The sequence below is a fragment of the Sinohyriopsis cumingii genome, unplaced genomic scaffold, assembly GCF_028554795.1.
Source record: "Sinohyriopsis cumingii isolate HCF-2022 unplaced genomic scaffold, ASM2855479v2 utg001101l, whole genome shotgun sequence".
In the NCBI taxonomy this organism is placed as follows: domain Eukaryota; kingdom Metazoa; phylum Mollusca; class Bivalvia; order Unionida; family Unionidae; genus Sinohyriopsis; species Sinohyriopsis cumingii.
This window is the reverse complement of record NW_028315960.1, coordinates 858,668-930,756: the sequence shown is the minus strand read 5'-3', so window position 1 is coordinate 930,756 and position 72,089 is coordinate 858,668. Positions and strand designations below refer to the sequence as shown.

The window sequence follows — 72,089 nt, the reverse complement described above, 5'->3', positions numbered from 1 at the left end:
ATTTGAAGAGCCCCCAAAAATCGGTTCTTAAGTTTGTAATGAAGACAAGAAAAAAATGTCATACAGAGATTTTTGAGAATTTGCTGTGAGAAAGTATTCAAGTTTATTTTGGTATAAAGTTGCTAACATGTTGCTAACAATCAAAGTAGAACAATGATGTGCTTTTTCTATTTTAATTTGATTATGATGTGTGGAAGGCCTTGGTGTGAATTCTTGCATGCATACATTGGTCTTATAAATGCAAATCTTTACTGTATTGGAGGACTGTAATGAATTTCAAGCAGGAAATGCACTAAGATCCAAAGTCAAGAACAAAAAACTTGATGTTACAGCAGTCTTTGGATCAGCATGCTGTCATGAGTTTTCATACCTTTTTTCAACCTTAAACATGGTGAAAGGTAATGTTTGTAAATTTAATGTTGGCTTGAAATGTATCTTTTTGAGATTTCCCCATATGGAATATAAAAAATATGCATTCTGGGATATCATGAGCTTTATTTTCATAGAGTAAAGTTGACAGTAACTTGATACAGTATTTGAATCACTCAGAAAATAAGGAAGGTGATAATTCAGCACTGAAGTTACTGTAACAAATTTTAATTACCAAGTTTGGGGCCATCCATTTAGTACGTACGCAAAAATCTGGCAAAGCTTGACCCCTCCCCTGTACACATGCATACATTTTACACCCACCCACCCACCTGCGTACGTATGCAACACGCACCCCACCCGAATTCTATAGAACGACCTTTATTTCATCCATGCAGAAACCAGAAAGGATTAATAATATTAACATGTTTAATAAAACAGATAGTCCACCAACGTTGAATGTCTGGCTGCATCAAAGAAATAAGCTAGTAGCAGAAAACAAGAATGCTGATATACATTTCATGTATGATATAGCTTGCTTGTTGGAAAGCCACCTGAAGGTATTGCTATGCTGGTCTCACAATTTTATTTTATCTATATATTTAGTACAATTATTTAAAATGTTGCGTACATATACCTTGTTTCCTATGATTACGTTGCCTTGAGACGGTCCCTCGTTGAAAGCACATGTTGGCTTTGAATGAGATTGACCGACACTCATTTCATCCATTGTGATGATTATTTCAACTCGTCACTATGTTTCGAGTAACTGTTAGATAATTATATATTACTAGATGACGATATTTTATGTTGCCTTATTTGTTTCCAGTGTATTTTAATCAAATATTACCTAACGGAACGTGTTCTGCTAGGTTTGTAATGGCGCCACTGTTCTCAGCACTTTAGTTTCTGAGCGCGAGGTGGTAGCGTTCTCGTTTCTAACCCAAATCGGAGAACCTCGAGTGTCCCCGTTGTTTATGTTTGTGTAAACATCCGAGGTTCTCCAAGGGTATAGAGAATATAAATAAGGCCCCCATCCTTGCAGACGAGAGACTGACATCATCGAAGTTACTACTGTCTGTCTCCTTTCAGACCAAAATTCTAAATCCAAATTTTTATCAGTCATGACTACTTTTATTCAGCTAAAAACCATCTCTGAAAGTGTTATGTTATTACAATATCAAAATTCGGATTTGTCCAGATTTTGATTTATACAAAATTCAGACTTGTACTCATTTAAAGTTATCCGAATTTCGGATTTGTCCAAAATTCGGATTTGCCCAGATTTTGATTTATACAAATTTCGGATTTGTCTAAAAATTTGGAATTGCCCAGATTTCATTTAAAGGTTTTATTTTACAGAATTTCTACAAATAGGGTTAGTACAATTCACCACGAATATAATTATATTTTGATGTTATAAAAACATAATCTTCATTATATCAAATCTAGTTTATAAAAGTATTTATGCTAAAATTGTGGTTTCTTAAAGTATACATGAAAACTTGTGTATTAAAAATAAATAATCTTGTTTGGCTTATGTTGTATAGAAAATGTACTGTCATGAAGTAAAAATATTGTGTATGTCAATGTAATTGTGATCTTGTGAGTATTAGAAAAAGGAAATAAGAGAACACAATAAGAAGTAAAACATAATTTATTCTGTATTTATTTACAACATAAATAGCACACATTTCTTCGTTCTTCTCTATAATCTCCTCTGTCATTCTAGCCTTTTATTGTACAGAAATATCAATGCAAACACCACAATCAAAATGCAACATTCATTTCATCTCAAGCCAGTACCAGACGAACCCAGAATATGTTACGACTGAAAGAACCATAGCAAAGAATCATAACAAATGGTGTCAGAAGTTTGATCTGAAAAATAAATTAAAAACACAATTTTTGAAATATAAAAGATTAAATTAAATTAGAAAAGTTTTGTATATTTACTTGTAACCAGGTATTGGTGGTGAAAACAAAATGGATGAAAGAAGCAAAAGCAATTCCCTAGAAAGTGTTTGTGGAGGTGTATCTCCCTCCAGTGAAATTGATACTGAAAATGAAAACAGAAACATGAATGAAAATTGGGAAGTGAATACTTCCTTCGAGGAAATGTTGGATAGAAATTTGAGTCAGTTTACACATGAGGTGCAAAATACAATTCTGTCTATGAATGAGACAATGAGTACACAATTTGAAAATGTTTCTCACCAACTGCATGAAATGCAAGAAAGGATTGAAAAAGTAGAAAGTAACTCGTCTATTAAAGAAAACTCAAAAGCAAATCAAGTTGCAAAAGAAACAGAAAGCAAAGTGGTAACTCATAATGTGCATTCATTGCATAAATTGCCCCAGAATGGTGGAACAAACACAACCCTTAAAATCAAACCTCAGTTATTTGATGGAAATATCAACATTGATGAATATCTCACTCAATTTAACATTGTCACAGAAATCAATGGTTGGAATAATCACGAAAAAGCACTGTACCTAGCTAGCAGTTTGTCCGGGGTAGCTCGTTCACTGCTCATTGAATTGGAAAATGAACAGAGAACAAGCTATGATACTCTAGTTAGAGCTCTCATCAATAGATTTGGTTCTATACATAGAGCAGAGCTCTTTCGATCAAAGTTGAAATCTCGATACCAAAGAAAAGGGGAGACGCTTCCTGAACTAGCTCAGAATATCAGAAAACTTACAAGATTAGCCTATCCTTCTGCAAGCACTGATGTGGTTGAAATTTTAGCAATAGAATAGTTCACTAAAGCTATCAATGACTCCGATATAAGACTGAGACTTAGGGAACATGGCCCAAAGACCATGTCAGAAGTTGAAACATTGGCTGTAAAACTAGAAGTGCACAGAAGAGCTGATAGGCAATGAAACAGAACAGTTGGTTCTGTTCTGTGAGAATTTTGGTAAAGGGTGTGAAGATTGCAAACACAACTGTGGGAGTGATGAACTCAAACAAAACTTCGTAAAGCTTACTGCAACAATAGGTGAACTTGTTCAACAAGTAAAATTGAACCAGCAAAGCAATAAATCACAAAATTTACATGGTTCAAGATGTCAGATCAATGATAGAAATGATGCAAATCAGTCAAGGGAAAGATCTGGTGGTTTTAACCATCAGCACAATAATATCAAACCTAAATGGGGAGATAACTCCAGATATAATTCAAATTACAGATCAAATTATGACAATTCACAAAGATTTCAGGGTAACTGGAAAGAAAACAGAAATCAAGGTCCAAGGCAAAACAGGAAAACTGGAATGGGGCAAGCGTAGGGACCGAAACTCGTCCTCCTCTCATAAAGGGAACCCCAATAATTAAGCTTAATAGTCTGGGAAAGGATGAAGGGTACTTTGTATTGGGCACAGTAAACCATAATGAAATGAAATTGCTTTGTGACACAGGCGCTAGTGTGTCTTTTTTAAGAAAGAGTGTTGTAGAACAATGGTCAAATCCACCAAAAATCAATCCAGTAAATGCAAGATTACTGACAGTAACTGGAAACACTGTACCATTTATTGGTAAAGCAAATAGCAGCAGAGAGACTGGGCCCACCAACTTTTTCGTCCAACAGGACCATCTATCAAAAACTCTTCTGATAGAAGGTCTTATTTCGCAAAATAAACCCTTCTAGCCAGAAACTATGATGACTAAATCCTCTTTTCTGGCTAACGGGGTTATTTCGACAGCGATAACTCGCTATAAAAAAAGTTTCTTCACGGGGTGACGTCGACGACGACGTTGGTGGCGTAGTCTCTCTGCTGCTAATCATTTTAGGATTTTTAGTTAAAAAATGTATCTAACCCAACTCGGTATCGTGTCCGAGGATCATGTAAATTTATTGTCACAAACCCGTGTGGTTTTCGTTGAGCATGACTAAAGAAATTTCTGAATTTATTGATGTCCATGTCACCACTGCACCAAGTCTGATGAATATTTCTCAGCGTGTGTGCGTCAACTCCGTTAAACACTGCAAGAACGTTACAATTATCTCTGATCACTTTTGGAATTTGTGTATACCGTTGAGTCACATAAATGACATCAGTGTTTTTATGACGCCCACGGGAAAATATTCTCGCAGGGTTTGTTTGTTTATCCAGCATGACATCATCGTACACTACTAGATTATTAATTGATCCATCGATGTCATCAATGCCGGGTGCATCATTTATGTCAGTTATGAATTCAACTACGTTTTCGTCGGTCTCACTGATTGTTTTTGCACTCTCGTTAAAATCTTTTAGCACTTGATAACATCGCTGATCGTCCACAGACGGGGCAATCAAATATAATTTATCCCACTTCATCCACTTCATTATCAAATTCAACAACAGCTGTGTTTTACCCGACCCAGATGGGCCTATGATAATCATTCGGATTGAATTTGGTAACACTGAGTTATGCTTGATTGGCTCTCGTCGCTTTGTCGCGGAAAAGTCAGTGATTTCCATTAGATATATCATAAAATAATATTGATTTATATTGTGTGAAATGCCGAGCACGTACCCCAACTACGGATACGACAACAATTACAACAAAAAATAATCGACAAGCGCTCACGGGTAAGTGTGAACGATGTGGCACAAACAAATTTAGATTTATTTTAAAAAAAGCGGAGGTGATATCGCAGGCAAGTTAACAGCGCTGCCAGGAGCTCCGTGGGCTAAATATCCAGGAGAAAAACATCTTCCAGGATATAATTACTGTGGTCCAGGAACCCGACTTGATATCAGACTTGATGCTCAGGATCAACCAAAACCCGGTGAGTATCCGATAAACGCTATCGATGCAGCGTGCCATGCTCATGATGTAGCTTACCGAAGCTAGGATTTGCAACAGCGCCATCTCGCGGACGTGAAATTAATTCACGCGTTAAATGCCATCCCTGATAAATCTTTCAAAGAAAGGTTAGCATCCTGGTTGATAAAAACTGCAATGAAGGGTAAATTAGCGTTAGGTACTGGTATATAATGGAGTCGATTTATTATTCCCCAAGCGGATATTGGAGAGGTAACGCGGCAATTGATAAACTTGCCAGCGCGGCATCAGTAACACGCGCGGTTGCCAAAAATTGGTTATCCCGACAGGCAATATGGCAAATTTATCTACCGCGCCCTAAACAAATTCACTTTGCGCATTTCGATGTTAGTGTACCAAATGAGGTTCGTCAGGCTGATATATTATTTCTGCCACATGATACTATCCGAAGACGCACATACAAGTACGCGTTAACCATAGTTCATGTTGCCAGTAGATACAAAGATGCGGAACCGTTAACAACTAAAACGGCATCTGAGGTTGCTTCTGCGTTTGAAAGAATGTATCGGCGAGGACCTCTGCGATGGCCAAATTTATTACAAGTTGATCCTGGCAAAGAATTTCAAGGTGCGGTATCATCGTTGATGAAACAACATAACGTCACCATACGACGAGGACACACTGAAATTCACCGTGATCAGGCAATTGTTGAGCGATTCAATCGAACACTTGCTGAGCGGTTATTTGGATATCAATACGCGAGGGAATTCATTCAGGATACGAGATCGCGCGAATGGGTTGCAAGATTACCAAGCGTGATAGCTGCGCTAAATAATGAAATTACCCGAACCACCAACATGAAACCTTCCATCGCGATCACGAAAAAAAATATACCACTACAACGAAAGAAAGAAAAACAGCAAATACTGGGTAATGTTACTGTAAGATATTTATATGAACTAGGTGAACTTGAAGGTGGTAAACGAAGAGCGACTGATCCCATCTGGAGTGTTACCACACATAAGATATCCACCGTGACAAGATCCACTGGCAGACCAGCAATCTACAGGTTGGATTCAACTGCTCCTCAACGCGGATTCACCCGTGAGCAACTTCAGGTAATTCCCGAGGACACACAATTGCCGCCAAAATCACTGAAGTGACTTAACTAGCGCTGGCACCCCGACGTCGATTACACTCAAGACAGGTCAACATGACATTATCACGTGTATGACCGCGACTGTTATCTTTTCTATCTACGGCAAATTGTCTTGAATTTTTATTCGAATACTGCCATAGCATTATACAATTACAGCTCGCACAGTGATTATTCTGCTGTTGTTTCAGCGCAACAACGAAGTCAACATCAAGATCAAAATCGCAATTATTTTTTTTGTCACTCTGTTTGTAACCGGCGAGTTTTTTTCTTATTACATCACCATCGGTGATGCTGTTGTTTTCATTGTTTTTATCGGCGTTTGATTTAAAATCCGAAGGATTTTCCAAGACAATTCTTCGCAGTTGAGATATTCTTCTGACTCTGGACACCGCCAAGTAGACTAAGTTGGACCATTCGATTCGATCATCAATGATCCAGACAGTTGTATCTGAAATAGTTAGTCCTTGAGAACAATGAATGGTCATTGCGTATCCTAGTGTCCACGGGGATTTATTCATCGCTAGTGCATCCTCAACAGCATCGATGTCAACTAGCACAATATCATTCAATACTAAATTCTGTTTCTCTGTCTTTCCTGGAATATCAACATCTATATTTTGTAGCCGTGTATCAGTTGGTCTATAACATAACGGCGTTGGCAGCATTGGAAACTTTTTTTTGTAACTGAAATAGCTGTTGTTGAAGTGTGTCTCTGACTATCTTTCTACTCGCCACTATCAAATCGTTTGGTTTCCACACGCGTAAAAAGTCGCTCATCGAAGTTTCAGGAATCATCTCGCGCATGATTTCACATTGAATTTTATTCGGTTGTAGCCTGATTAGTGTTTTAAATTCTTTCAGCGTTGCATCAAGTGCTCGGTAATCATCAGTTACTTCTTCGTGATAATCAACAAAATTCCTCAGCCAATCATGCGGAGATGCGCCGACAAACGGAGGTGGTTGACCGTGATCTCCGCACATAACGACTGCGGTATTTTTCGTTAACAGCCAATCAAGAAATGTTTTTAACGTTTCCAGCGGCACCGTACATATCTCATCCCAAATTATTATATCATTGATATATTTTGTGCCCATTCGATCTGGCGTCCACGTACCGCCGCTGTATTTGAAAAAGCTGTGATAATTACAAGAATTGACTCCTCGTTGTTTCATCTCCCTGGCAAGTCTGTGTGTAGGTGTTAGAACAATCATATCTGAATTTCGAAATAATTCAATCGCTCGAGTTGTTTACCAGACCCGCCCGGCCCGTTCAAATAAACAGTTTTATGTCTGGTGATTGGATCATCCACAGACGGTGCGGAAGATATTTCTGGCATTGTTGATTTATAATAATTATCCTCTGTTGCAACATCAGCGGATTCACAATACTCGTGTAACATCTCGGCTTTTATTCTCCACGAACCCCATTCATCTCCGCCGCAGAATTTCATTATATCGGTCAGTGATTCTGAATATTTCTTGTCGATGTAAAATGAATCCGTGGCAACTCTGACTGCGGTGTCAGGAAATCGATTTACCATCGATAACAAATTTATAGAAACATAAGCCAGCATTGAAGATCTCAAATGTGTGTATTGAGGCGATTCTCCGTCGATATAACTTACAATTGTGCCCAACTTTTTCCCGTCGGACAAGAACACATCCTCCCTGTTACAAAACATGTCTCTGGCAACCGCGTCGGCGATTATAAAATCCAATTCAGCTTCATCGATAATCAACCGCGAGTGATGCATTTTATGATCAAATGCTGCACCCTGAGTAAATTTACCGATTATTCTTCGTCCAAGATCTTTCGCTGTGATTTCACTGTTTTTGAGTTTGATCTTGATAATTTTAGGAGCCTCACTGACAATGACATCCATTGGGGTATTTGGACACTCTCGTGCATACTCGCCGATAACTTCTTCAAGGGTAACACGCTCCGGTGTTGGTAACCAAACTGATGTCTGCGGTCGATAACATATGATTGCTTCACTGACAGTCAACGATACCAGTATGCCGCTGTCAAGCATGTATCGCAATAACACTATTGGTACCCAGCGCTTTTCAACGAAGTGTCTGCCAAACCAAACATAACAGCACGGATGAAGTCCCGCAGCAAATTCAAACGAAGTCACACGAGCAAATCCTGTCAGGTCAGCGTCGGGTAAACTGCCGTTTACGGCGACTCGTGTCATCGAGTTCGTGGGGTGTCCAAACCGCGCAAAGTATTCGCGGCACTCGCCGTTCCCGAGAAAGCTTCCTGGGTAGCAGGCAATCATATCCACGGAAATCATATCCCGATAGTCATATCGGGTATTCCACAACCCGCCATGACCATACTCGACACAACTTAACTGTATATCCGAAAGAAACTGACTTCGGGTTGGTCTCCACGAATTTCTTTCTCTGGCGGCGTGAGCGGCAACACTTGGAACTGTAAAACAATTAACCAATAACTGCTCATCGCTGGCATTTCTCATATACGTTTTTGCGAGTTTTTTCATTTGTTGGTGCAACGATTCTGTTCTGTATAATTCTCCGTTGGGTCTCACAAATTGATCATAGTCGCCATCTTCAGAGCTCCTAAATAACCACACCGACACAGGGTCGGTTTTACTCAGCGCGTAAATAACCTCGTATATGTTTCCACGATAAAACTTGACAACACGGTCTCGTGGAAATATTGTAACCGCATCAGTCCACGCGTGCGAATTATGATCAATAATTTCAATCGGTGTTCCTGACTTTTTATAATGCTTCGAACTGTATAATATTTCCCCGGTTAGTGTTTTTACTGTTATTGAGTATTTTAATTTACTTGATAGCGCAGCAACATCATTTATTGTTGCCCCGGTATTCTTAACCGATTCACCCCATGATGTTATTTTTTTACGTCGCAGGTCGGTTAAACCGTTTCCTCGTTTTGTGTTTTTAAAATGTTCCATTACTCGCTCGGCTACACAATTCAACGTCGACGCAGTCATTCGCATCGGAGCGAGTTTATCAATTTTTGTTTTTTTTACAGGATATATTCCATAAATGACTGCGGTTACAGGATACGCTCGAGCGTAATATGGTATATCAATCCCGGTCAGCATTCCTGGTTTACAATTGCTGCTTAACAGAGCGGTCTTTCCGTTAGCAAGAACAGGTCGAGTTTGTCACGGATAATCCACGTATCGTCTTCAACGTTGAAAAAATATTTCTTTTCACGTTGATGAAAATCAATATAATCAATAATTGTTTTTGCTCGGGCATCAGTCATTGTAGCATCGATGATGTCCTCGTCGCGGATAATTTTAAATGTCGACCATACATGAGATGCGCCGTCGTCGCGGAATTCTTTTTTACCCTCGTTGATAATATTAAACAGATCAGTTAGATGCCGTCGTCGTGGATCCGGGTTTAGCCTGTCAAGATCGAATCTCCCGGCGCCAACTGCGGATAACCTCGAAAACTCCTCCATGTTATATTTAAGACAAATATTTAAATAAGAAAATATTATATATATAATGAACAACTGCAGATGGTTAAAAGTTGGATCTGTAACAGTCTGTGGTAAGCCCTGTAGGAAGGAATTCTGCGGTGAACATATACAGAGCATCAAACGAGGAAGCACAGGACCTATTCGTTGCCTGTGATGTGGCATTGGTGTCAGGGGTAAAACACAATTATGTGCGGGGTGCGGGGGGAAACGATACCGGGAACTCAAGCGATATTACAATAAAAAAAATAACGGAGACGCGCTAAATTCCGAAAGTGATTATATAACTAAGTTTTCAGACAAATTATAAATTAGACAAATACATGAAGTATAAATGAATCAAGAATTTGTCCCACATCCCACAATCAAGAATTACGAAGCATCTCGCGAGGGAATAGTCAGACACTGTAGGCGGAGAAAACCAGTTGGTGCTGTTAATAATGCTGGTTATCTCCATTTCAGGGTTGCTGGCGGTAAAAACTATTATATTCACAGGTTTGTGTTTGAGGTATTTAACGGAGAGTTCAAAAAAGGTCTTGTAATTGATCACAAAGATAATAATAAACTTAAAAACTCTCTTCAGAATCTGCAAGCCATTACACCAAGTGAGAATTCTGCACGAGGTGACGCTGGTAAATTTGCAAAATTTCCCAGAGCTGTAAGATCTCTCAATAAAAATACTAATGAAAAAATATATTTCGCTCAATGTACTCAGCTGCGAAGTATTTTGGTATTAACTCTCATTCGGTTCATCGTGTTGCAGAGAATATTATCAAATCAACTTTTTCAAGTAAGTTTGATAGCTGGATTATATTTTATTATGTAGATAACTCTGCAGCGACTGCGTGAAAAGTCAATGATACAATTATTTCCCCGTTGTCACCTTACAGGTACGAGCAGACGATTTTCTGCACAAGGAAGTAAATAACTTCCCTTGTTTTTCCCCTTGACAAGTCAAGGTGACAGCACAAGAATGATTTTATCTTCCGGATTTTATCAGGCAAGCTCGTATTTATCTTTTTTTTTCACAGACAATATCGTTATTTTATTACACTTGTTCGGGTTTATGGCTCATCTGTGGTTTCCACATGATCATATTTAAGAAAATACGTTTTAAACAAATCACGCTGAGCTATTTCTGAACTTTCAAGTATCAGTCAGTTTATATACAATATCGTCCTAATACTATATTGGGGTTTCGAAACCCAACGAAGTTGCACACGTACTCCGTTATCGCCCCGTTTCGGGGTAACCTTTTACCCGGAAACAGGGTTGATTTCCGGGTACGTGTGCAACTTGTTGGATGTAGAATATAACCCCGCATTGTGTTTGTACCGTCCTAGGATAAGTTATGTGTTTGTGCCGTCTTAGGATAATTTAGAATTAAGTTATATGTTTGTACCGTCCTAAGATAAGTTATATATACAATTGTAAAATACAATCGCTGTAAATAGCTTCTACTGTATGTTTGTGCCGTCCCTAGGATAAGTTAGAATTAAGTTATGTGTTATGTGTTATCCCCATATGAGCCTTGCTAGCATAGCAAATGGTAAGCTAGGAGGTTCACAAATGGGGAATGTCTCGTCGTTTCGCAAACACACCCTCTGGGCTTTCTAGACTGTTATTTGGCAGTTTAGGAGCTCAATCGGGGGTAGTGTTTCCGCCCCCTCCTGAGTTTGGTAGGATGTCATAAGACACCCTAGAGACTCAAAGGAGATGTGATGTTTTTTTATTTCTTTAAATATTTAAAAATATTTAAAGATTTAAAAATATATATAAATATGAATCAAGAAAATATCAATAATGTGATTGATGCTATTAAAAAATTAGAAAAACAAGGATTTAATATATTACTAAATGTTGAAACTATTCTGTCAGATTTTGAATCATTATACGAAGCTAAATGCGCAGGGCGTTATATTCTTCCTGCTCAATATCGATTCATAAAGATGATCCAAAATAATTTGTATAAATCGCTGGCCAGCGTAGCGGAGACACAAATAAATGAATTTGTTCCACTGTCTCGTGCAGTCGAAAAGATCAGGCTGGCACCGGCAGCCGAGTATGAAACTAAAAAAATAATTAACAGTCGGGTCCGGAAATTAAAGCATTGTATGTCTGCTGAAAATCCAGAGAATTTAGAAAGCAATGATAGCTTTGTCACGGATGACGAAGTCATTCACGAAGTCAACGGGAAGTAAAAATACCTCACCTTGACTTCGTCAGATGCCTTGATAAAATCAAGGAAGTGAAATCGGGTACCTAGATATGAAATCGAAAGTAAAAAAAAGTAATATTTTTTTTTTACTGTGTAAATTATGCAACTGTCCGATTTCGTTGGTTTTCATAGCAAAACCTCTATCAAATCGAGGAAAATGGACAATTTCTTTGATTTTTACTAGCAAATACCGTTATGAATCTGTGACTTTGGACTGTTTCTCTGGTTTTTACTAGCAATTACCGTTATGAATCCGTGACTTTGGTCTGTTTTGTTAATTTTTACTAGCAAATACCCCATCAAATCCGTGACTTTGGTCTGTTGCAGAAAAATACTATAATAAAAAATAAAATCCCGCAGGAAAAATAATTATTATAGTATTTTTTTTGCAACTGTCTGATGTCACTGATTTTTACTAGCAAATACCCTATCAAATCGAGGAAAATGGACAATTTCGCTGGTTTTTACTAGCAATTACCCCTATCAAATCCGTGACTTTGGACGATTTCTCTGATTTTTACTAGCAAATACCCCGACAAATCCACGACGCTGGTCTGTTTTGTTAATCTTTACTAGCAAATATCCCTATGAAACCAGTGAAATGGACGATTTCGTTGATTTTTACTAGCAAATACCCCTATGAAATCGGGAAAATGGTCAGTGGTAAAAAAAAATATATAAAGTAAAATATTTTTAAAGAATTTTCACTGAAGTATCTTATCGAGATGATCCCGTGAAATGCACGAGTGAGCAACATTGAGGATTTGGTCTGCATCACAAGTAATCATCGTGATATTGTTTTCGCGGAGTTGCTTCAGCTGAAAATCTGTCAGTAAAAAGTCATCATTGCCGTACTTATCGATGATTATTTTAACAACGCCCGGGGAATGATTTCCGGTAAATATTTTTCGGATGAATTCTTCAAGCGCGCGCTTGTCAACGGTGGAACATTTCACGTGTTGATACATTTGCTATGTTATTCGCGTTCATTTAATATAATTTATTGTGACAGTGCTGTCATTGATGATGATGTCGCTGACAGTGCTATCATCGTCATCGTTGTCACTGTCAATAAAATCACTGTCAGAGACATCTTCATCTTCATCACTGACAACAAAATCACTGTCAGAGACATCCTCGTCATCATCATACTTCTGGTAATTCGAAGATTTTTTGGACATTATTATGATATGATATTATTAATTGAAAGTCTTAAGATGGAAATCGTTTCACGATGAAAGTCCTTAGGACGGAAATCGTTTCACGATGAAAATCTTAAGATTTTACCAGCAGATTAATACTAACAGTCTCCCCACGCAGGTCCAAAAGTCTACCCTGCTGGTCAGTGACTTTAAAATTTATCCTTGTCAGCGTAGGGTTATGACACCGCAACGATACCGGATTGATTGGCTCTTGCACAATCAAAAATCCAGGTGGCTCTCTAGGAGTAAATGAATACAGTATAAACCCTTGCTGGGCTTGATTCGATGTTGTCGTGTCTATGTTGTAACTGCCATCGATGACATCACATACAAGATTGACCGCGACGACATCAGTGATTGCTACGATGCCCGGAGAAATATGCCGGCCATCACTCGCTGTGGAATTATTGTGTGCTAAGATAACGGGTTCTGGTAGTATTCGTTTGTGTTGTGCAAGTATGTCATCGAAGTGCTCATCGACGATATCAGTGACGAATTTTCGCAAGATGACCGGGGAAACATATCCTGGTAATTTAAAATTCGGCAGTTCAGCTTCGGTCAGCGAGTACTTATCCAAAAATTGTTGTTTAATGATGGAGCTACTGTCGGTTACTACCTGAATCATTCGTTGGTTAATATATTCCATATCTGCAGCAATCTGATTTAATATTTCGATTTGCTTAATAATTTCTCCACGTGAACCTGTTACATCAGAAAGATGTTCTTGGAAGCGTTGCCGTAGATGCGCTAGTTGCGCGCTGTGCGCCACATTAATAGTTTTAAAAAATTCAGTAATTTCGCTCAGATAAACACGAAATCCTAATCCTCCCACTCCCGTTGAATATGTTGCACGAGTAAATGTCAACACAATATCGCCGCCGTCACTAAGAGGCGGGATCCACCTATCCACCGTTGCACCTTTTATATCATCCAGACGCGGCCTATAACCGGGTGTAATTCCGTGATATGACTTCGCGTCAGTGATATAATCGGATTTTTCGGGTGCAACGGGTGGTGTCGGTGGTGCCGGTGGTGGATTTCGAGGCCATCCTAATACTGTTCTGATTGAACTGTTATAGATATCAACGGCGTAACCCGGTGTTGAGATTTCGATGATCGTGGACAGCGTTGGCTCGTGTGCAGTGATTGATATTTTTGCTTCTTTTCCGGTGACACGTTTTATTTGACGCTGTATTTCTTTGTTGATTTCTTCTATCTGATAACTCCCAGTGGGTAACGTAATGACGTTCCAATCTGGGGTTCCATCAGCGTTATTCTGATATGAAAAAACAAATGAGTTATTCGGCAACTGTCCGTGAAATGATGTCGACCTGATATTGGGCCAACTGTGATATACTCATAATTGTGTCAGTGCTATTTCGGTGACTGGAATTGCAGTTGGAAAATTAATGCTGAATTCAGGTTGCGTCGAGGACACTGATATCATTGTGGTCCTTACCGGAGTTGTATTTGCTGCTATGTCGAGCAGCGCTCGATGCTGAAGTGTCTCCATCGCTATTGTTATTGTTGGTTTTCAAATGAAAACCGTTTGCGGTTTCAGTATTCACCGCGCGTTCGTAGTCGCGGTATATGCCAGACATCAACGTGAATTCGGAATCTGATATGTTGTTGTCGTCTACGCTGGATGATATCAACGAGGACAATTTTGAGTAGGCGCTGTTGGCCGCGTTAGCCATTAACATGTAATCGTGTAATTTTGTTATCGCGCACGAAGATATTTTTTTCGCGATGATGTTGGCAACTCCTGCAATCGTCGTTGAGGCAGAAATTGTGATTGTGATAGCGATTGCAGCAGTTACTGGTGTCAGCGCAGACAATAGCACACCCGTGGATGCAACTACCGCGGATACCGAATACACTGTTATGTCCAGCACAGTTACGCGGCGTTTGTATTTTTTTATTTTTGTTGCGCATCTGTCAATGGTGTTTTTCAACGTTGATTGCCATTCGCGTACCTGATCATATCGGTATTGCTGAGCGTCTGGAAATCCTTCGGATTTCAATGTCGTCGTTGATGCTGATTTCATTATTCAATTACGCGGTAACCAATTGAGGAGTTTCTGCGACGAATTCCAAACACCACAAGTAAGATGTTGCGGTTAATTTTTCGTCTGCGGCTTCAAGTATAAATATTTCTTCGGTTCCGCTGTTTAGTATTACAGTGCAAACTCCGGAATACTTATCGGTGGAATGTCTCCAGGGATATGTTGTGAAGATTTCAAATTTAGCGGCGGAAAACACAGACAACCTGTACACGCCAGTGGCTGTTGCTGTGTATTTGATAGTGCTATTTTGTCGGGACCATGTTGCGAATCCCGATGATACCGTGAATACGATGTTGGTGATATGCCCGGGGGTAACTGTAACGGGGACTTTAATCAGATTGGTTTTGTTTACGATCTCAGGAATTCCCGCTACGATGTTTTGCTGTGTTTGTTTGATCGTGTCAATGTCAGTCTTTACATCAGCGAGTTTCACATCGACGACTGGAGGAGTCCCAAAGAACTTATCCACGGTCTCACTAGTTTTTTGAGCGTTTCTTCGAAATCTTGTAAACGCAGTCACGTGAACATCATACTCTGCCCGCAACGTGGCTAGTTTACCGTCAACGGTGTCTACGTATTGTTTGTTTGCGGCATCTTCGGGACCTTCCGGATTTTTTAGAACGGTTATTTTGTTGCCGTTCATGCTGAGTTCGCCTGTCATTGTATCACCGGTCTTCGCTACACGTTCCCGGGCGACCTTTCGTGCATCATCTCGCAGCATCGCAATTGATATCGACGAATCTCTGATTCTGCCGCTGTCAGTGAATACAACGATGTTGTCCGTGACAGCTCCAATAACCCTGCGAATTATGTCATTCCACTTAATGTTACTGGTTCTTAGCTTACCGTGCCTGTCCTGAAAAATAACAACCTCATCTGGGTCTATCCCGGTCAGATTTAAAAGATCATCAATTTCATCTTTGGTCGCATACTTCGATAAATCGACGTCTTCGCGGCGCTCCTTGGATCTGCTTGATCTTCCGTAAATATCAACCATTATCTGTTATGGGGTTGTTTAAATTTGGAAATCATTGATGATTTTTCAACGTGTATTCGTGCACGACTTTGTGAGGAGGAATCGCTGATTTCGAGATCGCATCAAGAACATTCAATACCTGCTGACCACATATCGGAGGATCGGTTAGTGTTTGTGTTGGTAACGTTGACTGCCAAACTGGAATTGAAAATCTTTGGACGTATCTGAGAAATTCAACTGGCGGTGCTAGCCCGTACGAATCGAAATAGATAATTCCACGCGGATCGATCGCGTAAGCAACCCAGTGAGTTCCAGGGCCTTCCTTGTTGTTGAGATTAATAATTCCTGTTTCTGGATTATTCGGTGTTGCTGGTAATTCATCTCGCATAAATACACCTCTGAAGGATTTTATGCGTAATTGTTTAGCAGCATTAAGTAAATCAAAATTACTCGCTGAAAGCTTCAATGCTGGAAGTGTTTTCAAAACCTTTTTGGGTACCATGACGCCGGAGTTCCCGGTAGTCTTAGACCGGATCCCTTTTTTTTTGTATCCTTTCCCGGTGGCTTTCTTTAGTGCCATTCCAGCTGCGGTTCCAACAGCTCCTAACGCAGCTGCTTTTGCGACTGCGGGAGCAGCAGCAGCTATCAGTGCTTGTATCGCGGCGAGAAGAGGAAATATACCGCCGGTTTTAACGATATCTTTGACCGCGGCCGGAGAGAGATCAAGTCGAACTCCAGTCGTTGATTGCTTCGCGCTATTGAAATGTTTTAGCTGAGTTTTAGTCAGCAACAGCTTGTTTGGACCACCCGCTAGCTGATCGTGTTTTAGTGTTATTGATGTCCCACATGTGCTCGCGTTCTTCGATTGTAATTTCTTCGCCTGACCAGGAGTCAGTGTGACATTAACATGACAGTATGACATTTTATTTAATATGATGTTGATCTAATTGCGCTTTTGGAAAACCTACAGGTTTTCCACTGGTGCATCAATGACTCTCATTCGGCCACCAGCACCTTCAAGTAACATTGCTTTATCGGAAAGTATGACCGCGATTGCTCTAGCACCTCCAGGAACTACTGGTGGACCAGCTACCCCAGCTGCTACTCGAGCCAGGCGAGCCCGAATAACTATATCGACCACAGATTTTCTGAACAAATCCAAATGTTCCAACGAAAAGTAATAGATCGGATACAACGTTGTAAAATCACGCTGGGATATCTGCAGCCCAGTGTCGACGTTTTGATCACGCCTATCATAAGACATCAATTGATAATATGCCCGTGCAACATCATTTCTTTCAAAATTTAGACTGATATCCTCAGCGGGTTCTTGATGTCCGTTTATTCTCAATGAAACTTCAGAAACTCCAAATGTGTCAAATATCATTGGACTTGCTTCCTGGTTATTTATTCTAGAATTTGCCTGAAACGCGATAAATATATGTCGCGCTGCTGTTACTCCCTGCTGTGATCCCAACTGTCACGTAAACAGTCCAGGAGCGTTGATTGAAGTACTATCTGTTGTCATTGCTAACCATGATAACAACGATTTTCCACCTTGATCCATAAAAGAAAGTAATTTTTGTTCTTCAGCGATTGATGGAGTCATTGTTGGCATCCACAGAGATAGTTTTCTTAACTCTACTTGACCAGGATCAACTCCAGCAGCTCGCCATATTGCATCATTATCCGAGTTTTTTCTGACAAGCGTTACTGTGTGTTTGGCACCAAATATAACCTTTCGGACATTTCTGCAAAATCCAAAAATATGAGATAACGGAATTGCACAGGAAAACTCTTCGTCGCCGCTCAGCATTGCTCGACGTGCGGCAAAACCCAAGTTGAAATTTTCATTCATGGCTTCAACTGCATTCCCGGCCGCGTTCATCGTTACATTTCTATTTTCGGGATGATCAGATGTGTCCTTTACAAACATCATTGTTGGACCAGCTGATCTTGTGTAATCATCAGAATATCTTGCAAGACCAAGTATTGTCGTGGCAACATCAACATTATCCAAACACGACTCAATATCTTTTCCATCAATCGAGTATGTGGCTTTGCTAAATAACGCCATCACACCATTATTAACAAAATCAACACGATCGCCTATTCCGTATCCAGTACCATCCTCTCTTAAGATTCTACCTGTGACTTCAATAAAAGCCTCACAAGGCAGAAAATATCTACCTGTGTCATGAATTTGAAACTCAATTCTCCCCTTCATGTTAGGTGTTTTTGCATCATAAGAATAAAATTGATAATCGCGCAAGGATTCATCCTTTCTGACTGGTTTAACCATATCAAGTGCTGCGTTGGATATGCGCTGAAACATCTTATTGTAATACATTATTATCTAAAACGAAGAGCACTTCCCGCTACTAAACTTGAAGCTATATTTTTTTCCATTTCTTTGGAAGGTATAAGTGATGCTAGTTTTTGATTCGCAGTTTCATTTATTATTTTGCTAACATTTGCAGGCATGTCCGCGGTGCTTGGTAATTTTACCGGCGGAGGCTTTCTGCGTATTAATCGTGCTAGTCTGTCCTTGATCGCCGTAAACACTTTGCCGGCTGCTTCACCGATCACACCAGAAGCTTTGTCTTTGATAACATCAATAGCTTTTGACGATAATTGTTTTGCAATTGGTCCCGCCTTTGGAGCTATTCTTGTAAACAATCCTTGAACAACATCTCCAAGTCCATCTCCATAATATGCACTGTAAACAGGATATCGCGAATTTACCACTCTTTCTCGTCGGGTCATATGATTAGAGTCATGTATGATCATTTTATTTAATTGTTGTTTTGTCTAACTAGTCGCTGTAATAACCATCTACGAGTTCATTAACAAGTTCACGGTAGATGCCGATATCCATGATACCACGCTGAAATAGTCGTTGACAGATATCAGCCGCTTCATTAATTATTTCTGGTGAGTTATTTCCGGCACGTTTTCCTCCGATAAGCACTTCTAACCGAGATACATCATCGACGATATTATTAGGACAAGCAATAAAACCGCTTCCTGTTTTTAGACCATCTCCGTTTTTTTCGGATCCTTCAGAAGATATCATCCTTAGATCTTCAAGTACATCCCCCCTTTCTTCCGGAACCTCTTCTATTTTTAAAGCAGAGAAAGATGGAACTAGTTTCTCTTTTTTAGATCTTCCACGTTTTTGTTTAGGTTTCGGTTGTTCTTCAGGTGGTGGTTGATGTTTCTGTCTTGGAGTTTGCTTTTGCTCTTGTGATCGCTGTTCTTCTTCCGGTTCTATGATTAATGGCGCTGTAATTGCTGATTTTTTAGCACCTTTTTTATGCCGTTTATCCTGTTTCGTTTGGATATCAAATCGATCCGATCCTGACATATACTCTCGATAAAATTGCTCACTTGTATCTAACCGTTAGATACCCCTTTTTATTTTATACACTCCATCAAGAAATTGTTGTTTTTTCACCTGTTGTTCGACATTTTTTAGAAATTTTTCTCTTGAGTGATAAGCACGAGTGACCTCAGTACCAAAAGCGATTGCATCCTCTCTGGTATTAATTGGAAATTTTTTTATTTTATCCACAAAATCTTCAATAAAGTCTGTTTTGTAATTAAATCCCTTAATTGGTTTAGGTTGAGCTTGTTTAAGTTCTTCTATCGCCTGAAGCAAACTTTTCTGTGATTGTTCAGGACCAGCAGGATCAGGTTTTCCTACGATAGCCGTTGTAACCGCTTTGGTAGCTGCTGTTACAGGTTTGAATAATTCCTCCGCGGCCTCTGCGAAACCTTCCTTTACTTGCTGTCTTACTTGTAATTTTTCTCTGACACTATCTCTGACAGGAATAAATTTTTTGATTGCTTCAAGTCGTTCTCGAGCTAGTCTAGCAGAATGTGCTTCTCCGATGTTGGCCATTATTGTTAATTTAAATTTTTAATTCACAACAGAAATCCTAAAATGATTAGCAGCAGAGAGACTACGCCACCAACGTCGTCGTCGACGTCACCCCGTGAAGAAACTTTTTTTTATAGCGAGTTATCGCTGTCGAAATAACCCCGTTAGCCAGAAAAGAGGATTTAGTCATCATAGTTTCTGGCTAGAAGGGTTTATTTTGCGAAATAAGACCTTCTATCAGAAGAGTTTTTGATAGATGGTCCTGTTGGACGAAAAAGTTGGTGGGCCCAGTCTCTCTGCTGCTCAAATGTTGATATAAAACTTGGGAATAAAGTATTTAAAACTGAGATGCTTATTGCAGAAATTCAACAAGAAGGGATCCTGGGAATGGACTTCATGAGGACAAACAAATCTGACTTGATGATAAGCAAGGGATGTTTAAATGTAAATGGAGAAAAAGTTACATGTTTCTTTAACAATGTAAAGGGACCTGTATGTTGCCGGGTGGCAGTTACTGAAACTGTTGAGGTTCCTCCACATTCAGAATTTATAGTAAACAGCAAACCATTAGGAACTGTGGGAGAAGGCTCCTATGGATTGATTGAACCTGCAGTGAAATTTACTGAAAAGACATGATTGTTGGTAACCAAGGTCTTAGTTGATCCATGTAGAAATACATTACCCATTAGAATAGCAAATTTTGGAACTGAACCATGCAAAATCTTTAAAAATACACACATGTTTGAAAGGTCCTCAAAGAATTTAAGTGATGAACAAACAAATGAACTAAGAAATTTTCTGATTAAAAATCAGGATGTTTTCTCCAAAAATTCTAAAGACATAGGCCACACTACACTAACCCAACATACAATTAACACAAATGATGCTCAGCCAATAAGACTTTATCCATACAGAATTCCACTAGCAAAAAGAAAGATTGACGAAGAAGAAATTAAGAAAATGGCAGAAGCTGACATAATTGAAAAATGTCCCCAAAGTTCTTGGAATGCTCCTGTAGTAATGGTAAATAAACCAGATGGATCTGTTAGATTTTGTTGTGATTTTAGACACTTGAATGATGTGACACTCAAGGATTCACAACCATTACCTCGCATTGATGTTAGTCTTGATGCACGTTCTGGTTCAAAATGGTGGTCTTGCCTTGACATGAAATCAGGTTATTGGCAATGTGAAGTTAAAGAACAAGACAGACCGAAAACTGCTTTTTCAATACCTGGTGATGAACAGTGGATGTGGAAAAGAATGGCATTTGGTCTTTGCAATGTACCCGCCACATTCACCAGATGGACACAAGTTGTATTTTCTGGTCTAATATGGAAAATTTTGATCCTGTATTTTGATGAACTGATTTGTTATTTGAAAACATTTGAGGGTCAACTTGAAAATCTCACCATTATCTTTGAGAGATTGCAACAAGCCAATTTGAAACTTAATCCCAAGTAGTGTTGTCTTTTTCAGAAGCAAGTTTCTTTCTTAGGTCATTTGATAACTGAATCAGGTGTTGGGACCTTGCTTGAAAAGATACGAACCATTAATGAATGGCCTGTGCCAAGAAATGCCAACAAACCAAAAGCTCTGTTTCCCTGTGTTCATACTATAGATCATATGTGCATAGATTTGCAGATATTGCTAAACCACTCCATTAAATGGCAGAAAAGAATGTAAAGTTCAAATGGACTTTAGAATGTCAAGGTCATTTGATACTTTGAAACAATCTTTAACAAAAACTCTGATACTTGCATTCCCAACTGAAAATGATCCATTCACCCTTGATTGTGACGCTTCAAATATTGGACAGGGTGCTGTACTATCACAAGTCCAAGATGGAAGGGAGAAGGTTATCTGTTACTTTAGCAAATGTTTTTCAAAACCTGAAAGACAATACTGTGTAACTCGCAGAGAGTTACTGGCCATTGTAAATGCCATTAAACATTTTCACAATTATTTGTATGGTTGTAGGTTCACGGTGAGAACTGATCATGGTGTTTGAAATGGCTTTTGAACTTTAAATTAGTGGAAGGACAATTGGCCAGATGGTTAACATTTCTGTCGGCATTTGACTATGAAATTGAGTACAGACAAGGAAAGATTCATAAGAATGCTGATGCATTATCAAGAAGACCATGTCATGACATCCTCTGTAAATATTGTGATAGATCAGAAGAACATTGTAATGAAACAGTGAAAATTGACAAAAACAATGATATCTGCAAAGTTGAAAGTATTCCTGTTTTATCCTGTAGTGTAGACAAAAATAAAATAGTTGACAATGTTGATAGTCTCACAGGTAAGGATGAATTACACTTTCGTATAAATGTGGTTGGTCAAAGTGTCATAAACGAGATGTGTACAAAGAATGTACTCTATAGCATGATACTGTGTATGTTCCTAATTTTCCAGATAGCTTCAGATACGACGGCAACAACTGTTGTCTTCTTCTTTTGCTTGCTCTCAATCTTGGTAGAACACCTATGCAAAAGAAAAGAATGTGAAAAGAATGATTCTAAAATTTTGATCGGTCAAGTATGTCAGAAACAGAATAGTATAGAAAAGTCAAAATATAGCACTGATGAATTGAGTGAAGGTGAAAACACATACCGTAATATGTCTAAAGAGATTAGTACTGAATTAGAGCAGACTAATGACAGACATATACAGAATAAATGTGCACCTGATTTATCCAATGCTAATCCTGAAAATGGTGACTTAAATGGATGTTTGAAGCCTCAAGAAAATGATGCTGGAAATTCTAAAATAAATAATAACACAGAAATTGACCTAGAGAAATTTGACACAGGAAATTTGGATCTCAATGTTCTAGCAAAGCTACAATTACAAGATCCAATTTTAAAAGCTGTACATGGCTGGTTGAAAAGTAAGAGTAAGCCTGATTGGGCTCATGTTGCTAAATATGGCCTAGAGATTAAGTACTTTTGGCACAGCTGGGAATCTCTGTCTTAAGAATAATGTTTTATATAGAAAATGGGAAAGTCATGATGGAAAAGAAATCATATTTCAAATTATAATACCAAGAAGTTTGAAAACATTTGTTTTGACCCAAATGCATAATAGTATTAGCAGTGTACATCTTGGTATAACCAAAACCCTACATAAAATAAGGCAACAATTTTTCTGGTATGCTTTAAGAAGATATGTAGAGAATTGGTGCAAGAATTGTACAATTTGTGGTTCAAGAAAAATGCCTCAAAAGAATGCAAAGGCTCCCCTTAAACAATACCATGTGGGATTACCCATGGAAAGAATAGCAATTGATTTAATGGGACCTTTACCAAAATCAAAACAGGGTAAAAAGTATCTAATGGTAGTGGCAGATTATTTTACAAAATGGACAGAAGCCATTCCATTACCAAATATTGAAGTACAGACTGTAGCAAAAGCATTGATTGAAAATTTCATATCCCGATTTGGTGTACCATTACTCACACACACAGATCAGGGATCTAATTTTGAATGTAATTTATTCCAAGAAATGTGTCAAATTTTGGGTATTAAGAAAACCCGAACAACTACTGCAAGACCCCAATCAGATGGTATGGTTGAAGAGCAAATCGTACAATAGTGAATATGCTTTCAGCTTTTGTGTCGGATCATCAAAGAGATTGGGATGAATATGTATTTTTGGTGATGATGGCCTACAGGTCTTCAGTTCATGAAAGTACTGGAACAAGCCCTGCTGTAATGACATTTGGAAGGGAGATAACTCTACCCATAGACCTCATCTTGGGTGACCCTGAGAAACAACCATCTGAAAGTCAGAAATATGAAACTGATTATGCAGATGAACTAAAAGAGAGACTGAATGAAATACATGAAGTTTCCAGAATAAAAATGCAACTTTCTGGTGAAAATATGAAAAAGAATTATGATCTGAGAGTCAATCTCCACAGCTATACTGTAGGTGATGAAGTATGGTATTATGACCCCAAAAGAATAAGAGGCTTGAATTCAAAATTACAAAGACCCTGGAAAGGTCAATTTGAAATTATTTCCAAACTTAATGATGTGCTATACAGAATACAAGAAAGTCCAAAGCATAAGCCAAAAATTGTACACCATGACAAACTTAAATCGTATCATGGAGAAGTTATTTCTCCTTGTTTGAATATTATTAACCACTAAAAAAAGTTCAAATTTCACATATATAGTTAATGCTGCTTCTCTTAGTATAATTAAATTATTGATTTGGTTGCTGAGTGAAATTTACTGAACAAGAATTGTTTTGGAATTGAATGAATGTAAATTTAATAGTTGTAAGATTGTGTCAATATGAATGATTAATTTTTTTTTTAAGTTGTATACAAGTCTTTTAAAACTGCATCAGTTTACTGAAGTATATATGTGTATTTATTTATATATGACAAATATTTAACCAAGTTGCTCTAACTTTTATGAATTGCAGAGTGGTGACTGCACTTGTGGGATTTGTGATGATATCAGAGCCAAGTGTGTCAATCACTTGATTGAGCAGCATTCAGGAATTAGTTTTAAGTGTAAACTCTGCAGAAAGTTATTCATTAGAAATGATAACCCTCACACATGTAAAGCGAAGAAAGAAGATTTTGAGATATTTGCCCAACTATCTGGAACACGAGGCCAAAATACTGAGAAAGAGTTAAGTAATTTTATCTCTACCATGGTTAATAAAAATGTGAAAAATGTGAATGACAGGCATAAGGTAGTTCCCAGTCCTTCAAAAAGAAAACGAAACTCCTCATCAACTCCCAGCAAGAGACAATGTACACCACTCCCTCGATAACTCGAACCCTGATAACTTGCGAACCTGCTTATAACGCGGTGTCAGGCGTGGATCCCATTTTTTAAACCCGAAAATACCCCAAAAAATTATCCCTATTTGTTGAACCTGAAGAAAATTGTGATCAAAATAGGTAACGGAAACTCTGATGTATTGCTCGTTGTATCGTTGAAAACGGTAGATAGGACCTGGAAATTTTAATCAACACTATGAAATATCAAATTTAAAAATAACTCATACAATTTTTTACATTTTCTTTCCAAACGACATTCCTAGTACACCGCAATTAATGATATGTAAGGAAATTTTGATCAATGAAAATGTCACTTACGCCGAGTGGAGGCAGTACTTTAATAAATAAATACAAATTAAATAATTATTTTATCAATTGAAATTTGTGTTCTAGTTCCATCTTTTAGTTCCTTATAAGTGTAATCGTCATAAGTGCAATGTGTCCTCTTGTAATTAAACGTAAAAGGCGTCAATCTACCGTAACAGCTATGTCCGCGAATGTTTCTCTGAGAACCTAATTAAGTGCCGACCGTGTTATGATAACTGACTTGCGGAAGTATTTATTGTATTGTTGCACTGAATTAAAAGCTGGCCTCCTTTATATTATCACGTTAATTATGTCTTTTGAATATTAAAAAAAAGGAGGTGGAATAAAAGAAAAGTTAAAAGGCACAACAATCGGACTCACTTAAAATCTAGCAGCCTCGGTCATATGTCAGGTGAACTCACTTCATTTGATTAATCGAACACTGTAATAAACGTTATTGTGTATGTAACAGAAACTATCTTAAATTAACCGACTCTGTCATAACTGATCAAAGATAACAAGCTAGCAAAGCGAAAAGAATACTTCATAAAATAAAGAGCTTGATTTCACAGATACGGATCATTATGGGCAAGCAAGTTTCAGAGAATTCTTGAACTGGCATTTAGAGATATCCTCAGGGATGATAAGAAATTTCATTATTACTTCCAATGAAATCACGACGTTAACATTCTACTAATTGAACAAAAAAAAATTAAAAAATTGAGTTTCAATGTAAACGTGTCACGAAATAATTGTCGTATGTTTTTGAAGAAAAAAAAAGAAATCTTGTTTGGTGGTGTATCAGTAGTTAGTCTAGTTCCCAATGTGGAATACCGATTTTGCAAGATACTATTAAATACCACTACGGGAACCAGACTCATCAAGAAAACAAAAAGCAGTGACGTAATACACAGATTTTTCACGCACACGTGATGGTTGTTCAAACCAGTTGGAACGATCTTTCATATGTTGGATATTTTGTGAAAACAAAAATGTTATTTAAACAGAATAACGAACAACTTCATTAGAAAAAGCGCATTATTAAAAATTATTATCGACGTGATTGTAAAATGAGGATTCAGTCATTAAACAGCCCAGTTCCGTAACGCCCCCACCCCTTACCGTTTTCTATATGTCAGAGCCATTTTTTTAAAGTTTTGGAGGTCCCTCGGTAACTCGCGCCTCACTTATAGTGCGGTCTATGTTTGTGGACCCCGTTGTGCGTGAGTTATTGACGGAGAGGTGTATATTACCACGAACCTACAACACCACCAAGACCCAATCTTCGGTATCATCCAACCTGGAAAAATCGAGAAGCCGAACCAAATCACCAGCTTTTTCAACTCCTGTTTGTTCCAGGTCCAACTCTAGTGCTTCCACAAGAAGCTCCAGTTCATCTGGAAGTTCTTCACACCATAACCACACCAGCTCCTCTTTGAAAACACCAGAAAGGAGAGTACCCGAAAGAGTTATGACCCCACCAACCCCACAAATACTCAAAGAACTCCTTGGAATTGAGGATACTGAGAGCTTATGGGGAATGGATGATTACAAGGAATTTGTACTAGAGGAAGAGATGACAAGTACGGAGAAAGAAAATAAAAGAAAGAATAAAATGTCTGATGTTAATGAGGATGAAGATCATGGAGAAGATAAAAAGGGAAGTAGAAAAGAAAGAGATCAGGTAATAATTAATGAGAAAGGTGAAAATGTCATTAGTGTTTTGAATGATAAGTGAATGAGGTTGGAAAGAGGATAGAGTTAAAGATGAGGGATGGGAAGTCAAGAGGGATCTAAACAAGAAGACAGATAGTACAGTATTGAAACAGACTGCATAGAAAGAAAGCAAGTATTAATGATGGAAGATGTGCAGGTATGGAGATGCAAAGTAGATTAAAGGAACTACAACAACTGCAAAATAGTAAGATTATGCTAAATGTCGGGGGGGGGGGGTAAAATGGAAACCAGTTGAATTTCTCTGTTTAAAGATCCGGAGTCACTCTTTTCAAGGGCAATAGAGTCCAGTGAACACTGTTGTTCAAATAACAATGTTATTTTTTTTTTACAAAGACCCAACTCATACGAGATTTATTTTAAATTACCTCCGGTACAATGGCTCTATGCCAGAGGCCTTAATCCCTAGAGACAGGTGAAACTTAACTGAAATATTTTACATGAGGCTGAATATTACAATCTGAAAGGCCTGTCCTCACTACTCTGGAAAAGGCTGAATTTATTACTTGAGTGGGGAGACGTTTAAAAACAATAATTTCTGAAGGACATGTAATGAATAGAAATTTGACTGAAATAAATATAATGTAAATTGAGATTTGGCAAGACTGTACTGAACTGAACAATTGTTTGAAATTTGTGAATGGTTGGATTTGTGTTGGGAAACTGTAAATCAATTATGCGGACCGCTGGACCCAAAGATCACACGGCCCACTGGACCTAAACATGACTACTTACTATTCTACAGATGCAGATATAAAAGGAAATCATCAAAAATTGTAGAAAATTAAATACACAATCTAGATGTACATGCAATAATTTATAAATGTATTTTACTGTTAATTATATACATACCTCTTTAATGTATAAGAATATTACAGCTTGTTGATTTCCAGTGCAAAATGGGATATTTGATGAATTTTCTTCATATAATCTTAATGGTTATATATATTTCATCTGAAATAAGATATAGGTAGGATAAATATTTTATATTCAACATAAGTATATACTGTGATATGATGTGCATCAATAATTATTTAAAGCATACATTTTTTATTGTTTATACGTATGTAAAATTTTGAAAATGAATATTTAAAAAAAATAAGATGAATTTAACAGTATGAATTAATTTTATGCTGGATTACTGTATCAATATATTTTTGTGTTAAGAGTTTTTATGTTAACAATACAAATGAAATTCTGAATTCATTTGTTAGTTGTCCTTCTTGCTATGAATTATTAATATTATAAAATGTTGAATAAATGTGATGGTAGTGCTCTTCCGAGGAGAATCGGGTGGGTTTGAATCCCTCTGGGGCTGACCTTAGTCAGTCACAGTAGAACCTTTACAACAGATAGGAAAAGTATATAATAATAGAAAGTGCTCTGTATAATTTTCTTAATTGTAAAAGGATGAATTTTCAGATGAAGTACAATAGCTAGAATAGTGGAGAACTTGACCCATGGTGAACTCGCCCTGGGAGAACTCATCCCAGGTGTCAGAAGAAGTTGCCCCACTTCGCCTGGAGAAGTCGCCCCAAGGATCATATTAAGTAATTCTGAGATGTCACCACATGGTTGTTAACACCTTATTTATTGTTGTTTTTCTTCAACTTAATAACTTATTAAATCTATAAAATTTGCCATTTTTCAACGTTTCCATGTGTAGGATAATTTCTATTTTGTAAATATGTTTGTAATTTATTCAACGAATTTTGTAATTGACATTCATCTGAAATAATGTGTCGGTATCTTTTGGACTGGCTATATGTTATACAATTTTTACATGACACGGGATGACCTGAAGAATATTCCACATATTGGTGGATATTAGTTTTCTTTATATGAATATTTGTAGAGATAGTGTTATCAATATTTTTTATTACATTTACATCTAAAAATGAAACATGCGTACTAGATGCAGTATAAGTAAATTTAATCATCAGATGAAAATGATTTAGGCGATCTATACATTTTTTCAGTTCTTCAGTTGAATGCTTCCAGATCATAAATATGTCATCTAAAAGTCTGAACCAAAGAGATGGATTAAACTTTTCGTTTTGAAGAAAATCATTTTCTAATTTACCCATGTTATATTATTACAGGTTAGAACCCCCATCCCTTGATTTTCTTTGTAACGACCCCCTATTATTACAGGTTAGAACCCCCATCCCTTGATTTTCTTTGTAACGATCCCCTGTGGGTATCTTGGCATCCATCCGTCTATGGGAGACGATGGCGTAGCTCCAAAGTAAGCTTTTGTCTATCCTTCTTTCTAGCTCTCTTTTCAGCTTGTTTTATTCTTCTCTCTTCCTCTGCGTTTTGAACTCCCTGCCTGACAGCTAGGCGCCAGCTGGAATGGTTGTTTGCACAGCTCTCCCAGTCGTTGACGTTGATGTTTGCTGTCTTCATATCCTTCTTGCAAGCATCTTTGTAGCGCAGATGTGGTCGTCCAGTTGGTCGTACACCTTCTGCTAACTCCCCATATAACAGGTCCTTGGGAATGCGACCTGGGTCCATTCTTTTGACATGGCCAAGCCAGTGAAGGCGCCTCTCGCAGAGAATGGAGAACATGCTGTTCATGTTGGCGCGTTCTAGAACCTCTGTGTTGGGTACTTTGTCCTGCCACTGGATGTGCAGAATGCGCCGCAGACATCTCGGGTGGAAGCTGTTGAGTTTCCTCTCATGTCTTGCATAGGTGGTCCATGTTTCGCTGCTGTAGAGAAGTGAGCTGAGTACGCAGGCTTGGTAGACACGCAGTTTGGTCTTCTCTGTGAGGTTGGGGTTGTTCCAGACTCTGTGGTTAAGTCTGGCCATCACTGCTGTTGCCTTGGCAATCCTGCCGTTCACCTCAGAATCAATGGAGACTGAGCTGGAGATGTTAGACCCAAGGTATGTGAAGTTCTCGACAACTTCCAAGTTGTACCCATCAATGGTGACAGAGGGAGGGGAGTCTGCATCCTGCGCAATGACATTAATTTTCTTCAAACTGATGGTCAGTCCAAATTCCTTACAAGCATGGGAGAGGCGGCATACCAGCTGCTGCAGTCCATCTTCCGTGTGTGATGTCAAGGCTGCATCATTGGCAAAGAGCAATTCACGGATGAGTACCTCTGTGACTTTAGTCTTAGCACGGAGACGTGCGATGTTGAACAGCTTGCCGTCAGCCCTGGTATGGATGTACACTCCCTCGCTGCAGTCCTTGAATGCGTACTGGAGAAGCATGGAGAAGAAGATGGCAAAGAGTGTGGGCGCAAGGACTCAGCGTTGTTTTACTCTGCTGATGACTGGGAATGCTTCAGATGTTGCACCATTGAAGCACACTGTGCTGTGCATGTTCTCGTGGAACGACATGATAACAGCAAGCAGACGTGGGGGGCAGCCGATCTTCTGCAGGAGTCTGAAGAGTTCACTCCGACTAACCAGGTCAAACGCCTTCGTCAGGTCTATGAAGGCAATGTAGAGGGGCATCTGCTGCTCGCGACACTTCTCCTGCAGCTGATGTAGTGAAAAGATCATGTCTACAGTTGGCCTGCCAGCTCGAAATCCACACTGGGACTCTGGGTAGACGCGGGAGGCTAGGATTTGCAAGCGCGCCAAGGCAACATGGGCGAAAGCCTTTCCAATGATGCTGAGAAGGGAGAAGCCCCGATAGTTGTTGCAGCCGCTACGGTCTCCTTTGTTTTTGTACAAAGTGACAATGTTGGCGTCACGCATGTCCTGTGGGATGTATCCCTGTTCCCAGCAAAGGCAGAGGAGTGTGTGTAGGGGCTGGAGCAGTGCTGGTTTTCCGCTCTGGGTAGACGCAGGAGGCTAGGATTTGCAAGCGCGCCAAGGCAACATGGGCGAAAGCGTTTCCAACGATGCTGAGAAGGCTCAAAATCCACACTGGGACTCTGGGTAGACGTGGGAGGCTAGGATTTGCAAGCGTGCCAAGGCAACACTGGCGAAAGCCTTTCCAATGATGCTGAGAATGGAGAAGCCCCGATAGTTGTTGCAGTCGCTACGGTCTCCTTTGTTTTTGTACAAAGTGACGATGTTGGCGTCACGCATGTCCTGTGGGATGTATCCCTGTTCCCAGCAGAGGCAGAGGAGTGTGTGTAGGGGCTGGAGCAGTGCTGGTATTCCGCTCCTGAGGACTTCAGGCAGAATGCCGTCGCTTCCAGGAGCCTTCCCACAGGCAAGGCAATCGATGGCTTTTCCGAGCTCTTCCAGGGTGGGCTGTGTGTCTAGCTCCTCCATGACAGGCAGGTCTGGAATGGCGTCCACGGCAGTTCCAGTGACATTGTTTTGGGTTGCGTATAGCTCAAGATAGTGCTCAACCCATCGCTGCAGTTGTTTCCCCTGGTCTGTGATGACTTCGCCTGTCTTGGACTTGAGGGGGGCGGTCTTGTAGCTGTGGGGGCCTGTCGCCTTTTTGATACCCTCATACATTCCTCTTCTATCCCCGGTGTCAGCAGCTGTCTGTATACTGTTGCAAAGGTTCAGCCAGTAGGTGTTGGCACAGCGGCGGGCAGTCTTCTGGGCGTTGTTTCTTGCAATCCTGAGGGCTTGTAGTGTTCTGGGGCTAGGTGCAGCCTTGTATGCCAGGAGGGATTTCCTCTTTGCCTCAGTCACGGACTCCATCTCCTCCCAGTTTGCCTCATACCAGTCGACATTCTTTCGCTCCCTCTTCCCGTAAGCTGTGATGGCTGAATTGTACACAGAGTTACAGATATGGGACCACTTGGAGTCAATGGTGTCATCTGGTGTCACTTTGGTGAGAGCTTCCTTCAGTTTGCTGATAAACTGCTGTTTTCTCTGGGTTGCTTGCACAGCAGGTGTTGATGCATGGGTGACCCTTCTTCTTGGCGTGGTGCAGCTTCTTGGGTAATATTCGCACCTTGCTGGCCACGAGGGAATGGTCCTTGTCACATTCACATTCGGCACTGTGGTAGCTGCGTGTGAGGAGGACACTGGTCAGTTCTGCATGCCTGGTGATAACAAGGTCTAGCTGGTGCCAGTGGCATGAACGTGGCTATCTCCATGACACCTGGTGGATTTTTTTGCATTTGAAGAAAGTGTTGGTCACACATAGGCTGTGGGAGCAGCACATCTCCAGCAGTTGCTGACCATTCTCGTTGATCTTGCCCCTTCCGTAAAAGCCAAGACAGGTGGACCAGGCCTCATGGTCAGCTCCCACTCTAGCATTGAAGTCTCCTAGTAAGTAAAGGCTTTCATTGTTGGGGATACTGGATATTGCCTGATCCAGAGCCTCATGAAACTTGTCTTTCTCCTCGTAGCTGGAGCAGAGGGTTGGGGTGTACACGCTGAAGATGTTGACCGGGCCTAAGGATGTTGACAGCCGGAGGGCAAGGATTCTCTCAGTACCTGATGATGGAGGTTCAGTGAAGGCGATTAGCGTGTTCTTTACGGCAAAGCCTACACCATGCTGCCTAGGTTTATCCAAGGGCTTCCCCTGCCAAAAGAACGTGTAATTGGCTTCCGTGATGGTGCCGCTGTCAGCCAGTCGGGTCTCCTGGAGGCAGGCAATGTCAATGTTCAGTTGGGAGAGTTCTCTGTCAATGACGGCAGTCTTCCGTGCATCATCGATCTGCTGTAGGTCAGCGGTCAATCCAGGACACATGGTCCTGATGTTCCAGGTTGCAAAATGAAGAGTTGGAGTCTTCTTATTTCTTCTTTTGGTTTTTTTTGGTGCGGAGTTTTGTGGCCCATTTGTCAAGATGGTTCTCTAAGCTCCACGCACCCAGTGAAGCAGGCAGGCCATGGCGGGCAGCACCTTACTGACTGGGGGCTGCCCAGCTTGAAGCGGGCGGTAGCTGTCCAGTGAGACCTGGTGATCTCTCCCACCGTCAGAAGTAACCCCTGGCACCAAGCTCTACGCCAATCGAGCTTTGACTTAGAACCGATAAACTGCTACTTCTCGTGTTGTGCCGACGCTGTATGACGACGCTGGAGTGTCCTCTCCAGTGGAGCTATGAAGCCTGGGCAGGGTGGTATGGAGAATCAGCTGTTGTCCATACAGCAGTTCCCCCCTCTCCACGCAGCTGGTGTGCCCAGGGGAACGACAAATGCCGATACAGCTTGGCACCAACGGCGTCGCAGGAGTTGCCGGAATGACATTGAAGTCAATGTCAGACCGCCTTAGGGACTCCATCTCCGGATTTTCTGTCGGGGTTTACTCCCTTAGCCTTTCCCATGAATGGGTATAGCCACAAGGCAGCAGAGGTTTGGAATCGGAGTTTTCCTTCTCCTAGATGAGCTGCCATCCAAGGTTTACAAGTCCCATCTACCCGAAGCAACGGGTTTTAAGGCGCCAGTGGGCCGCCTTCACCCCTTCTCCTGTTAGTAGAAAACATGGTCTGCCGGGCTTCAAATCTAAGCCACTCGCGAAGGCCAGGAGCTGGATTTTAGTTGACAGAGGCAGTCAGAGACGCAAGCCGCATGGGGCATTTTTTGGAGGATTGGGGCACTTGTCTCCCACTCCCACCCCGGGCAATGTCAACCTTAGACCACTGTGGGTATAGTAGCATTCAGAAAACGGCGATCAGCCTTGCTTATCAGCCTTGCTTAATTAAACTCAAAAAATCCATTGAATACGACAACTAGTATGTACAAATTGATGTAAATAAGTCACATAAAAGGATGAATGATAAAAATATTTTTTAAAAATTAAATGTAGAAGCTATTTATCAAATTTATTATCAGGTTCTCCAGCTAGGGGCCGGTCATTGTAATGTCATGTTTTGTAAGCGTATGTCGACTATGATCAGTCGTAGAATTTGAATGTATTACCGAATAAGATAGATAGTAACTTACCAGGTAAATATTGTTACTTGCTGGGGCTTAGACGACGACAAGAGAAGACATTCGAATTTAACCAAATAGAGCGCATATTCAGGAGCATGGTGTATGAACTTATTGTATTTTGAAGCAATAATTGATAGGCTGAGTTCAAAATCCTAGCTTTGACCTGAGTTTGAACTTTAAATGGTTTGTGCTGCTGGAATAGTCGAGAACTCGCATTGGGATTACTCGCCCCATAAATTGTCCTACAATGTAAGACACTGCACAAGTTGGTTTTGTTTTAGTGCTGGTCCTGATGCCCAAAACATAAATATCAGCGTCATGGTCTTACATGTAGGACTAGCTCCATGGAGAACCTGTCCCTTGGAGAAATCATCATTCCAGGTGTCAGGAAAAGTCGCCCCAAAGATAATAGATACTAATTTAGAGGTATCGCCCAATGATGGATACCGCTTTATATGATCGCCTCTTGAATTGTTCAGTTACCGAATAACCGAGATACATCATGTTACATGTCTGAGGCATGATGCTCCAGTGCTAGCCATCACTATAAACTGCCACATGCAGACATATCATATACACATACATACATCATTTAGAACTTAATCACACTTAAATTCAGATATGCCCCCCCACACACACCTGTTCATTTCTATAGCAAGTGTTTACTTATGCCCTGTGTATGTTGGACTATTATTGCCGGTCATTGCAGAATAACTTTTTGCTGTTGTTGATTTTGTTTATATAGTACAAGTCACATAAGACATGTAGGCATTCAGCACCAACTATTTCAGTAATTGGTGCCATTTTTTATACTTTGATTCTACATACCTTTGAGTAGCAAGTATTCACTTCATTTAAATTCTTATACATCCATATTCCTTTGGAAGGACATTATTTCGATGCCCCAAGAGGTCCCAGTGGCAAAATCAATATTAAAGTATGTATATAATTTGACAAAATGAACCTAAAGGTGTGATCCAGTATAATCTGGATTGAATGGTGCGCATTATGATGTCACAATGAAAGCTACACATATTGATAAACAAAGTCATACTACCTTCGATTGTGATGATTACACTGGACATGCTCTTATTTTGACCCAAGTTCAGTACATGGCCACCATTGTAAAAGTTCATAGCGATAGATATTTGTCTGGAAGATTCATGGAGACAGTTAAGGTGCAGAGTATTCAGTAATTAGGATTGAATAGACTTTGGTTAAATAAATGTCACCATTGTGTGGTTTTATATCATTATATCAGACTTGTTTGTTTGAAACTTACCAAAAACAAGATAACATAATAATCTTTGTGGTATCCTAGATAGTAACAACTTAAGTGCAGCCTCATTTATTTCAGCATATATCTGATAATTTACTTCATAAGCTTTGTCTCCATCCCAAAAAAACATTGTAACTGTCTATTTAACTATTTATTTTAAATGATTTCAATTATTTTCATTGGAATTTAATATTTGCCTCATATTTTTAGTAATAATGAAATTATATCACCAAATACCCTTTTTTATAGAAATAAACCTGGCTTAGAATAACTTAAACATGAGTATCTGAAGGCTTCACTCCATCTGTTTGTCCACTAACTTCACATATGTCCATCAGCACCCCTACCCCCTCAATCAACTATTTAAGATGCTTTTGAGGTGTAAAATCCAGCGCTTTTTTATTTCTACATGCAATGTTACCTACATTTTAAGCTTCACCTGCTGGAGCTTATGCAACTGGTACATGAAGCAAATTGGCGATAACTATGCCAGTATTTATTGACAATTTCATCTTCTTTGAGAATTGATATTATTAATGATAACTGATTGATTTCTTTGTGAACACTTAAGGTATAAATTTGACAGTCTTAATCAGTATACATGTAAGATCTTTCACTTCTCCAGAGAAGCTCTCTAACTCTATCTCTCTCTCTCTTCAGTCAGCCTGGAGTGAATTCACCAACCAACCTAGGGCTAGTTTTCCGTAAGCGAGTTCTCCATTGGTAGGTTCTCCATTCGCCAAATACATGCCAGATGCGACATTTAGTCCAGGGTATATAAATGGATCGTTTTTGATGGCCCTGTATTATTAATATTTGCATCTTTAGTATATTTTATTTCTTTCAAACACATGTTATTTGCAATAATACACTTATAAGTAATAATTACAAAAATTATCCCCATAAAATTACAATACAATACTTAGTGAAGTTTTTTAAAGATTTTTTTTTATGTTACAACAGAATTGTTTTCTCCTTTGATTAAAATATTTAAATGAAAGATTTCATTATGTATGGTTTTCAGTTAGATTAATTATTCCTAAACTATTTGCATAGCCGCCCATATATAGAGATGTCAGAATTTTGGGAAATTTCTACCAGGTACCTGTCAGTCCTAACAATCAGTTAGCCACCCAATCAAATGAAAATTGTATTAAATGTTAACCTGAACTGCTTTGTTGTAGGTTCACATGTGCTAACCCCCTATAAAGGTATAAGCATAATTATTGCTAATATAAGCAGCAAAAAAGCATAATCTGAGCATAAAAAGAGCAATATACACCACTCCTTTGATAACTCATGCACCACATGTCCAAAAACAGACTGCACTGTAGGCAAGGGTGTAATTTATCGAGGGACCTCCATAACTATATGAAATGATGCCATCCTTGCTTGACACTGAAAGCCTGTAAGGGGGATAGGGCTAGCTGTTCTGTTTAATGGCTGAATACTCATTTTAAAGTCTCGTTGGCAATAACTGTCAATAAAGTGCTTTGTCTAATTAAGTTATTTGCTTTTATGTAAAAATGACCTTTATAGTCAAGATACCCAACCACTGAGAGATCGATAACAATTCCAACAGGTTTCAATTACCAACTTTGATCACGATTTCCTCTGTTCAACAAATACGGGTCAGATTTTTGGTACTTTCTAGTAAAATAAAATGGGCTCTACAACTGACCCCATGTTATAAGCGGGTCTGCTACTTACCTGGATCAGCGGTTAAAAGTTTTGTCTCAAATCGTCTAAATTCATTTGGATTAGTAGTTGCACTGTATTTACAGTTTTTTTTGGGACACCATTTCGGGGGGGGGGGGGCAAATATAACATTTATATGCTTTGTAATTTTCGGATCTTGCTCCACTATAATTTTTTTTACATCTTATGCTAACAGCTGCCTCACTTGGTGCTCAGCATTAAGAGGTTAGTGTTAGGACTAGTTGGCCTGGTGTCAGGATAATGTGACTGGTTGGGACATCATGCTACCTGTCAGCGGCATTATGCCCCTTTGCTAGACATTGCTATTAAACTGTCACACTGCAGACATTGTAACAATATGACTTAATTTGTTTTAAAGCTACATTAAAAATCCAAATCGCACACACACACACACACACACCTGTTTTTCATTCATTATCCTTTCCATGATATTGGACAAAATACTTATTATTCTTTATGGCAGCATGTCATCATGTGAGCTAACGGTAATTTCGTTATGGATTGGGGGGGGGGGCCACAAATTTATCTTCCCCTGTATGTTTTCAGACACATAATTAAAGAATTCAATGTCTTTGGACGACAAAAGAAAGTAATTATTTGTTGCTGTCTGAAAACATACTGTAAATACCGTAGCACAATATTAGAGACAAAAGAAATTGATAGATTATTTATGCATAACACTCACTTTAACTAGTCTACATGTCTACAGTAACTTTCGTGAATAGTTGTAAAGTCCAAATGATGATTGTTGTATTATACTCGACCTGCCATGGTTCGTCCCTCAACAGCAGTCCAGTGCAGCATGTTTTTAAGTTTAACAAAATCCCTCTCCTAACATATTTCAGTTGTATAACATCCATCAGTCACATCTATTCATCCCAGTTTGGGGGTTTATTTTATTGCCACTAAAACACTTGTGTGTTCATTAGTACTTTCAAGACTGGACTATTGTAACTCAATTCTGTCTGGTTCATCTCAATATCTACTCCAGAAACTTCAAAAAGTTCAAAACACAGCTGCTCGGATCATACTTAAAGTACCACGATCAGAGCACACCTCCCCGCTGCTCTGTACCCTACATTGGCTATCCATTCGATCCAGAATCAAACACAAAATTTGTTCTCTGTGCTACGTTTCACTGTCTGACTCTAGTCCAACATACCTATCCGATCTCACCCATGTGTACACACCAGCAAGATACTTATGCTCCTCTTCTGATAATCATATACTCATTATTCCCACTATGAAAACAAAGTCATATGGACAGCGTTCTTTTGCATACCAGGGCCCAGCAACGTAGAATGAATTGCCCACTGAACTTAGACACAAAGACACTGATCACATTCAAGAGGGCTCTCAAAACTCACTTATTTCAACTGCAAGAACAAACTTAAAGACCTAATAATGTTTCCTACCTGAAATATTCTCAGCATGTTTTTTATTTTTTATTTTTTATTCTAACTTAATGGTTGTTGTTGTTGTTGTTGTAGGGTTTAACGCCATTTTTCAGCACAAGATAGGCTATACATGGCGGCCAGTATTAATGGTGGAGGAAGAACCGGGGAAAACCCCAGAAAGAACCACCGACACACGAGAAGCTACTGGCAAGCTTTCTTACATACCCACATTGGCCGAATCCGAGACTCGAACCCACGCAGACAGAGGTGAGATGGCAGTGATCCGCAACGGAGAGCGCTTCAGACCACTCGGCCACTCAGGGCCCCTAATTTAATGGTATTTGTTTTTATACTAACATTATTATATGTTTTTTATCTTATAAATGTTGTCTAATGTTGTAAAGCGCTTAGAGCTTCTAAAGATTAGATTATTATTATTATTATTATTATTATTATTAATGTCTGGCACCATTTATTTTCAATCTAGACTGGTTCACTATGTATGTAGCATAAAAATAGAATGAATCTGACAAGTTGTTTCGATACGAGAAACCCGTCTGTTTTATTGGAACTGTTTCATATAAAAAAACCATCAAAAATTACACATTTACACATGTGAATTTTTATTTGAATTTTTTTCTCAGTGTTATAAAATAACAGATTTTTTTACCCTTAATTTTAAACATTTCAGTGAAACATTTCATTCTGTATAGTTTGTTCAATTTTTCCTAACATGATATAAGAAGTGTATGTTATGGTAACCACATTTTTGTGTTACATTTGCTATGACAAAAAATATCTGACTTAGGTTTCCTGGTATTAAAAAAAAACACAGTAAACATATGAGCAGCATCCCTGGCTTGAACAGCTAACATTCACTTCAGGGCCACAAACTTGAGGCAATAATGGCATTTAGTTAAACTGGGCATTTCAGTACGTATTTTAATTTTATTTCATCAAATATTTCTTAATCAGTACTTACTGTTGCTGTTGACGAGAGGTATTGACGAGTTGATGTCATCTGGAACTCAAACCAGGTGCATTTAGGTCGTGAGAAAAATGGCAGACAATCTGAAATATCAGCGTTGATTCTTAAATAGGTTGCATGAGAAAGGAGAGAACTGTAAATTATTATACCTGGGTTATTATCAATGGGTGAATACCTGTGTACCTGTTAGCATCTTTACCCATTTGTTTGTAACCTTGACCAATTTTAAAAACAAAAAGCATCAAGAATATAAAAAATTCACAAAAGTTTGTCATTTCATTCGATGTTTTATAATTTCTAATCTGATTGACACCAAGGGGTCCCAAACACTGTCCGATTATTGGTATTTCAATGCAAACAGGAGCTTCTGATGCAAACAGACTGCTCGGTGTCCATTTCTTATTTCTAGAATAGTCTATTTCAGCCAAAACTGTCTATATCCAATATTTGCAATTTCTAGTTTTAATATTTCTAAAACAAATTGAACACATAAATAGGAAGAACTCTTGTATACATTTGTTCAAAGAGATGTAAATCCAAAATTTATGGAATTATTCAGATTTCAAAGAGCATGAACTACATCACATACATCGCTTGTGAACATTGACTGGCCTAAGGAGATATGGTGACCATGTTGCTAGAGATTCAAAATCAAAATGCGTGTGATTTGGATTTTTAACGTAGCTTTAACAATTTTTCAGTCATATCGCTACGATGTCAGCAGTGTGACAGTTTATAGTGATGTATGGCACTGGGGCATCATGCCACAGACATGTAGCATCGTCTCCCACCAAGTCACATTATCCTGACACCAGGCCGACCAGTTCTAACACTAACCTCTTAATGCTGAGCGCCAAGCGAGGCAACTGTTAGTACCAGTCTTTGGTATGACTCGGCCGGGAATCAAACCCACGACCTCCTGCATCCAAGGCGGATGCTATAACCACTAGGCCACCAGAGCGGTGATTGAAAATGCCAATAAGTTGACTGTTTGGGAACCCCTAGTGACGATCAGATTAAAAATTATAAATCAGTGAATGAAATGACTACGTTCTGTGCATTATTTATATTCTTGATGCCTTTTAATATTAAAAGGTGGTAGAAACAAATGGGATGGTGCAAGAATACTATAACATGGTATAAAAAGTGTATATTATAGTAACCAAGTTTTGCATTGCCTTTGCCTTCAAAACAATATCTGTCATGGCTTTCCTCAAATAAAAAGATAAAGAAAACCAACACAACCATATGCCCTGACTTAAACAGCCAACGCCCGCTCCAGAGCAACAAACTTATTGCAAATATGGTATTAGTTAAACACAAAACACTGCAGGAAATAAACAGTAAACAGGTGACATTATGTAAGAAATCCACTTTCAAACTTCTAATACAGTTTTTTTGCCAACTAGTTTGAACATAATGTAAAAAGATTTGTTTGTTTTGAGTGAAGAACAGAAAAAGATCATCGATTGGATTTGTTACCCATTATATTTACTCAATATCTATTTTAAAATGTCTGTTTCTGGAGGACACACGGTACTAATTATACGGAAGAACTGTGAACCAGTCTAGAAATGAGTGAAGAAATAATAGAGTATTTATAGGTTTGGTGGTCCATAATTGGTTAATAATGAAAATTAAAATTTTAGGAAAAATATCTTTTGAGAGCTTATCCTATATGTAGTGTAAAAAAAATATTGACAAATTTCTACTGATGCAATTTTAGCATTTTTACAGGCTTGACTCAGGAGTACTCAATACTGAAAGTAGCACCTGATTCATTTGGTGCAGAATCAATAACACGTGTTTCATGCACATGTATGTAAACAAATTGCCGCGGGTCATATGGTGTTCTCCACACATAAGCTTGCACCAAGGTTAGATGTGCACGAAAAATTATAGGTGTCATTATCAGCACCCATAAATTTTAAGTTATTGAATTTTGAATATGATAGTGTTTCCATATGTTTACCATTGGAGTGGAATTAGTACCGTGAGTCCTATATGCGACCTATACCATAATAGGAGTTTGTTGTTTCCATGGTTACCACGTGCATACAGGGTATCAATTTGGTGGTTTTTACATATGACAATCATAATGGAGTCTTTTTATCATGGTTTGAATGTGGTTTTGGAGAAAAATTCTATACAAAAGACAGATGGGGATGGTTTTATAAACTGGAGAGTGGAAGTAGATAGCTCAGGCCATAGGGAAAAGAGCATAGTATGGCCTGATGGCAGAATTTCATATGATGGTACCCATAGATTGGCCTATATGGTTAAATACCATTTAACACATGCAACAATTCCCCAAAAGGGGGTGGGGGTGGGGGAGATTTTATATGTAAGCCACTTATGTCACAATCACTTATGTATTAGTACTGATCATTTAACTTTAGAGACACACTCAGCAGATCAAAGCAGAGAACATTGTAAAAATAAGGACTGTGCACAAAACTGCACATGCTGCATTGCCTCAACCTGTAAATTGAATTATTATATGTCGAGTCACATTGAATATCAATTATACCGGTCTTATTTCTTATCCTAGAATTAAACTCCTTGACACCTATTCTATGTTCAGCATGTTTCTCATATTGGTACATTACATTTTTGGGTAAACAGTATTGGAACGTTTCTGCATTCCTTTTGTTGAGGGAGCAGGGAGGGATATTTTCACTTAAAATAATAGTTTTCAACCCTTCATTCCAAATATAACTCTGCAAAAGTCCTATCTGTATTGCATTCTTTACACAGGCAGTTTTTCTTCCCCAACCTCTCTTCATACAGTTGAAACATTTTTGATGTATAACTGCATGGTGAACATACTGCCCTCTCCCACCAAACCAGATCTCTTTTTTCTTCATGTACCAAGTCCCATGATAGAAAACCTTCATACTCAGGGTGTTGCAACTTGTGGTCTCAGAACACATTATTCCAAATCTCAGCATTTGATTACTGCGTGCACAAAGCGATATGTGTTTTGTTCACCATATATGTTGTTGTGAATAAATGAAAACAAGCTTCATGTCAGAAATATGGTTTCATATTTGAAACAAAAGCTATTTATAAAACCTACATTGCTCTGTTCTTACCATCAAGTAATAGTAAGGAATCATTTAGCTGTAAATTAGAGCTTGCTATTTGGTTTGCCAAATCAAGGTGTATTACCTCCCCTTTGACTGTAATTGAGTGATTGCAATGTTTGCTTTGTTTCTCTTTTGTTCAATAATGTATGCATTTTTTCAGCTTTATATTAAAAAGTAAGTAATTTAACACTGCTTATAGTGGAAAGCAGCTACAGTAATGATTTTTAGACTTTTTCTTAACTTTTTATGAGCTTTGGGTTAATGTAGGTATATGTTTATGTATTAGACAACTTCAATATGCAATTCAATTCTATTACTTAAATTTAACAAGTAGTGTATTCAGTGACAATTTTTATCAGTGTCTGCATATTGCATAGAGACATGAACTTGTCTTGGCATAGCAAAGTTTTTCACACATTTTTCCACCTCCAGCATACTTAACAGCTTGAGTCATAACAGTTTGTGCATACACTTTCTGTCTCCAACATCAATGTCAGCATTATAGGAACTTTGGATAGCTTTTTCAAATTTGTCTCTTGATGTCCTTATGTAACATACCTCATGTTGATGTGTTATTTGGGTTGATACACATTCCCCCCTACCCCCTTTGTTGTGGGGAACATTACTAGGCTTGAAGAAATTACTCTGTCTATTCTTTGCTTATTCACCCTTCCCCATAGTTTTATACTAAAAAGTAGCACTATGTTATTTAATTATTCAGTATAATACAGCTTATGGAACTCTTCCTTGGCTTTTATACCTTTTTATTAACATTTGGGGGTCATGAATCACATGTGATGATAGTTTAAATAAGTTTGGAATATCATCATCTCTTGATGCTTCATGGGTGTGTGTATTTGTTTTAGTCACAAAAGGGCAATGGCTCGTATCATTTTGACCTGTCATGTGGCACACTTATTTGTTTTGTTTGATTGATGTGAATAGGGATGCACTGTATGTTATTTCTGTGAGAGTCAGCAAGAAAAGAAATGCAATTTTGAAATTTAAAACATTTAAAACTTGTCTTATAGCCAGTGAGAGATGAAAATACAATGCGTCATGTAATTTGATACCCTGTGATGTCATACTTGCTGATGTCAGCATGCTTGTGTTTCTTTTGTGTAGCATGCATGCCATAGAAAGATAACATGAAGATACAAAGGCAGAAAACAATTCTTTTAATAACAAGAATAAGCCATTAATAAGTACAATACAACACAGCAACATGTAATGCGGATGCAATTTAACTACAGATATTGGTATCACATAAAATGCTATTGCACTATTATCCATGCACAAGCATGGCCAATTCTTTCTTACAATTATGCTCTAATATCAAGGAGTAAAATACAACTTTTTCAAAAAAAAATTAAATCTGGTTATAGGACACACGGTACTAATTATACGGAAGAACTGTGAACCAGTCTAGAAATGGGTGAAGAAATAATAGAGTATTTACAGGTTGGTGGTCCATAATTGGTTAATAATGAAAATTAAAATTTTAGGAAAAATATCTTTTGAGAGCTTATCCTATATGTAATGTAAAAAAAATATTGACAAATTTCTACTGATGCAATTTTAGCATTCTTACAGGCTTGACTCAGGAGTACTCAATACTGAAAGTAGCACCTGATTCATTTGGTGCAGAATCAATAACACGTGTTTCATGCACATGTATGTAAACAAATTGCCGCGGGTCATATGGTGTTCTCCACACATAAGCTTGCACCAAGGTTAGATGTGCACGAAAAATTATAGGTGTCATTATCAGCACCCATAAATTTTAAGTTATTGAATTTTGAATATGATAGTGTTTCCATATGTTTACCATTGGAGTGGAATTAGTACGTGAGTCCTGGAGGAGATAAAGGACTTTAACATTGTGCAAGTTTTAACAACAGTGACCTGCTTAAACCTGAAAGACTAACATGCTTGAGCAATTAAGCCAGTTTCATGATCATCCAGATGTAGTGGGCAAAAGCTAAGATAGGTCCGAATTTAGCATTTAGTATTTGGATAATCACATTACTTAAATAATCATGCTAAAAAACTACTTATTAAGCCTGCCTTTTTTCATTAGCAATGTGTAACAGCATTGTCTTACCAGAGGTCTCTGTTCTCTCAAATCAGTTGGCCATTTTAATGCATGGGTTTTTTTTTTTACAGATGTTAATTATAGATATAATAATCATGTTTCCTGTTAAACTTCAAAGTGTGTATCCGGCAGTATTACTGTACATCTTTGTGCAAACATTTAGAGATAGAAACAGAACTCTTGGATATTATGATTATAAAAAGGGATTTCTCAGATAAGGAAAAGTGTTGCTGTAAAATGTAATCATTTGCAACAATTAGTATATTTCGCAGTTCAGGTATGTGGTAGCCATACAGATAGCTTTACGTAAATTATATACTTGGTGGACAGTTCAATAGACTTTCTAAATGAAGCATGAATTGTCTTTTCCAATTAAATTGAAAAAGGAACTATTTAATAGCCTTTATGAATAAATATAAACATATATAATATAACAATATTAGTTCTACATTCCTTTGTCAACCTATCCAGATATCAGTCATGGCTTCAATATTGTGGCCATACATTGATTTAACTATAAGATGGACAATGTATGTATCTTTTTTTCTCCATTAATGATCAAGATGTTCATGTATTACAATTTGTTTTTATTTAGCTGAACACTGGCATTTTATTTTGGGAGAATATTCCCTGGGCTGACAGTGTCCACCATTGTGCTGAATCTGCAAGTGGATTTAAAGTTCTGTCATGGCAGGTTAGTGAAAAACCTATCAACAATTTTATTTTAATGCTGATGGATCTCACTTTATTAAAATGATAGTTTTATTTCCTTTTCTTATTCTTTTTAAAAACATTGAATATACCATATTTACAGTATACATTGGGACAGCTTAAATTAATTTTGAAAATAATGTTTTGGTGAACTGTTTGTTTTTATGAGTTTTAGGTTGTGGGACAACTTTTAAATCTTTCAAAAAGTACATGTCAGTGAATGCACTCAAATTTAAAATGTATTAAAGTGTGTTCTTGAGATAAAACACTTTTATCCACTGCAGCATCTTTTCATCAACCCAACCATTCTCCTGTACACATTCGATCCATGCTTTCGATGCATGAATGTTTTTTAGCTTCCTCATGCTGTTAAAATTACCACTGGTGACAACTCATCTCCTGAAGTGGAAACTGCAAAGACTAAAGTAAGACATTTTGTCTGCACAATTCATGAAAATTTTCACTTTTAAGACTGGCCTGATTGCTGCAAAACTGACGGGTTTCTTGTCATTGTTCTTGAATTAAATATGTTGAGAATTATATGTTCTTTCTGTATCTGTCTTTCTTTTAATATTATTTAATATTTGTACAACAACATTAAAAAGAAGTTTGTTGTTGATGTCAGATGATTATTGGACTTCTGATATCATTGTTGGAGTTGTTAAGTCATCTGACAAGTAACGCAAATGGCTGAATTCATCTGACTAGTAACACAAATGGCAAGTACCGGGTCATGTTTCATCTATGGTTTAGTTTTGTCTTGTCTGTCAGCGGATTAAAGACATAATGATTATAATACTTGCCATATTTGTCATTTTTAAGAAAATAAATCATTTTCCTATCGATTATATAACATAGTTTAAATTTGCTAGGCCTGCTGGTAAGTGACTACCATATGCCGCTATCACACAGTGGCAGCAAATTCCTTTTTTTATTTATGCAATTGTTCGGACCTCACACCTGAACCTAGAAAACCAAATGTAAAAAATAGGATTTGTATATTCATAGGAAATTCGGGTTAGAAAACGGACTGCTGTTCATTTTAAGCCACATTTTGTTGTCCAAAATTTTGAATTGCTTAGCTGAACTTTGGTGTGAAACTATTACACAGTGAAATGTAGCTTGAAGCATTGGTTTCAGATCTTAAATAGAACACAGGAGAAATGGGAAATTGTCATCCCTTTTATTATATATTCAAAAACAAAACGAGCCCCTGTATCAGTACAGGTTTGGGGACTGGTTTATCAATTACAAGAAGACAATTTGATTTTAAAGAAATTCAGTTGTTTATGCAGCAGTTATCATTTTGAAGACGTTATTTTCAAAATTTAAATCAACCCTTTTTGTAAATGTTTTTAAATGATTGATGTTAAACTAGATCATCTTAATGAGTTTAGGTCCTTTGAAAAATTTTGTTTGGGTTTTTGGCACAGGTAAATTTAAAGTTAAACTGTTTTCGTTTCAAGAAAAGATTCTAATGCTTAGCTTTTATTTTATTTTCCTACTGTGATAGGAAATGTTTACATTGTATAACATGCATATGTTCATTATGTTGTTTCCACATAACAACATAGTGCAGGTCAGCATGGTAAAATTAGAATTTGTATTCTGTACGTTGAAATGACTTTACATGCCAATTTATATGAGTATAGTCAAACTTGTTTTGTGTGATACATTTCATGGTTTTGCACAGGCTCATCTTTTCTGACTATTTTGGAGAGTCTTGAATGATAAACAGCTTTAGATTTAGAAAATGCATGTTTTATAATCTAAAATGTTCTTTAATTCCATTCAGTAATGGTCATATGTGAATCTTGAACAAAGTAATTTCATCCTGGAAATGACCTGAACATTTATCTTTTGAAAAGCATGGGAACCATGTTTGTAACTACTGCTTTTACAGTTGACCAATGAAGGTAAAATCTGATATTTAGATTTGATCAATTTTTCCATCACTATGCTAGAATTATTCTAAATAATAAGCTATTATATTTTTTTTAATGCAGCATGGGTAACATGTATATACTTTTACTTTTGCAGTAACATTATAACTGTTGAAACTATTCTTTCATTGTAGGTATTCTGTTGTCCTGTTTGTCCTGTGAAATTCACTAACGAAGACTTTATTTTGAACCATTAATTGTGCAGACATGTTCCTTATAGAATGAAAATGGAGATGATTTGTATGTTTCTTGAAGCATTTATTGCAAAATCTGAAATAACTGCAGACCTGTTTACCCATCCATATTTTACTGTATTTGTACTGAATAAAGTCCCTCGGTATGGTCATTGATCGGAAAATACGATTTGAGGATGCATTTATTATTAATATTTTTGAATTAATTTTTAAGTGGTTTTTATTTCATTTTGTTTTATTTTATCATCTCTTCAATCCTTATACGTGTCTGCAGTCTGTGCCACATCATTGATTTTAACATTCTCCGCATCCGGTTGTTTAAACAAAGAAAATTGTCGATGATAAGAAAGTTTTAGCATGAAAATAGAAAGTCTAAAAATAGAAAGCAGCATTTTCTACCAGTCTATAATACTCTGTGGCCATGCCTTAAACCATCGTCTGAAAGAGAACTTAGACTTTTCCTGTGCACATGGTGGATGGAATTACTGTTCACGGCATGTGGAATCAGAAAATCATGCAAAATTGGAATCATTAGTGAAGGGAAATATAAATGTTTTTCAATGATGAAGGGAAAGGAAGTCAGTGATCAACACATATTTCAAAAGCAAATAACACAGGCTGAGGTGATTCTCTGTGAGTTGATCATAAATATGAATTTGTCATTGAGTACAGCTGGCAAGTTAACAGAAGCAATGACAAATATGTTCCCAGATTCCAAAATTGCACAAGGTATTTAGAAGCAATCCATTAATGTAAATGTTAACAAAGCTGATATCAAATTTTATGAAATAAATAAGATTGCCTTCACATATCTAGATGAACTTATTATTTTCTGAGAGGATGGGTGGTGGTAACAATTTATGTCATAATGTTTTGTATTAAGTCTTCCTTAACCATGTAAAATGTAGAGATTTGGCTTTATTTTAAATGTTACGGATATGTATGAAGCTGAGAAAACAGATTTTCTAGAGAAAGTAACAGAGGTAAATAACAGCATGAATTTGGGTGTGTGGAGGTATTCCTTTGTGGGTTTTTATCACTGTAATATAAACATGTTTAAGTCAATGGTCAATATCTGCAGATTTTGCTTAGAACACAGAGGTGTCTTATCAATGTCTTTACAAACTAGGAGTTATTTACAGAATAGTGTGGGGCAGCGAGTGGTCTAAAGCGCTCTCCATTATGGATCACTGCCATCTCACCTGTGTCTGTGTGGGTTTGAGTCTCGGATTCAGCCAATGTATGTATGTGAGAAAGTTTGCCAGTAGCTTCTCATGGTTCTTTCCTGGGTTTTCCCGGCTTCTTCCTCCACCATATATACCGGCCACCATGTATAGCCTATCGTGTGCTGAAAAATGGCGTTAAACCCTACAACAACAACAACAAAATAGTGTATCATCAGTATGTCGTGCAATACTACATACTGGTAATTATAGTGTATTTATAGTGTCTACAGTTTGTGCCCTGTTTCATAGGTGATATGTGCTAAGATGCTAGAAACACTGAATGAAAATATTGACAGACACTGCTTAAAATACTGACAAGAAAATGTATGGGTAAACAAGTCTGTAACTGTTCAAAATTAGCCCAATTAATTTGCTTCTTCTGGGCACCATAAATGCATTAGAATTTTATTGTATTATATATTTGGTGTTTTCTGTGATACAAAGTTTTATTGGTTGCATTTTTGAGTACAAGTACAAAAGTATTTTTCTTTCTTAAAGAACTAATCAGCTCTTTGTTTCCTCCATATAAACGTTTTTGAATAGAATGTGAAAATGTGAATTATTAATTTTGAAACAATACAATATCAATGTATTATGTATTATATATTTGTGTTACATAAAAATGTGAACTAGAAATATTTCTTTTGGGTCCTTGGGTTATGGCTGTCATCACCAGTTTTGAATGAGGAAAACTTGTACTACTTCACTATTTTCCTATTTTTACTGAAAACCCTGCTTAACTAATTCAGTTGTGCATTTTTTTAATTAATTAAACAGATTCTTGTAAAACTCAGTTTGGCTCACATTGTATTTATTGATCACTCAATCTAAAAATCACCCACAACATCTTTATCAGATTTGACATTTTCACTGAAACATTTTAATTGACATGTATTGTGCTTTGCACTTTTTGATTTGTAAACAGTGCATCTTTCCTTGTGATAACTTGTCCTGCAAACAATCCACTGGTTTTTGTTGGTATCAGGGCCATCTCTTACATGCATTACAAGCTGCAATTGTTTGATCTTTGTTGGCATCGTGCCACAGAAACTTCTGCAGCCAAGAATCTTGGAAATTCCATTTCTTTATTTATCATATTCTATGTTAAAGTCAGGTTTAGCTTTAAGCCTTTTTTTAATGTAACATTTTATTCAACTTTTCTTCATCTTGCACAGGCTTTATAAGAAAACAATCCATCCAGATGCATTCTGTGGAAAAGCCATCATAGTCGCATATAAAATGGTTTCAAGGAAGCAATTGACTGGTTCAAAACAGCAGATTCCTTGGGGGAAACCCTATCCTCCAGTCAGTGAAATTTGTTCTTGTGTAAAGCAGCACTGTCTGCTTCCATTGTTTGTATCTACAAAACCTGTGGCTGCTTTCAGCCCTAATCAATACATTTCAGTAAATAGACAATGCACTGGTATTGTACATGCTGGTAAGAATGAATGACATTTGACCAAGTCATATCAGAGACTTATAAAAATGGTACTAGCAGCTGCCTCACTTGGCGCTTAGTATTAAGAGGTTAGTGTTAGGACTGATTGGCCTGGTGACAGGATAATGTGACTGGGTGGTGCATGATGCTACATATCTGCGGCATCATGCCCCAGTGCTTGATACCACTACAAAATGTCACACTGCAGATATTATAGCGTTATGACTGAAAAATTTTAATGATGCGCAATAAATCCAAAGCACTTACACTTAATGTCTTTTTTCATTTATTTTCATGATTGTTAACTGACACAACAGTTGTGGTATTAATCAACAAAAAACTTAATAGAGAGTCTGAAATCTTTTCATTCCTTTGATGTAATAGATTTGATAGCTGTTCCAGTTCAGAATATTTCCGTATATTGGACAGTTTGTTTTCCTTTTATTTATTATTGTCTTCCAGTACTAATTCTAGAGTGACTGCATGTCAGTTCCTACTGGACATGATGACATTGTTAATGGGTCTCACTGCTCGGCTCCTGAAACTGCAGGTAGTCTACACAGTATTAGGTTTTTTTCCCTCCTTTCATCATGGTATATAGTAATTCTTTTGTTAACCCCAAACTTTTATGTACATTTCAATCACATCAATAAATGGGTCTTGAGTTTGCTCTGTTATATGAAGTCCACGTGAAATTGACCAGAGCTATTTGCCCTTCAAATATTGACCCACTGTTTCTTTTTCATGTTATCAGCTGTCATCTGTTGTATCGGTTTTTAGTGAAACTCATCAAACGTCTTGATGAGATGAACATTTGTAAAACTTTATTTTCAATATTTGTATTTGAACCGCTCTATTGATGTTACCATTGTTGAAAATTATTAATGTTTTATAAATTCTTTTATGTTGTTCTTGTGGCTGGGAATACATAATAAAAGTTTCAAATGGCTATTATTTGTTTTTCTCACCCATGCAACAGAAAAATATAGTTGTTTTGTTTTCCTTACTTTTCTTATCTCAGACCAGTCGTCTCAGTCAAGGTGTCCACACGCTCAGAACTACTTTAAAAAAAAGAAACCCTTGTTTTCTGCTGTGCCTGACGTAGTTCTTTTAAAATCAAACAACAACAAATATATAACAAAAAACATAATAACTTATGCCAATCCATCTTTGAGAACACACCATACAAAACCATTTTGAGAGAGAGATACACATGCATATGATGTCGAGCTTTTTGATATTATGCTAGTTTGTTCCACGCATTGCTTGGTACACTTTCGGGTCAGCTTCATCAAATGTAGCTAAAGCTACCTAACTAGTTTTAGATACTTCGTGTGAAAAATATACTGTTTGCAACAATTATGACGCTGACCTGAAAATTTACTGTGCTACAGATAGGACAAAATTCTCAATGCTGTGTGAAATGAACTATGACAGAAAACATTGATCTGTGCACACAGACTATAGACCTATACACTTCATAGCCTCCCAACTCTCTTAACAACTACGGAAAACTTCGTAACAGAAAGAAATTTTTTGTCAAACATGCTTTATTCTAATTTTGTTAAGCATATCTGTTGTGCCCCAGTTGAATCAAAAAAAAATTGCAATATTTAATGACAAATATTGCACTTACCCGTCAGAAGGAATCATTTATCCGTTGACACATCCATAAGCAAATTTCACTATAGCACTTGCTATATTTCCAAGACAGAAAAATAAATTTTCAAAGAATCTGTGAACTTGAAAGTTTAGCACATGATTATCATCTTGGGTCCGTATTTGGAGGGTGTTTTATACACGGGGTTAATTTTACAATCAATATTAAGGACAACACAAGTATGTCACAAACAGTTTCACCACCTCCAAAGAAAAGAAGAGTTATATACCATAGTGACACATTACTAATTACCCGTGAATAACCCAAGCATGAACACATGCTACATGTTACTTTTCGTTATAATAATAGCCTCTACTGCTACAACAGAGGTGTGGGCCCAGTATCGTTCCATTATTTACAACGAAATTTTCTAAATCGGATCTGATGAAAATGAAACATTCTCTTATAATAAATATTAGCTATTTCTTGTTAATTTGATATAACATCCATATGTTAAATGTAATAATACCTCAATACTATGCAACGTTTTATGTTATTATTTTTTGGGGGCTCACGCATAACTACTGTGTACTTCGGATGACACGGTCACGCTACAGTCCTCATAAACATGTTTGTACTAATGGACCGTATGTAAATATTTGAGCGTAAACTATATTGCAAAAGTGAGAAGTTCTTTTTTACTTTAAAGGAAATTATTGGGTGAGAAAAAGAATCTACGTTGGGTTATGGACTGAGACAAGGACATCCCAATCAAGGGGTTACATTATATTGTCTCCCCCTCGGCAACCCTCGTGGGGAGACAAATAATATAAAACCTTGACTGGGATTTCCTTGTCTCGGTCCAAACCCCAACATAGATTCTATGTCTTTTTCTCACTCTGTCTTCATATGTATGTCTCGTGCTCTCTCTATATCTATTTTGCTCATTATCTCGTGCTCTCTCTTGTTCAATCCGTCTCTCCCACTTGCTCTGTCCCACTTGCTCTTTCTGTCCATCTTCTCCCTGTATCACTTTGTCTCATGCTTTCTCTGCCTTTCTCTCGTTCTGTCTCGATCGCTTTCACGCTCTCACTTTCTGTCTCTCGTGCTCTGCGTCTCGCTCGCTCGTTCTCTGCACCTGTCTCACGCTCGCTGTCTTTCATTCGCTCTCTTGCTCTATCTCAAGCTTTCTTTCGCACTGTCTCCCGCTCTCTCTCGTGCTGTCTCTCTCACACACACATTGTCTCTCGCTCGCTCTGTATCTCACACTGTCTCTCTCTGCTCTTGTTATCTACATTTTGAGCGTCTGTGTACTGTATGCTGTGTCCTGTTAGTTCTAGTGTATGTGCACATTGGTTTTGTTTTTTTCTTTATCCGTATGACCCAGAAAAACATAGTTGACACCAATTCTTCACTAATTGCGTTGCACCTAGGTAAATACCAGTTCACGCCTTCCAAGTGATAAGGTGCGTAGACAAACACTGCAAGCACGTACGTTCAGAAAATGACTATCATCCAACCTGTATTCGTACCCTTCATTGGCGACTTCGCCCCCCCCCCCCCGGTCATATAAACCCGGTCACTTTCCTAGCCGCATGGCAAAAAAATCAGTTTTTAATTCAACAGACGGGTAATCTCAAGGTCTAAGCCCTGTACACTAATCATTTACAAATTCTCCAATAAGTAATTATTTTCATTTATTCAATAAAATAATTATATTTGTTCATAACTAATATCGATACAACAAACATCCGATCAATAATGTATTTTAAAATTTAATTTCCTTACAAACTCGCATAAATATATACTCATATGTCCAATCACTATATATATATATATATATGAAAGTAACTGATACAATAATTTTCTTGACAACATCGTATTCCTGAGTCCTGGGAGTGTTGAATATGTTAGCAGAAGACAACATTTAATGGTCAGAAACTGTATGTTACATATTTTTCAATAGGAATTATCAACTGCAGATTAATTGAAATTTTATAAAACAAAAAACATTGCATACGTGTAACTGGTGTGAACTAGTACTTGACGTGTCATCGATACCAGGGATAAAACTTAGATTAACTATGATTACAGATTTACCTTTATCCAGCATAGGAAGCCTCTTATGACAAAAGGGGCATATGTATCGTAGAACTCCGATGATCCGTCTGCCCGATACAGCACCAAACACTCATTTCACATTATAGGGGGCGCTGTACAGACATACAGACGAACCATTTTTAATTAGGCCTCGCCAAGGCTGATGTAGCAAAGCAAACCACATGACAAAATCCCATGAGTTACCGAAATATTGATGTTACTTTACATATAACCCTAACTCTAAATGACAAAATCCACTTTCATATCCAACCTCAGGACTGATTTTTATGAAGTACCTACCTATCCATCTGGCTCCATGAGACACGTATCGTAGTGAAAACTGCATCCAGATCGTCCCATCCGTTCGTAAGCTATTAACTGAAAACTGTAACCCTAACCTATGCTACATCTGTGGGAAATCACAGGAATCTGAATTTCTCCCAAACTACTAAAAACAATTTTTATGAACAAAGTACTGATCTTTCGGGCTCCATGAGACACGTATTGCTGTAAAAAGCGCATTCAGATCGTATTGTCTGTTCTTGCGTTATTACCAGAAGCACATAACTCTAACCCTAAACCCTAACCCTAAGTCACAAGAATCCGATTTTCTAACGAATGCATCGATCGGTTCTCACCAACGAGGTATTGTAGGGTTACTCTCATGAAGACGCATCTTTGGACATAAGTATCATATAATTCCGACGATCCGTCCGCTACCTTAGTACCAAAGACTCATTTTTTATTATGGGGGCATTGTAGGTCGCAGGCATGCGGACGAACCATCCTTATGTTTATCTCACCAAGGCCGATCTAGCAAAGCAAACCGCATGTCAAAATTCCAAGGCGGTATCGAGATAATCAGAAAATAGTGATCTGGCAACTTGGCCAATTTACCTCTAGCAGACTGTCTTACGGTGCTAGTTTGGAAGACGGGCTTTATTCAAATTTATGTCGTACAGGGTCTGTTTGTCACTCGAATCCAAGTAACTCCATAAACCCTCAAGCTACCTTCATAGGCTAGGTGTCTCAGCATGCGTCTTTACCGGGCTCATTTGGTAGGGCCAATGTCAGCAAGCAATTCAAAGGGGTTACCAAGATATGCACCGAAAAAGACGAAATTCATCTAAAAACGACGCAGTCAGAATTTTATTAGAAAGGCTATAACTTAGCAAAAAAAAAATCAAGCTCTCTATCTCTAGCAAAAAAAATCAAGCTCTCTATCTCAACAAAGTATCAATAGATTTATCTCCTTAAGATCCGTATTTGAATACAGGTATCATAAAACTCCGATGATCCGTCTGCTCACTATAATACCAAACATTCATTTCGCATTATAATGGGTGCTGCAGGTCGCAGAAAGACATACGCACCATCTTTACATAGGTTTACCCAAGGCAGATCAAGCAAAGCACACCGCATGAAAAATTCCCAAGATCTTGAGAAAATAGTTACTTTATGGATAACCGAATTCCTAACACAACATGACACGTATTGCAGTGAAAAGACCATAACAATCGCTGGGTCCATTCTTACGTATTACCATAAAACTGCAACACTAACCCTAACCTATGATAAACATAAGGGAAATAACAAGAATCCAGTTTTCTCCCAAAGTACTTGACCGATTTTCATGAAAGAAATACCTATCTATTGGGCTCTATGACACACGTACTGTAGCAAAAAGCGCATAGAATTGCCGGGTCCATTCGTACGTTATACCAGAAAACCGTAACCCTAACAATAACCTATATAAATATATGGGAAATCACAAGAATTCAATTTCTCATAAACCACTCGACCGATTTTCATGAACGAAATACCTTTCTATCGGACTCCATGAGATAAGTATTTCAGTGAATACGGTATCCAAAATGGCACTATCTGTTCGGAAAACCGTAACCCTAACCCTGTCACAAGAACACAGTTTTCTCACAAATGCCTCAACTGATTTTTATCAACGAGGTATCATTGGATTCGTCTCTTCAAGATGCATCTTTACATTATAAATTATGTACGTGATTATTTCGATTCCAGTCTCTCTGCTTTTACCCCAGTACATAGTAAAAAATAAATATGAAAAAGGTGCAAAATGCTCCTTATTTTGTGAATGAATTCCTATCAGTGAGTACTTATTTTCTATGTGTAGCATCCTTAACAGGCTTCTGGTTATATCAAGGATTAAATAAAAAGTGACTTCTTTGTTACAACATTTTTAATATGTCAAACCCTAAGTACATTGTTGAGTTCATCGTGTATACACACTTTCCAGACAATTGCACTCATCTCCTGTATTCATATCATCATTATTCCCAATGTTAGATTAAAATACATTGGAAAGCATCCTTTTGATTACCAGGGCCCAACTTTCTGGAATAGTCTGCCTCTTCAGCTTAATCATAATGTAATTGCAACACGATTCATGAAAGCTCAGAAAACTCACCTTTTCTGCAGTGAATCAACTTGAGCCATTTTTCACCTGTATTCTTTTCTTAAGCATTTTTGTCTCAGCATGTGGTATTTTCCATTGATACATTTATCCAGACTATACTAATACTTGGATTTCAATTATTATTATATTAGTAGTAGTAGTCGTAGTAGTACTTGTGTATTATACTTACCTTTCTGCTTTGCATTGTACGTGTCTTTTACATGTTACACTGTTATCTTATTTTGTGTATAATGTAATTTTTTGTGCTTATTTAACAAGATCTTAATGGAACTAATTGTCATCTTGTTTATGTTAAAAGTCTATTTAGATTAAAAGAGATTTTTATAATTGGAAGATGATTTATGTATCCTTTCAAAACCTCTTCTCTGCTTAACCACTAATGTCATTATTAGTACAATGGTAGCTCACCATTTAGTGTATTACGTGTTTTGAAGGAAAGATGTAAGCCTTCTTCTTTAAGTCAATGCAAACACGGATGGGACTGAACTTTGGCTGCATGTGTCCCAGTTACATATTAATGTTTTACGCAGATGCTGTAAGAAATATTAAAGAATCTGTCGTCCCCGAATCATGTGGACGTTTATGCTTTTATGGCAACTTTTTTCCATTAGATGTGTTACATCAAAACACACATAGAGTTGAACTTAAAATTCAGGATATATATATATATATATATATATATATATATATATATATATATATATATATATATATATATAGTAAAGCCAAACTTAAGTGTTACACAAAAACATGACATTAGTTCTATGAAACATTTAGTTTGTTGAATAAATCGTCAAGCCTCTTTCAGTTAAGAAATAACCAGAATTGTTTGTTCTATTTGACTGATATTAATGTCATTCACTTAGTCAACAAATAATATTTTCTCATTCTTAAGTCAGTTAGCATGTTGATTGTCTTCATGTTTGAGTCACTCTCCTGTTCTCACTATTAAAGTAAGACAGCATATATACATTGTATGAAACTGCTGAAATAGACAACGTATTTTCCTCAATGCAGGACCTGCACTTGGGAGAATTAGACAGTTAAGGTTTTGAAGTTTCAACTTGGGGGTTGTGGTTGGGAAAGGAGTGTGCAGTTCTTTTAGCCATTTCTACATTTGTAACTTCTGAACTGGAGAGGAAAAAACAAATGCAGTTATTGTCGTTGAATTTATCATGGGAATTTTGTTTATAGTCATGCATGTCGACTACCAATCCAACACAATGCAAGAAATTATTTTGTCAAAAGACTTTTTATGAAGTGCCAGTTGGGGTGGGGTGGGGAATAGAAACAATAATGGTAGAATGATATGCGAGAAGGTCAAGAAATCAGATGAGGATCTCACTCCAATAATTCAGAACCCTTTTTTTTACCATAATGCCTATGATACAAATGTAGGAATTGAATACTGATGGAATATAATTACAGAGTTACCCGGGTTTCTGTGAGTTATTAGGGTTTCTGTAGCTTTATGGGCTTTACGTGTTGGTAATATTAATGAAAGTGTATAAACCCAGAGCTTGTATGGTAATGTCTTCAAGCAATCAGCCAGCAGGGGCCTGTTTATAGTGGTGTCAAGCACTGGGGCATACAGTCACATTATCCTGACAATAGGCAACCAGACCACCAGAGTAGTCTGAGAAAATAGTAGTCTTGTAACACACACACACACACACACACACACACACACATCTCCTGAAATGGAAAATAATTCAACGAAAGTAAATTATTTTGCCTTAATTATCATTTCCCATTAGTAATTTTATTTCTTGGCCTGTGCACTATATTGACTAATGCTTATTTTAATTTTGATGATAAAAATACATTTGATAATTGTGAGTAGGTAATTGTGAAAAGATAGTAGATATCAAATCTAGAATAGAAACAGATAATTCAAAGAAAATACTTTCTTTTGATTCAATTATTTCCCTATCTGAAGAAATATATTGTGGATGCTTAGAATTATGACAATGTGTTGCCTATAAGTATGGTCGTATGAACAAGCAAGTAATAAAGAAATATCGTATGATGTTAAATGTTTTATTATTTTTTTTATTTCCCACAGAAACATCAAAGACCACAACATCTGAATACAAAATGAATTTGAAATCATGCAATTAAAAAGATTTCAAATATAACTAAGAAATACATCGCTATTTGCTATTTTATCATTTCTTTCCTTAATACTTATTACAAGACCTCTTAACATGTGAAACAAGTCTTTATTTAAATGCAAAAGCTCAAGCACCAAAAATGCAACTTCTTAGTATATAAATTTTAATTATGGTTACAATGAAATTAATGGTGTTTGCAAATCACAATATAACTCATACACTCGTCAGAGGCTCTCCAGGTGTGTAAATTATTGAATAAGATTTGGGACACAATGGAGGTGGAAGACTGGTAAAAAGTTTTTGAAAATTAGGTGATCTTTTATGTACAGCATCTTATCTACTTGAAAACATTATTAAAGCATATACTGAATGAAATGGTAGGAAATTATGAAGAACACAGTACAACTTGCCATTCATATAGATCACTGTTGTAGACCTAAAGGACAGATATGGTGTACATTTGTAGGCTGGAAAAAAGCCTTTCATAGTGTCCAGGGAAGCCATATAATGGTGGCTATGACAAAAAGCCAATTCTAAATATTTCTAATCATAAAATTGGAGTACAGCTTCTGCATTTATTGGGTATAAATATTGTAAGCCTAATTCCCCAATTATTCATTTGCAAACACTCAATGTAACTTTCACTGCATCACTGTGCAGAGATTTAAAGTCTATAAAGCAATTAAAAGCCAAATACTGTATACTTACTGAAAAGAAAATTTACACTTACAATGAATGTACCTCAATAATTTTAATCTGCACACATGTTTTTTGTTTGCAGAGATACATTGTACCATTATTTAAAAAGTTCAGTCGAAACACTTAACATGTATACTGTACTCTTAAATTAAAGAACTGTACAATATGCGATTGCAAATGGCCTGCAGTCACGATTAGAAAATCGCAATGAAATTGTTTGGACTGAATACAGAAAATATATACATTTCAAAACATGTTAAACTAGGTAAGTAAATAATGAAACAACAGTGTACATGTTTTATACACAACTGATTTTGTTACCAAAAAGAACAATTTTTCTGGGAAATTCATCAGACTAAATTTTCACCATGAAATGTTAGTCATTTGGATGTCATTTTTCTATAAAATGAATAAATGAAATTTATGGTATCCAAAAGTGGTTTACTGTTGCAAAGGCAACATTCTATCATGCATGTACATATTGTTCACTTTGTTACTTGACAGGATGAACACATACACTACCCACTGTTTTGTGCCCATAGGCAACTACTTTCTACCCAGATAGCCACCAAAATATTTTATGTGAATACTCTTTGGACAAACAATTATTGCCCATGGTTTGATGCCTGTTCATGTTTCATATATTTATGAGCATATATATATATATATATATATATATATATATATATATATATATATATATATATATATATAGTGCTTTAAGCCAATTACTGACACAAGTACAAGATATAAAGCATGCACATATAATAATCTGATTATTTAAATAATGGATCTCCCCCCCACCCCAGATTCTTTCAAATTTAGCTTATTCACTATATGTTCCATATTTGTAAGCTTTGCTTCTAGGGCTGTTCCATTTAGACATACATAGTACCCAGGGAAGGCAGTTTAAAACAAAATATATGTACATTGATTTCACAGATATCATATTAAAATGATAAGAAAACTCTAAACTGCATCAATGGGTGAGTATCCGACTTTGAAAGTGCCTTTCTGGGTCCCATGTATGTTTTAATGGAATAGGTGTTAATCTGGCTGCCATCATTTAAGTTTAATCAGCAATCAAAAGCAATCTGTAATATGTTTTTATATTTCCTTTACTTCCTTTACCAAGCTGAAATAATGAGCAACATCTTAACCATTATACAATAACACAATCATGTCAAATACAGTTGGAGCAGATGCCTTTGCTAAACAAGAAAGGTAAACAATAATGAAAAATGGAGCTCTGTTAATTGCTCTTGCAAAAGAGCAACATTATAACATGAGTAAACCAGTACTGCTTTGTGAAGAGTGAAATCATGGGAACAACAGAAAGTGTGGTCAGAAATGTACATCCCTTTCAGTATTACTGTATATTGAATTAGCAATACAAATATCATGTTTAGTACTAATAATTGGTGATTCTTGGAAATCTGTGCTGTTGAAGACTTTAGAATTCTGCTTGTGCTCTCACAGACAAAGTAGAGGTCACATTCTCTGTGTAAATCTGCAATCTGTAGCAGGTACATGGATTTCAGTGGAGCATAATTTTGTTCCTCTCAACCATGAGAATGACATTTAGCACTGGATCTGAAAGATAAACCTACAATATTTAATGACAAATAATTCACTTACCAACCAGAAGAAATCATTAATCCATAAACAAATTTACTGTATCACTTGACATATTTCCAAGACAAGAATACATTTTCAAAGAATACGTGAACATGAAAGTTTTGGTGGGTCTTTTATACATAGGGGTAATTTTACAATCAATACTAAGGACAACACATGTCACAGGTTCACATCCTCCAAAGAAAAGGAGAGTTATATACGATAGTGACACAGATCTCTAATTACCCATGAATAATCTAAAGCAAGACGTTACTCTTCGTTACAGCCTGTACTAAGTATAACTACAGTAGAGCTGAGTAGCCAGTATCGTTTCATTATTTACAATATAACTTTTCAAAATTGAAACTGATGAAAATGAAAGTTTCTTGTAATAAATATTAATTATTTATTGTCAATTTCACATAACGTCTGCATAAACTGTTCTTTGGATGCAATGGTCACACCACACCCCTCATTAACATATTTTTATTAATGAGCCACATGTAAATATTTGCGCATGAACTATATTACACTAATGAAGAGTTCTTTTTAAAGGAAAGTATTGGGTGAAAAAAATAATCTACATTGGGGTTTGGACCAAGACAAGGAAATCCCAGTTGCTGGGTTACATTATATGTATCCCCACTCGGCAAGTCTTGTGGGGAGACAAATAATGTAACCCCTGGACTGGGATTTACTTGTCACGGTTAAAACCATAACATATATTTTATATCTATTTCCCAGAAAAGAGGAATGGATGTGTGAAAATAATGTGAACGAAGTAAGAATGATTTTATTTAGCAAACAGAAAAAGAATTTCTTTTTTCTGAATTTCTATGAAGGAATGAATCAATTTAAAAGATTTTTTCAAATCATTCCAGAACAGTTATCTTTTTAAAAATATCATAATAAATGGAAACAGTTATGACAATTAACATTTCAGATGAAATGTTACCATTAGGAATTTGTATGTTAATAGATTTTAGTGTGGATTTCATCAAGAAAAGGAAAAACATTTTTTCTGCAGTATAATTGCAGCAACTTTTTTTTCTTCACTTTTGGAAACATTTTGGTGAAATTTTTAACAGTTATAGAGCTTATTGAACTGCATCAAAGTGTGTTGAAAAATCAATTTTATGCTGCCAAATAATAATATAAAGATCATGAAATAAATATATCACTCTTTAAATGACTAGCAAACAATTCATACAGTGACAATACTATTGAGATTTGTATGTAAGAGCATGGAAGCATTATGGCAATTTCACTTACATTTAGCTATGCAACTCAATCAAAAGTTTGTTATTCATAAAAAGTTATATATACCGTTTATGTTGAGACAACATAACTCAATTCTGAATGTATATTTTTGTGCACTGTATGTTCTGGGACACATAGTTTCTTTTTCAGTCTTAAGTTGTAAGCACATTTTAAATCATGTGAAAATTACATGTCGGAAAATGCACTCCAACTTAAATTTTTATTTTAAAAAATATAAAACTGTGTACTTTTGTTTAATCCATTGCAGCATCATCTCAACAACCCAACCCTTCTCCTGCACATATATGATCCATTCCTTCAGTGCATGAACATCTTTTTAGTTTTGTAATACAGTGAAAATTTATTGTTGGATGCAACACATCTCCTTAAGCAGAAACTGCATGGACTAAAGCCATTTTATTTAAGATCTGCACCAGTCATGCTAATTCTCACACTTTCAACCACCATCTTATTGACAGTCCATCTAGGAATGAGATCAAAGCACACTGGAATTTCATCCATGTTAATGATCTTATTGTCTGCAAAATCATCTTCTCTTCTGGCCTTCACAAATTCATGAAATGATTTTATTTTCTCCAAATCATCTAAGTGACCCTGGATCATCGATGTCCATGCACGAAGTACTATATTATATCACTTTAAAAATTGTTTCATTTTCTCATTTTATTTTCAAAATTCCTGTGAATACTGGTCAAATGGAAGCAAAGTAGTTTCCCTATGTGCGCTGAATGTGTGTGTGTGTGTATATATATATATATATATATATATATATATATATATATATATATATATATCTAATCAGCACACTTAAAAGAATCCAAAGTCGGCTTCCTTTGAAAAAAAATAACCTTTTTATTGATATCCTTTAAAATATAATAGGCTTAAAAGTATCCAAAGTCGGTTTCCAAGGTCAGCTTGCTTTGCAATAAAAAATAATCATTGTCTTCAATATCCTGTTGGCAAAATGACAAATAATGATTTTATTTGCAAGATACTGTCATATAATTGAACTGGATATAATACAATCTTGGTTATTTTACGCATAACACTGCGTCATGTGTGAATGGCACATACCTTCAAGCAATCATTTCACTTTTTCACTCTCGTTTGTGATTTTGTTGGATCCAGTTTTCAATCAGATAACACATTCAAACCTTTGAGTACAACCAAAACATGATTTGTTTCTCTATGTTCATGTCAGTAAACATTGTGTCTTGTGTAATCTGATGCAAGTGAAACATGCTACAGTATAGATGTCTACGCTACATATATGGACTTTGTGGATACATTTTCATTAATGCTCATGATGGAAAAAAGAGAGGAATAAGTGATAACAATACAATGTTAACTTCTTTCATTTTATTATCAAATAAGCATTTTGTTTATCAATTTCAATGCAACATGGGGGTACAAATTAAACACAAATTTATTTCACTTTTTAAGTCTTGGAACATATGACCTAGGTGTAAAAAAGTTTCACCATAAGTTCTAGTACAGGAAATAATAATTATTTTATTGGGTCCAATATATACAGTTATTATTAAAAGTCAAGTAGCACTAATTTATAGCAATATTGATAAACAATGAAGCCTCTGCAATAATAATAATGTATATGTTGAAAATAGATCATCCATTTATTAGAACCATCCCAATTTTCTCTCTAAAATGCTGTGAAATGTAATAGATTTTTCAAACGTTAGTTTAATTTTTTGATTATATAATACAAAGACAAAAAGTATTCCATAAATATATACCTTGTAATGAAGCAACATTGAACACCGGTCAACTGAACTAATTTTTTTCAGCAGTTTAAACTATAAAAATTGATGTTATAAAAGTAAACTAAAATCAAAGTGCTGTCAACAATGCTCCTTACATTGCTATTGAGACAAATGATGCCTCTAACTTGCATACTATAACTTCAGACCAAAAATTGCTTTAACTGCATTCAAATACATGAAATTGGAGTGTTATCCATACAAATGAACCTGAATGATTGCAGTCTAAGTGTAGTATTCAGTGTGTTCAAGAAACAAAAATCTTATCCAAATCAACATTCGTCATTCTGATTAACTTACCCAAAAAATTGAATGTAATCTGGTAACGCAGCATTTCACTTTACCTTTGATGATGTAATCCTTCCGAAATTGCCCACTGCCTTTATTGGATCACTGAACAAATGAAAGAAAAAGAAACATTTTGCATTAGATGTCTGAACACCTTGCATACCATTGGTGGAAACCAAGAGGAATCAAAACATACCCATCTTATATAATTTATTTCACCAACATAAAGCAGAGGTCACATTTAATTGCATAAAGAGGTATCAAGTCTATTTGTAACTATCAGAAAATTTAGGTGATTAATACTTACATCTGAGTTAACATTAAGTCAGTACTCAGAATTTAGTCCCTACCTTTCTTAACAAATACCCCCTCCTGCTGGCCCAATAGTGTACTCATATTGTTTGTTTATTGATTGGAAGGTATTTTAGTTACTCTTTGTAACAGTGTCACTTTGGTACAGTTGTCTGTAAGTTAGAAGCTGTGCACAGTCAGTGACAAATCATCTTTTTGAATCAAAACTGTCTTGCTACATGAAGTTTTATCACAGTACTTTGTGCTTTGATTTCATTTGGGACTTATTACAATACCGTCTATTTCTAAGCTTTTTGGACACAGGACGAAAGAGGTCTTTGTCTCTGGTAGAATTAACACATGATGTATTTTCGTGACTGGCAATTGTAAGATGATTCTTTGGTAGACTGTAATCTCTCTCTCTGTACTTATTACCTACAATGAAAAATTGCTTTCACTCCGAACTTTAGGTAAAAGTTTGCTCTACTTGTGATACAGAGGCTATTAACATACTAGAAGAGCAGTAATTAAAAGCAACAGCGGTTTATAAACATTCAAACTCATCTGCATACCCAGCATGTAAAGCTCAATATTAAATGATACTAAACCATCACTACGAATACCCCCCCCCATACAGATTAAAATTAATACTGCACATAATAATACAATGTGTGTGCAATAACTTATATTTACATGCAAACAATTCAAAGTGAAATATCTAAGACATAATGGAATTAATGTGTTTAATCCAGAAATGCAGCATGTGATGCCTTTAGCGTTTGTAGGAAAAATTGGTAAATTGTTGCTCATAGAAGGTTAAACGATTTAGTATATTGGAGTAATCACAAAAATATTGCAAATTTTTCATGTTTATGTTAAAAATAATACATAATTCAAAATGCCGATCCATAGCTTAAGGAAAATGTACCATTTTTTATGACAAATTAAAATGTTCCCACTCTATTACAAAATAAATAATATTTCCCCTTATACACATTGATGTATAGCATATATGTTATGAGATGTGGCAGACAACGTTAGATAGCTTTTTCTGTCTCATGCATAATATAGGATAGTCAGTCACACCCATGCTTCTAGTATGGATGCTGATATGAGTCATCTATGATATATCAAATGGAAAATATACCTTTGCAGCATCACATTTTTCAGCTTGTTGTTAGCCGCTGATTCATCTACACACCTTTATCAGAGGAATGGTCATATTAACATCTTTTTCACTATCAGGTAACAAGGCCCATTTGTAAAAGTCCATATAATTACCAAAATCAGCCGAAATCTACATTAATCTGCAAACAAAGTTAACAAAAAGAAGAGAAATTAGTTATAATGTAGAATGATATTTCATGCACAAATGGACTATAATGACATTAGGGTCAGCTGTTAAAACATTTAATCGATCCAATAACTTTACCCAAGAACAGTTACACTGGCAATAATAATATTCTGATAATGATGTTAGGGGTTGTCCATAAAGCACATATGCAAACAATTGGTGATTTTTTACCCCCTTTCCCATTACTCATTGCATAGCATACATTTTTGTATCCCACCCTTGTGTATGTACATTGCTGAGTCACCACCCCCTTTCCAAGAATAGCTGGGACAATTGAATTATAAAAGATGAAGTTATTAGTACAGTCATTAAAAATAAGCAGAGGTTTAAATTAATACCATGTAAAACAAACTTTGAAAATGAAAGTAGGAAAGTATTAACATCAACTGTAAGTGATACATAGCTTGAATTTTAGAGAAATCATAACCAATGCTTTTCTAAAGAAAATGTAAATATATATCTCTAATAATAGTTTTAAACAAGTGACATCAGCTAATATTTAGTAGACCTTAACTTTAATAGTCAAATATCAGCCAGTGACTAAAATGTTTATAACAACAGTGGAAAATTGGAATATTATCAGCCTTATCATCATTTGGAATGACTAGACCTCAAATTTTTATCATCAGCTTCAATATCATCCAAATCAGGAAAAATAAGAGTTCTTTTCTCGGGTGACAATTTTTGTAAAGTGTGTGCGATCATGTGACGTTTCTTTTTTCCCTAGGATGAGTAATAAATTTAAGACATGCTTCCGAATCTCACTCTTATAAAAGTATAGGACAGTTGGTGTCAAAAAGGCAATCCATGTGTCTATCCAAAAACAATATTGTCCCAGTCTGGCAAGGTATGGCTTCACAAATTCGCATGAGGCACCAGGGTCTGGAATGCATAATCTGTTGGAATCATGAGATAAAATAACTGGTCATGTCAGAAAATGAAGAGGAAAATACGTCTTCCACAAAGTGCACCATGGGCAATAAAACTACAACATACCACACTTCATAATTTTAAGCAGATATTGGCTCTGCCTGACATGGCATATCAGCCACTTTGCATCTAACTCATCTGCTAGTTATGTTTCTGACTTGACTACTCTTCATAAACATCACAGTTAACAAGGAATATTGACCCCTACCGCTACAGAACATACCTAGCAGTCACCCTGCCACGTACACAGGCTAATGTTTTTTGAATTTTTTCAACACCCCCCACATCCACTCAATGAATACATAGCTTATGCACGACCTATTAGTGTCACAGAAAAACTAAAGCGACTAATCACGTCATTATCACAAGATTTACCAGTACATACATTATTATATATTATACAGGTGACCGCTCTGGTGACCTAGTGATTAGAGCGTTCGCCTCGGATGTGGAAGGTTGTGGGTTCAAACCCCGACTGAGTCATACCAAAGACTTCAAAAAATGGTACTAACAGCAGCCTCGCCTGGCGCTCAACATCAAGAGGTTAGTGTTAGGACTGGCCAGCCTGGTGTCAGGATAATGTGACTTGGTGGGAGATGATGTTACATGTCTGGGGAATGATGCACCAGTGCTAGACATCACTATAAACTGCCACTGCAGACATCTTTGCGATATGACTTAAAAATTGTTAAAGCTATGTTAAAAATTTAAAACACATACTATAATATACAGTCAAATGAATATTTATATGGACTTGTTATTCGTAAAGCTCGAAAAGTACTGATTGTTTCTGTCACCAGATATGGATGAGCACTGATAAAGTTATCATTCAACTTAACGCATCCGCTGAACAGACTTCTGATGAGAATGATCAGCTGATTGTAAAATATCAATAAGATTATCATCAAGGTTGTAAAATGTCTGTTTTAGATTTTTTGATGGATTTTGGTACATATAGGATATGGGCAGATTTGTACCAGTATATAGACCCTGCAAAGTTTTTACAACTACTGCCGTAACACACAGTTGAGTCATGTAGATGTATAATGTATATTTTTTATTATTTACCATTTAAGCCGACCAAAAAGGGTCATAAAACTTGTGTAGTTATGTCACAGAATTTATGAGAATCAGTCAATTGTTTTTGATTTAAAATGATTCAAAATTTGAATTATTTCTTTCATTTTGTTTTGATTTTCTGTTCACTACTATCATGAGTGCTATGATATTTCAGGTCATGAAGTCTGCAATCAGCAAATAAGTTAATAAAAACAATGACCCTCAAGATATAATTTAAGTCTGGTTGTTGTTGTTTGCATCAAAATGAATTTATGTTCCACTATAAATCAGATGACTGTGGGAAACAGACAATAAACAGATGTTATGTACAGTCCTAGTTATGAAAGGGGAGTTACTAAGATATCGCATATATATGGATGCTAATTCTATGGCACTCATTATGCCACCTGTGCCATACAGCAACATAAACTTATAAGAAAGAATTAAAGAAATGCATTTGCAAATAACCACCCATGATGACTGGAGTTGCTCTGGGATTGTTGCTGAGAACGAACATTCAACACGAGCATGAAAGTACATATCAACCTAAGACTGTTTGAACAACAACCGGTGTTCCAATGAAAAGTAATAAATCGTGTACAATGCAGCTTTCAAGTCAACACCTGTTAACTGCGAAAGCCACCAAAAAATAACATTAACATGCTTCACATTTTTACTCTTATTTGCTACCATAGATTCGATCTCCTAGTCCTTGCCCATCACAGTAATCATGTGATCTAACTCTTGTATAACATCATTGGACATTATCAGACAAAAAACTGGCTAAACAATTTGTTACAGTGATAGTAATTTTAAGAAGATTTTGATTCTATCTAAAAACATAGGTTAAGGATATTATTTAGAAACAATAATATTCATGGATTTATTTATAAAATAGCGTACTCGTCAGCAATCCTGACATTTTCCCAAAATAAACTGGTGATGCAGAACTCGAAACCTAGGATATGGTCACGTAGTATATATAAGTACACGATATGTGGTGCAATAGATGAAATAAATACCTGACGAAAAGTTCAAATATCGAGATACCATAGAACCAATAACGTCGGAAGCTAGGCCACACCATATTGGTTTTTCCACAGGGGCTCGTATCGCTGCATACAACTGACCTGTCATACATGTTCTATTAGTCAGAATTTCCTCTGACCCTTGTCACCCCATTTTTGATATTTGGATATTTATGCTGGGGTGTAGGGATCCTACACCCCAATATAACTGTCCAAATATCAAAAATGGGGTGGCAATGGTTAGAGGAAATTCGGTCTAATGTACTATATAATAACTACAATATAGCACAGGTATGACAGGTCAATTGTAAGTAATGATACGAGCCCCTGCGGGTCTTTCAATTACCTTTTTTTTAATACCAGTCCTCGAAAACTGATAACGGTAATAAAATTAAAGTGGATTAATCGGAAAGAAATGTAATTGCTAGTACACAAATGCAATGTAACTTATATCTTAGTAACGGTGTCAGTATATATACTATTACGAGTACTGCCGGGCAGATAAAATAATGCGATCTTATTACTAAACCACGAAAACTGATAACGGTCATAAATGGGTATGAGGCGTACTGTTTCGTTTAATTTCAATTCTAATTTAAAAACGTGTCTATTAAAAAATATAAACATACAAAGAATTCATAGATACGGTTATAATAATATATAATAATTATAATAAAACTACTAGCGAAATAATCTTGCAATTCAACCAATCCACGAAAATTGATAACGCCACCAATGGCTGTCTAATTTAAAATAGTACTTTAAAAATTGTAACAGTAAACAAAATAAAATGTAATAACCAGCGCTGAAATGAAACCTACAATGGAATTATTAGTAACGGTTAAAGTATATACACTACCGGTCTGATAACATAATACTAAATTTCTAGAAGCACAAGTCTCAATTTCAACGTTATTTTTAAAAAACCACAATGTCCAATGAAAACAAACCAAATTCATTTGCATATTTGCATAAATGAATATTTAATGACTGGCAGAATTTCTCCATTATCCCAAGTGATTATATTCAGTAATAATAATAATAATAATAATAATGAGGACTTTGTATAGCGCCTAATCTTTAGAAGCTCTAAGCGCTTTACAACATTAGAAAACAACTATAAGATAAAAAACATATAATGATATGATCACAAAAACAAACACCATGAAATTAGAAAATATAAAAAAAACATGCTGAGAATATTTAAAGTAGAAACATTATTAGGTCATTAAGTTTGTTCTTGCAGTCGAAATAAGTGAGTTTTGAGAGCACTCTTGAATGTGATCACTGCGCCATTGTCTCTAAGTTCAGTGGAAAATTCATTCAACTTTTAATTAATCCAGTCCTAACTAATATCATATGTTTTAATTAATTAATTAATTAAATAATTAAATAATTAATTAATTAATTAATTAAATAATAACAATAATAATAATAACAACATAATTTCATTAAAAAAATATATAATTTATACTACAAATACGTTAAGGGTATTTATTCATAACAAGTGATTTTAATTATTTATTTCCTAAATGATCCTACTTGTCCTGACATCAAAAGCAAATAAATTCAATTAAAGTGGATTAAAAAGAGAATAATTGTTTCATGTTTAAAGCATGATAATTTTATTTATAAACAAGTGATAAAAAGATTATACAAATGTCCTCACTCACCTTAATTAGACATGTTACATGTTTGCACCTTATGAAATTCCCATGTTGTTTCTTCATGCAACCTTTTAATTACAGTAACCTCATCATGTACAAAATGATAAATATTGTTTTAGGACTTGTTAATGAGTAATGCAGTGTTAATACTTACTCTTTTGTTATCATTGACTGTTATCTTGTGAGACAAATCGCAAACCAGTAAGTAACTTATTTTATTTCAGTCTACAATTTAAAATTATTAAAATTGTGCATGTTTAAATGAATTTAAATATTTAATTACAAGTTGATTGTAAATAATTTTAAATTTGATATTTGAGTATAGCTTATTTAAAGTCAGCATTCTTGTTATATGTCAGCATATTAATTATTAATGTCATTTAATTATTTTAGTTTGCTAATTAAATTTAAAGAAAGAAAGTGATATCATGATACATAGTGATACTGATGTAAGGTTACAAGAAAAGAGTAATGTTAAGTGGTAATTCAATATATGTTTGGATAGTTGTAAATAATTGTTTACTCATTGTTACAAATGCATTCTTCTTATTATTCTTCCGTTTCCTTAGTACGTTCGCCGGTGCATTATGTATATTAGTTATCTCAAAAGAAGCTTATCTATGCAGATTACTAAGCTAGAATGATCGGTCCCTCAGCCAATACGAGAACTCGCGAGACAAATCTAGCTAAGGCTGATCGCTCGAGGCTGATCGCCAGAAATGAGTTGCTATTATACCTCATAAATAAGGCCCTCCCTCACGTCCTTGCAGATGAGAGACTGACAGCATTGAAGTCACAACCGTCTGTCTCCTTTCGGACCAAAATTCTAAATCCAAATTGTTATCAGTCATGACTACTTTTATTCAGGTAAAAACAATATCTGAAAGTGTTACGTTATTACAATATCAAAATTCGGATTTGTCTGGATTTTGATTTATACAAAATTCGGACATGTACTCATTTAAAGTTATCCGAATTTCGGATTTGTCCAGATTTTGATTTATACAAATTTCGGATTTGTCTAAAAATTCGGAATTGCTCAGATTTCATTTAAAGTTTTTTTTTATACAGAATTTCTATAAGTAGGATTAGTACGATTCACCACCAATATAATTATATTTTGATGTTATTAAAACATAATCTTCATTATATCAAATCTAGTTTATAAAAGTATTTATGCTAAAATTGTGGTTTCTTAAAGTATACCCGAAAACTTGTGTATTAAAAATAAATAATCTTGTTTGGTTTATGTTGTATAGAAAATGTACGGTCATGAAGTAAAAATATTGTGTATGTCAATGTAATTGTGATCTTGTGAGTATTAGAGAAAGGAAATAAGAGAACACAATAAAAAGTAAAACATAATTTATTATTTATTTATTTACAACATAAATAGCACACATTTCTTCGTTCTTTGTAATCTCCTCTGTCCTTCTAGCCTTTTATTGTACAGAAATATCAATACAAATACCACAATCAAAATGCTACATTCATGTCAGCTCAAAGCAGTACTAGGCGAACCCAGAATATGTTAGGACTTAAAGAACCATAGCAAAGAATCGTAACAGTATTGACCATCCTGTTTCATTAGAAAATTTCTCCTGTATAACTTTGCTGTTTTATGGATTTAAACAATATAACACATTTCCTCATTTATGAGAATTAATACTTCAAAATACATAACATATATTGCTTATGTTATGATTGCAGAATTGAATATGAGCTTATGCAAGATATATTTCATTAAAGGAGCAACTAGTTTCTTAAATACAAAAATTTGCTAACAATAAAACTTTAATTAAATTGATAATATTGGCTTTATTTCATTGGCTTTTTAAAACATTCAGAGATTACATAAATTGAAGTCATTTTAAGACATATCTTCAAAACATTGTCACGTTTCATATCTATATATTTTGACACTTCAAAGCAATAATGCACAAATTTAGCAGTATCTTT

The 72,089-nt window shown here is 36.5% G+C and overlaps 1 long non-coding RNA gene across 1 annotated transcript; it reads left to right on the top strand.

Moving 5' to 3' along the window:
- The first annotated feature begins 33,650 nt into the window (after positions 1-33,650).
- Positions 33,651-47,421, top strand: LOC149772851 (uncharacterized). The gene is made up of 4 exons (XR_016417578.1): positions 33,651-33,893; positions 35,733-35,795; positions 44,956-45,054; positions 47,149-47,421. It is a non-coding gene; the product is annotated as an uncharacterized LOC149772851 (long non-coding RNA).
- Positions 47,422-72,089: the final 24,668 nt, after the last annotated feature.